General features: G+C 39.1%; 2 protein-coding genes and 1 pseudogene across 4 annotated transcripts in view; all 3 read right to left on the reverse strand.

Annotated features, from left to right (window-relative positions):
• Nucleotides 1-2,680: 2,680 nt before the first annotated feature.
• Nucleotides 2,681-3,449, reverse strand: LOC113625476 (peptidyl-prolyl cis-trans isomerase A pseudogene; annotated as a pseudogene).
• A 12,361-nt stretch (nt 3,450-15,810) lies between these two features.
• On the reverse strand, nt 15,811-33,675 carry KLF5 (KLF transcription factor 5). The gene is made up of 4 exons (XM_027116080.1): nt 32,884-33,675; nt 29,635-30,508; nt 28,580-28,639; nt 15,811-17,634 (listed from the first exon to the last, which is right to left on the reverse strand). Exons 1-4 carry the CDS (start codon nt 33,133-33,135, stop codon nt 17,456-17,458), a joined length of 1,365 nt encoding a protein of 454 aa, XP_026971881.1. The 5' UTR covers nt 33,136-33,675; the 3' UTR covers nt 15,811-17,455.
• A 30,453-nt stretch (nt 33,676-64,128) lies between these two features.
• Nucleotides 64,129-72,089, reverse strand: part of PIBF1 (progesterone immunomodulatory binding factor 1) — a 213,458-nt gene continuing 205,497 nt past the window's right edge. For all 3 annotated transcript variants that reach the window (XM_027116085.1, XM_027116086.1, XM_027116087.1), the window contains one exon: nt 64,129-64,410. In XM_027116085.1, coding sequence (XP_026971886.1) covers nt 64,368-64,410 — 43 coding nt within the window. In that variant the 3' untranslated portion in view covers nt 64,129-64,367. The remainder of the gene's footprint in view (nt 64,411-72,089) is intronic.

Below are 72,089 nucleotides of genomic sequence, written 5' to 3' on the forward strand. Positions count from 1 at the left end.
CGGCCCAAATTATTTCTCTCCTACAGGTTTTCCCTAAAATCCCAAAGGGAAATCTCTCTTCCTGTTCGAATGCCTATAACAATCAATATCTCTCTTAAGGCACATAACACTTTTTCCCCGCGGTATATTTCTTGATACATATGCAGTGTCTCTTCTGTGACCACAAGCTCACAGGGAAAGGAGCAGAACTTAGGCATCAGACAGGCCTGGTGTAAAGCTCACGTCCATGACTACATAGCTGATTTATAGGGCTTGAGTTACCCCAAGGAGTTTCAGTTTCCTCATCTATAAAATGGAACAAGTAAGACCTCTTTTGCAAGATATTTTTGAAGAGTAAATGAAATAATCAATATAAGGCACCAGCATAGAAGTTGACCCTCAGAAGGCCCTCAATAACTGGTAGTTATTAATACTACAAATAGATTAATCATTTACTTGATGCTGTATCCATGCCTGATTTATCTTCAACTCTGCGGCAACACTGTGCACAGCGCTTAGTGTGAAGCCAGAATTCAGCCTGTATTTGATGAATAAATACAATAGCTAACATTTTAAGCCCTTACTAAGGGCTTTATGTGAATTATCTGTTTGCCTCCTCACCATAACCTTATAAGGCAAATACTGTTATTATCTCTATTTTATACCGGGAAAGGTGTTGCTTCACTTCTTTCAGAGCTCAGAAGCTAACAAAAGGAGAGAATGACTCACGATTCACAAAGAGATTTTTTTTCTGGGAAAGCTCACCCATTGGTGAGGTAGATATGGCCAATGTCATGTAATGTGAACTACTAGAGAGAATTCATGTGCCACAAATAATATGACATCATTACTTGAGATTCACTTGAAGAATCTTCCATTGAGTTACCAGTGTTGAATGGATTAGAAATATAGTCCTTCTGAATTCTGAATAGTTTCGCCTTTCAGTTAGGTGGCTGTTATGGGATAAATTGTATCCCTCCAAAATTCATATATTGAATTCCTAACTCTCAGTACCTCAGAATGGGACTGTACTTGGAGATAGGGTCTTTAAAGATGTAATCAAGGTTAACTGAAGTCATTAGGGTGACCCCAAATTCAACATGACTAGTGTCCTTATAAGATTAGGAAAAACACATACACAGAGGGGAGACTTTGTGACTAGAGCAGGTGCTGACTGAGAGAAAAACTTGCAAAGCATATATCTGAGAAAGGACTTGCATTAGACTATATTAAGACCTCAGTAGGTACCTCCCTGGTGGCACAGTGGATACAACTCCACGCTCCCAATGCAGGGGGCCTGTTCGATCCCTGGTCAGGGAACTAGATCCCACATGCATGCCGCAACTAAGAGTTCACATGCCACAACAAAGGAGCCCGCCTGCTGCAACTAAGCCCTGATGCAACCTAGTTAATTAATTAATTAATTTTTTTTAAAGACCTCAACACAATAATAAGAAAAAAAATAATTTTTTTCTTCCAGTTTTATTGAGATACAACTGACATACACCACTGGAACCAACCAAATATCTTTCAACAGGTGAGTGGATAAACAAACCATGCTCTATCCACACAATGGGATACTACTTGGCAATAAAAGGAATGAAATGTTCATACACACAACAGGAATGAATCTCAAAATAATTATGTAATATATATATTCAAAATAATTCAAAGAAGCTAGACAAAAATGAGTACATACAGTATGGTTTCATTTATATAAAACTCTTAAAAATGCAAAGTAGGGACTTCCCTGGTGGCACACTGGTTAAGAATCCACCTGCCAATGCAGGCGACACGGGTTCGAGCCCTAGTCCAGGAAGATCCCACATGCAGAGCAACTAAGCCCGTGCGCCACAACTACTGAGCCTGTGCTCTAGAGCCTGTGAGCCACAACTCCTGAAGCTGCACACCACAACTACTGAAGCCCACGTGCCTAGAGCCTGTGCTCCACAACAAGAGAAGCTGCCACAATGAGAAGCCTGCGCACCACAACGAAGAGTAGCCCCCGCTCGCCGCAACTAGAGAAAGCCCGCATGCAGCAATGAAGACCCAACGCAGCCAAAAGTATAAATAAATAAATTTATGTTTTATTTATATGCAAAGTAGATAATACTGACAGAAAGCAGATCTGTGTTTGCCTGGGAGAGGGGAGGGGGCAGGAGTGGCAGAGGAAAGAATGTTAATGGGGCATGAAGAGACTTTAGGGTGATGAATATGTTCACTATCTTGATCGTGGAGATGGTTTCACAGGTGTGTATGTATATATATATATATATATATATATATATATGGTATATCTATGTCAACACATCAAATTGTATGCTTTAAATATGTGCAGTTCACTGTATATCAATTACACCTCAATAAAGCTGCTTAAAAGAATCAATCAGGGCTTCCCTGGTGGCGCAGTGGTTGGGAGTCCGCCTGCCGATGCAGGGGACACGGGTTTGTGCCCCGGTCCGGGAAGATCCCACATGCCACGGAGCGGCTGGGCCCGTGAGCCATGGCCGCTGAGCCTGCGCATCCGGAGCCTGTGCTCCACAGCGGGAGAGGCCACAACAGTGAGAGGCCCGCGTACCGCAAAAAAAAAAAAAAAAAGGAATCAATCATAATAAAAGCAAGAACTACGTGGGCCGCTTTATTGGTTGGCTCATTCAGAGAGCAGGCTGGGATCATTGCTTTTTTTTTTTTTTTTTGGTTGTTTAGTTTTTATTTCATAACCATAAACTTAACTTTGCAATTCAGCTAAACTTGGAGGGGAATAAGGAAAATATGGAACCCAAAGAAGTGCAATGAGAGCACAAAGATTATAGGATATTTCAAGCAGATGGGGATGAAGGGGTGCTCTCCTGAGCTACAGAAGGAATGGTCTGGTGGTTAAGATAAAACACAAGTCAAATTTATTATTAGATTTGTCCACAGTCAGCAATGGTGATCTTCTTGCTGGTCTTGCCATTCCTGGACCCAAAGCGCTCCATGGCTTCCACAATATTCATGCCCTCTTTCACCTTGCCAAAGACCACATGCTTGCCATCCAAGCACTCAGTCTTGGCAGTGCAGATGAAAAACTGGGAACTGTTTGTGTTGGGGCCAGCATTTACCATGGAAAAGATGCCAGGACCCGTATGCTTCAGGAGGAAATTCTCATCATCAAATTTCTCCCCATAGATGGACTTGCCACCAGTGCCATTATGGCGTGTGAAGTCACCACCCTAGCACATAAATCCTGGAATTATTCTGTGAAAGCAGGAACCTTTATAACCAAAGCCTTTCTCCCCAGTGCTCAGAGAACGAAAGTTTTCTGCTGTCTTTGGAACTTTGTCTGCAAACAGCTCAAAGGAGACGCGGCCCAAGGGCTCGCCGTTGATGGCGATGTCAAAGAACACGGTAGGGTTGACCATGGTTGGGCAGCGCAGGAAGTTCCGGGGTGACGGCGTCTGCAAAGCTGGGATCATTCTTAAAGGAGCTTGCGGTAGAGGAGAGATAGAAAGATAGGTTTCTTGCACACACCTTTTTTCAGGAATGGTAAGGAAAGCCCAAGGAATGACACTCCTGTGACCATCCACCAAGACATCCTGAGGACCCTGCTGGGCCTGCCCGTGTGTGGAAAGTGAAGGAGAGTTGAAGGTTCTTGGCTCAACTCTCAAATAGCAAATTAAAATTATTATTTACCCTTTCCACCCCTGACTGTTTACGAAGAGAAGTATTTACTTAATGTTCTTGGGAAGGTCTAAAGTAATGTAATCAAAGTACAGTCCATGTAACTGCCACTGGCCTGTGATCATATCAATAAAAAATACTGACAATAAACACTCTGAAATTTATACAACCATTTCACAGAGTAATTTGATATCTATCACATCTAATATTAAAAGGTTTGTGGGAATTCCCTGGCAGTCCTGTGGTTAGGACGCCTGTGCTTTCACTGCCGGGGGCATGAGTTCAATCTCTGGTTGGGGAACTAAGATCCTGCAACCAAATAAATAAATAAAATTAAAAGTTTGGGCTGGTACTTGGTATACATTTATTCTATTTTTCTATTAAATATTTTCTTGAAAATTGTTTCTGAAATTAATGTTTCATTTCTCTTATTTTTATATTTTTTAAAATCTCAGTCCATAATAGATTGGAAATTTTACTTTTTATTTATTTATTTTTGGCCACACAGCTCGGCTTGTGGGATCTTAGTTCTCTGACTAGGAACTGAACCCAGGTCCCAGCAGTGAAATCGCCAAGTCGTAACCGCTGGGCTGCCAGGGAATTCCCAAGATTGGAAATTTTTAAAACTGTCCTTCATCACACATAATTTGAAAAGCGCTGGTTTCAAGTCGGTCTCCTCTCTTCTGCTTCTAGAGAGTCTGACTCCCAGAATGTACTCATGGAGAGAAAAAAGTTAAAAACACTTTTGTGGGACTATGTTAATTATGTCATGAAAAATATTTAATGACACGGAAAAATTATCATGACCTAGGTAGAAAACAAAGCAGACTACAGACGAAAATGAACAGTGTAACCCTTAAGTTTGCAAAATGGATTTATGAATGGCCGGTAGTTACCTCTGTCTGGTGTCTAGCATGTATACCAGGTTATATATGAAGAATAAATGGTGGAACCATAGGAATCTTTATTTTCTTCTTTCAGTTTAACTATATTTCTACAATCAAGTCATATTTTTGTAATGTAAATTTTAACGAATAGTATAGGCTTATTTTAAGGAAGAATTAAGACCGTGTTTTGTTTTTTTGCTTGTATTGTTCCATTTAGTTTAGATTTTAAGATAATAATTAACTTTTCTATAAAGGAAAGAAATAATCCTTGTTTAAAAATCAAGTTTAAGTTGTTTTAATTCCATGGAATATTTTCATACTTTTTACAAATAAAATATCTGAAAAATTTGCATGTGAACTTCCACTTCTGGATCATAAATAGTGTTCACTGTACACAGGCAAATTCTAAATAATTAAGTAGTATTGAATAATGAAAACAATAGAGAGAGGGTCTAGACTTATGGGGTCTAGACCCCATAGACTTATGTGTGACAGTGCTATCAGCCAAATTTCCATAATAACTAACATTTTACTGTGGGCTGTGTGCACGTGATTTGAACATAACATTTATGTCTAAAATAAAACTCTTCAATTGTTTCTTTCCACAAAAAAAAAAAAAAAGAAAAGAAAGGGCGGGGGGGTGGGGGGAAGAAAACATCTAATTTTAATGTAACACTAAATCCAAAGGCAGTACAGCTGTTTGGTTTTGATTGTTTAACTCAGCTGTTTTATTCTGAGAAAAGCACAGCTGCCTTTTGATGTCGTCTGCTATTCAAGACTGTTCTTTGGGGGGGTGAAATGTATGAGGAGAGCTCAGAGACCACTGGTGGGTTCAGCTTCCACTCTTGCTACATTGCCATTTCTTGGTGTCGCTCTTCACATTTCAACATTGGCTAATGCAAGTTCCTTCCCTTGTACACTGTCTTTCCCTCCAGAATTCTGCAGTACTGTTGGTGGAAGGGTAAATATTCTTTTTTTTTTTTTTAAGGACAGTTTTTGAGAACCTATTCAGATCTTAAATATTTGACATATCTGGATTATACTCATTTTTGAGGTACAAAGATAGTGTTGTGGTTATGTTTTTTTTAAAGAATCATCTTGAAGTGACGCATACTGAAATAGTTACAAATGAAATGATACAATGTCTGAGATTTGCTTCAAAATAATCAAGGGGAGGGAAGGCAGGGGAAAAGGTAAATTAAGAGTGGCTGTGAGTTCATAAAGGGGTAGTGGGCATTCATTCTACCATTCTAATTTTATATTTGTTTGTAAATCTCCATAATAAAAAGGCTTTAAATAGGGTAAATTAAAACAACATAAATACTTATATTTATGTTATTTTTTCCTCTATGTAAATTAAATGAACCCTGGGCTTTCCCGGTGGCACAGTGGTTAAGAATCCGCCTACCAATGCAGGGGACACGGTTTGTGCCCTCATCCGAGAAGATCCCACATGCCGCAGAGCAACTAAGCCCGTGCGCCACAACTACTGAGCCTGAGCTCTAGAGCCCGCGAGCCACAACTACTGAGCCCACATGCCACAACTACTGAAGTCCATGCGCCTAGGTGCTGTGCTCCACAACAAGAGAAGACACCACAATGAGAAGCCCACGCACTGCAATGAAGAGTAGCCCCCGCAGAGCAATGAAGACCCAACGCAGCCAAAAATAAATAAATTAACTAATTAAAAAATTAATAAATAAAATAAATTAAATGACCCCTCAGTTCCACATCTAGAGATCTATCCTACAGAAACTCATCCACAGGCACACATTTATGTAGAAAGATGTTCTCTTTAACATTGTTTAGAATAACACATATTGGAAACCATATTCACATTCCACAACGGGGGAATGGTTAAAATTCACTGTAATTCATTCCACTGTCTATTTTGATAACCAACAGCCCCCCCCCCTTAGAGTTAGTTACTATAGGATAATGTTAATAGAAGTCAGAAGATACTGCTTATAAGGAACCTGAGAGACGTTCCAAGGAGGAAATCTCACACTGGATGGAAGTCTGGCAGTTCACGAGTGATTTGCCACTCAGCACGATGCCAAGCCCCTAAAAGGGGAGTGAATTATCTCCTTGGAGATCTCCTGGAGAACTATGCCAGCAATCCTGATGACTCAGAGCAGGAGAGGGCTGACAAACCCAGGGCCATGTCACCACTTCCTGCCCCAGGAAGTCTGTGGGTGGGGGACGAGAGGCCTGTGTCAGGTAGACAAGATCAAAGGCCTGGGAACATCCCCACTTTCCTTTCTTCTTGTCTTCCCTTTAGGTATAATCTCAAGGAATGTACTTGTCATTCTGCTTCGACAGTGGCTGATGTTATTTGGCTTGGATAATTTTCTCAAGTCAGTGGACAAAACACTCCCTAAAGGCCCATCCAAGCTCTGGGGTCTGTTCCTAAACATGGCAGCTCGGATTCTCCACTACTCCTCCTCAAGACACAGTCAGAATCTGTGCTTCTCTCTAAGCAGATTAATCCACTTGCTTTATCTTATCAGGACTCAACTACTACTCTTGACAGGCCCAGGCACGCTGCACCCTGGAGCGACTCCTGCCCCAAAGGGAGACTGGGAAGCCCTCTAGATGAACTGAAGTTACCTCAAGTCCAGTTTCCCTAGTTCCTTGACTCTGATGGGCTGCCCTAGACTTAAGGTGAGTCTCGTGACTCTTGAGATGGGTTTGTTATTTCAGAGTCAAGGAGTTGAAGTCAGAACACCCAGCTCTGTCTCTTACCAGCTATGTTTCCATAAGGAAAAATAAACCACTTACTCTTCCTGAGCATTATTTTCCTCATCTTATTATTACAGATTGGTGTAATAATAAGCCCATTATAGGATTACAGTAAGGTAGGTAATGTGTGTAAAAGAAGACCCAGGACAGTAGCCTGGCACACAGTATGTGTTGGTTATATCTGATACACTGCCTGGTCTTCATCACACTCTTCGGCTGTGACCACCAGACGTATAAGATTAGGCCTGATCACCTGACACCAGGTTCATCTGGACCACCCCTTTCCAAGAATTGACCCCTCCCTGTTTCAACAATACTCTGTTTTCCTGGTCACTGTTTTATCGTGTTCTCTTTGACTCTCTGTTGCCGATAATCATGGCATGGTGGCCGCACCTCATAAAGTACTTATAGAGATGTGGTTATGGAAAACAAACAGGTGCTTTTTCAAAAAAGGAAGGCAATACCACTTTCCTGTTGGTTAGTTCTCTGTCCAGGGAGACCTGAGACAAAGATGCTGGCCGCCCAAGTGGACACCAAAGGGGGAAAGTGGCAGGGCGTGGTGGTGGGATGAATTGGGAGATTGGGATTGACATGTATACACTAATATGTATAAAATAGATAACTAATAAGAACCTGCTGTATAAAAAAATAAATAAAATTCTAAAATTCAAAAAAAAAGAAATTAATGTACTGAAGCAGCCTAAATGTCCATTGACAGATGAATGTATAAAGATGATGTGGTATATCTATATCTATATCTGTAGATATACAGATATACATACACACACAGACACACACACAATGGAATATTACTCAGCCATATAAAAGAATGAAATAACGCCTTTTACAGCAACATGGATGGACTTAGATATTATCACACTAAGTGAAGCCAGACAAAGACAAATACCATATGATATCACTTATATGTGAAATCTAAAAAGATGTACAAAACTCACAGACATATAAAACAAACTTATGGTTACCAAAGGGGGAAAGGGGGGGAGGGATAAATGGGTAATTTGGGATTAACAGATACACACCACTGTATATAAAATAGATAAACAACAAGGACCTACTGTATGGCACAGGGAACTATATTCAATATCTTGTAATGACCTAAAATGGAAAAGAATCTGAAAAGGAATATATATAGGTAGATCTATACATCTATCTATCTATCTATATATATCTATCTATATGTCTATATAACTGAATCACTTTGCTATATACCTGAAACATTGTAAATCAACTATAGTTTGGGAACTCCCTGGCAATCCAGTGGTTAGGACTCAGTGCTTTCACTGCTGGGGCCCAGGTTCAATCCCTGGTCAGGGAACTAAGATCCTGCAAGCTGTGCAGAGTGGCAAAAAACAAAACAAAACAAAACAAAACTATAATTCAATTTTTAAAAAAAGAAATTAATGTACTCAGCAAGGCAGGTTCATTTAAGTCCCAAATATTTCAGACATAGCCTTGAATCTTATTATGTAGTAATAGAATTTTTCAAGACAGTTGTGACTGTAATACAGAACAATAGCTTTTTATTAATTTCTGGTGAGAATTCATGACCACTTTTACTCAGATTTAAATCACCCTAATTTTCTTGGTCTAATGTACCTAAGATTTCTTCCATCTTTATGAGGTATTTTTACAGATTCTTTTATTTAGTCAACGTGCATTTATTGAGCATTGACTTTGTCCCAATCCCAGTGTGGAAAATTCAGAAATGGAAAAAATGATTTTTCCCTGTGCCGTTTTTTTCAAGATAACAGTATCTTCTTGTACATCTCTGTACTTTACAAACAATACACCCCAGTATTAGTACCTCAATGCAAATCACTTTCAACCATTTTGTATAATAAAGAACCTCCAAATATTATTATACCTACCTCCTTCTAAACCTACACTTCTTCAGTTTTCTTTTGTCTTTTATGCAGACCTTCATGTGAGAAACTGAGCCTCCTCTCATCAAACTACCAAAGGTGGGCTCGATGCCAGGGGAGGGACAGAGTCAACCATTCAGAATTATCCAGCAGTTTCCAAAGGAACGATGGGGTACACATTTCATGCTTTCTTATGTGCTTACTGTCCCCCTTACCTCCCCTTCCTCCTTCTGGTCCTGTTAATTTTTATCAAATTAAAAGCTAAATTGTTTAAAAGTTAAATACTTCTACAAGGCTTTTTTTTTTTTTTGCGGTACGCGGGCCTCTCAGTTGTGGCCTCTCCCGCTGTGGAGCACAGGCTCCGGACACGCAGGCTCAGCGGCCACGGCTCACAGGTCCAACCGCTCTGTGGCATGTGGGATCTTCCTGGACCAGAGCACGAACCTGTGTCCACTGCATCGGCAGGCGGACTCTCAACCACTGCAGCACCAGGGAAGCCCTACAACGCTTTTTTAATGAAAAATCAATAATCCCACCTTCCCTCCTTCTGCCATTACCCCATAGAGACACCCACATTCAACTATTTTAGCCCAGTACTCAATGTTCTCCTTCCTATTTCTACATAACACGTTTGCTTTACCATCTCTTCAGTTGCACAATTTTTTCTTTTACGTGAAATCAACAATTGTGTGTGTGTGTGTGTGTGTAAATTTCTATTTGTTTGGCTTTCTATACACAGATCTCTAATTAAACCCCCCAAATTTTCACCAGATGGCTAAATCAGGGGTCAGCAAACATTTTCTATGAAAGAGATAGACAGTATATATTTTAGGTTTTCTGGTTCACATACAGTTTGCTACATTTTTTTTGATCCAACCCTTTAAAAATGTAAATAACCCTTTGTAGGGACTTCCCTGGTGGTCCAGTGCATAAGATTCTGTGCTCCCAATGAAGGGGGCCCAGGTTTGATCCCTGGTCAGGGAACTAGATCCTGCATGCATGCTGCAACTAAGAGTCCACATGCTGCAATTAAGAAGCCGCATGCTGCAACTAAGAAGTCTGTATGACGCAACTAAGACCCGGCACAGCCAAAATAAATAATAATTTAAAAAAAAAAGAAAGAAAGAAAACCTCTGTAGCTTACAGGCAGGAAAAAATTAGGCCTTAGGTTAGATTTGGACTTCAGGCTCTGGTTTGTCAACCTCTGGCCTAAATCTCCTTGAAAGACTCTCAGATGTATCCAATATTCCATCAATTTCATATCTTGGAGAAGAATCTCCCAGAGATTTTTAATTGGTTCCAGTCTGGCCTGGTTACCTGTTCTCTCACCTTATCCAGAGGATCCCCTTCACTTCTCATCTGCACAGGGTCCCATGCACAGATAATTTTCAGTATTCCATATCTTTCTCTTTCTTTGTTTACTCCTTCATTTTGGTGAAGTGTAGACTTCCGCAGCTTTCTGAAAGGTAAAAGAGGAAAAAATTTGAGAACTTGCATGTCCAAAAAATATCTTACTCTTCTCTTGTACTTGACTGATAGTATGGCTGGTTATAAAATTCTAGATTAAAAATCATTTTTCTTCAGAATTCAAAAGGCATTTCTCCACTATCTTCTAGATTCCAGTGTCACCGATGAAAAGTCTGAAGCATTTCAGCTTCTTTTATATATGACTTATTTTCTCTCTGGAAGTTTTAGGAACTTATTTTTGGTCCCAGGGTATGAAAGTTCATACAGATGTATATCTATTCACACTGGTGTGTTAGGACATCAAAGCCTTTTACTCTTGAAATTCATGTCTTTTGATTTTAAGGAATTTTCCTGAATTATTTTCTTAATGTCTCTCCCTACCCCCAGTTTTTCTAGTCTCTCTCTCTGGGACTTATTGTTAGATGATAGAACTCTACTTATCTTCTTTTAGACTGGAACTCTTTTTTGCATTTTTCTGTTTACTTTTGATTCTTTCATTTCTGCTCTCATATTTCAAATTTTAATTTTTTGCTCTGCATGTTCAGAGCATCCTGTTTGTTTCATAGTTGTGATATCTTTCTTATATCTCTGAGGCTATTAATAATAGTTTTGTTTTGTTTTTATATTTTACCTATCTCACATAGTTTTTTCTTCTCCAGGGTGCTCTTCTTTGTTTTCTCTCTTTCATGTTAAATCGTTTCCGCAGATATCTGGTAATTCTTGGTTATTAATATTTAATAGTGAGGGACCAAAAACTGGAAGCTCTGAGTATATGTGTGAGGCTAACCATCTGTGGGTTTCTCTGTGAGTGATCTGGCTGGGCCATATTATTGGAGAACTTGGGATTTTCAGTACATTTAGATCTTTCCTCTTGGGCTGGTCCATTCTGAAGAATTTTCCAGCCTCCTGCCTGGAGGATAAAGTCTTGGTTCCAGTATTCTGGGAACCAAATAAAGAAGAGAAGAGGAACTGGTTCAACAACCAACATGCACATTTATTTAATTCTCCTATTTTCTGTTTGGCACTCCTCCCCGCAACTGGGCCTGTAGTCTACTAATTTAGAGGCCCTCTTTCTCTTTACCCTCTCCAGAGAATAAGCAGATAAACCTCCATTCTTCTGCTGGGGAGGGGACTAGCTGTTTATGCCCTGTTCAGGGTGTTGATGATGGAGTGGGTGGCGGCTTGGGGGCAGTTGCGGGGGAGGGGGGAGGGGGGTGGACTAGGTAACTAACAACTTCTTAGACAAACTGTTAACAATTGTATTTTGGCTCTACTTTTAGAAGTCCTTGAGCCTACAAATTCCTGAGATCTTTTGGGATTTTTGTGGGGATCAGAATTAGGTTTGTTCCTAGTTTTCTCCACGACTACTTTCAGATTTAGCTTTTTCAGTTCTGCCCTGCTTGTTGCTCCTTCTATCTAGCTTTTCCCGGTTCCCACAAGCTTGTTGGTACTTCTATTTTCCTTTTCGCCTCATAACTTTATGCCTTGAAGGGAAAAGGCTCTTCATTTTAGTGGGGCTTTAGGAGGCTGCAAAATTAGACGCATGTAATCTACCACTTTTTCCCTAGACGTCTGTATGAGCTTCTTAGTTTCCCACTCAATTCCTTTCATATATATCATCATTCAAATGTCTTTGGTTGCCAAATAGCATTAAGCTTTTACATTCATGTTCAAGAATATTACCATTTCTATATCCCCAAATGCTTTCATGGGGGTGGGAGGCACTGAGAGTGATAGGTGAAATAAAGATTGCTGGTTTACAAAGAAAAAGGGAAATTCTGAGTTTTCATGTAGCAAACTCTTCTAATCACACATAGCTCTCATGTGATTTATTATGCTTTTTTTTCTTAATAGTCATTGTAAAATAAGTATTAAATAATTGCCAGGTTTTGTCACCGATAACTCTGGTATGAGTAAAAAAAAAGGGGGGTGGGGTGGTGGTCTCCTATTGATTAGTTTAAGACTGCAGTAAAGAATCTAACCAAAGATGGAATTTGGTTAACTTCAAAGTAGAGACCAGATTTAGTGATGGGGAATAAAGCCCTGTTTTGTTATGTTATGGCCCATGAGTTAATCCAAAGAGCTCTGGTGGGCTTAGTTGCAGATAGGAAAAGGAATCTAGCTAGATTTTAAAGAACATTTTTATGTAGGCAGGCCAAGTCATGCTTATCTAAGGATTCTCTAATTGGATGCCATGAAGTGATGCACTTAACACAACCTGCAACGTAAGAATGAAACAACAAAATGAAGCAAAACAGAAAATAAGATAACTTGGGCAAGGAGTGGAAGGGAGAATAAAAAACTAACTGAAGATAGTTAAAACTCAGAGCATTACTAACTTAACATCAAATCACATCATTGTGTTCTGGCTAATTGGAAGCTGGTGTCATCAATTTTTGTCTAGACGGGTAGCTTGTTTACCAAAAGACTGGTCAGACTATGTTTGACTGCAGATATTTATTTAATGGATATGCTAATGATCAGCAAATAAACTGCTTGCAGCTTTGAAAGTGTTAGGCACAATGGTGTAAAATAATTTTCCCTTTGAAAGTTCACTCACAATGTTTGAAAATTCACAAGGTATTATCTGCTTGCTCACCTTATAATCACAGTTTCAGTCACACACCTTATCAAGAATCCAGCACCAATGCTGTATCAACAGGGCCACATGAAGAGGAAATTTGGTGAACATCAGACGGATTCAACCCCTGCAGGGCTTAAGCCAATTCACACAGCACCGTAAAGTTATTTTTGACATCTGCTTTATCAATCAAAAAGAGCAGAAATACAAAGGCAATCTGAGAAGTGGTGTTTCTTCCAAGGAGCTGACAATCTGAGGAGGAAAAACATATATGATAGAAGTTGGAAAATATTCAAATGCTGAAGTGTCATAATGTCTCCAAATGCAAAAGAAGTTCCACTGAGGATCTGAACTGAGCTGTGGCAGACAAGGACGTGAACAGGTAGCTGGCAAGAGAGGAGAAAGGGCAGCCTACAAAAGGGAGGAAAGGAGAATAAAGAAAGGGAGACAGACTAGAAACAGCTGTGCTCTGTAATCTGGAGTAAAATGGTACTGAAGTGTTAGGGAGCTGAATACAATTAAGTGGCGGGAACCAAAGCAAGAGTGAAGGTTTCTACGCATAAGAAAACTTAATTCTTACAATTATCAGCTGAATACTGACCCACCTCTTATTTGTCATTAGACATAGAGTTGTCTTTGCTTCAGAAACCTGGTAGCCTCACTTTCTATCTCAATGTCTAGAAATAAATTTAAGGCAAAGAAATTATGTTTTTCACCCATGGAACAATGAGGTTCTGCCTAGGGAACGGATGTGTGGTATTCTTGAGCTAGCTGTTACTTGAATGACAGGGAAGAATGAGGGGTCCAATAATGAGAGAGGCTGAATAAACTTACGATGCCAAATTATTAACTGCAATTTCACTTTATTTTCCCATCAGGGATTTTCCCACTTATTGAAAATATGTAATAGTGATACTGATTCTTTTCCTTCACTCTAAACTTTAAACTTTCACTCTAACTTCTGCTCTAAACTTTATCTATTTTAATGTCTTTATTGGAGTATAATTGCTAGGGACAGGACAGGAATAAAGATGCTCTAAACTTTAGATTTATCAAACTACTACTAAAAAGATAATACAGAGTTCCCGTATACCCCACCCCCAGTTTCCTCTATTCCATACTTTATTCAGATTGCCTCAGTTTTCCCCTAACGTCCTTTCTCTGTTCCAGAATCCTATTTCGTTTACATTACACTTGGTCACGTCTCCTTAGGCTTCTCCTGGCTGTGACAGCTTCTCACATTTTTGTTTCTCATAACCTGGAGTTTTGACTACTGGTTAGATATTTTGTATGATGTCCCTCAACAGGGATGTCCAATGTCTTTCTCACCATTAGACTGGGCTTATGTGTTTTTAGGAGGAAGACCACAAGGCAAAGTTCCATTTTCATAACATCAAACCAAGAGTATACACTATGAACATGACTTATGCTGTTGACGAGGACCTTGATCACCTGCTGAGGGTGTCTGGCAGGCTTCTCTAAGTGTAAAATGATCTTACCTCCCCTCCTGGCCATACTGTACTCTTTGGAATAAAGTCACTTCGTGCAACCTGCACTTAAAGTGAGCGGGGACTTATGTTCTATCTCTGAGGGTGGAGGATCTACAAAAACTGTTTGGAATTCTTCTGCAGACCTCTTTCCTATATTTTCACTCATTTATATTAGCATGGACTCACGGGTATTTTATACTTTGGGTTATAATCCAATCCTATTTTATATTGTTGCTCTGACATTCTAGCATCACTGTAGGAATTTTTTTTTTTAACATTTATTTAGGCTGTGCCGGGTCTTAGTTGCAGCATGTGGACTCTTAGTTGCAGCACGGGGGATCTCGTTCCCTGACCAGGGATCAAACCCAGGCCCCCTGCATTGGGAGCGCAGAGTCTTACCCACTGGACCACCAGAGAAGTCCTGGAATTTTTTTTTAATTGCTTACTTCTCATTGCTGTAAGATGCTCCAGGCACCCTTGTATGCTTCCTACCCTAGTCCCAGAATCAGCCATTTCTCCGAGGAGCAACTCTTGGCTCTTTTTATTGGAGATAGCATTAGAAACCAAGGTGTACTGTTGCTAGTGGTTAAAATCATCTCAGTGTTTTGTTTTTTTTTTTTTTGGCCATACCGCTCGGTTTGCGGGATCTTAGTTTCCCAACCAGCGATCGAACCCAGGCCCCAACCGGGGCCCCTGCAGTGGAAGGGTGGAGTCCTAACCACTGGACCACCTGGAAATTCCCTTTCTCTTTTAAAAAGGAAAAAAAAGTTAAAACCCCAATTCTTGTTTTGTTTACCTCTGACAAAACTAGGCTATATACAAGTTAGCTCCACAGTGTCTTCAACTAATGATCTTGAAAAGGTAAAGTCAATATGTGTCTGTGTAATGACCAGAGAGGGGGCTAAAGAAATCAGCATTCATGAAGTATGCCTCCCTTTATACCTCCGATATTGTAAAAACAAATTCCTCTCTTTTGTCTTAAACAAAAGTAGATACTGGTTCAAAGTGGGAATTGTTTTCTTATTAACTGCCCACATAAAACAGACCCTTTTATATAGCTATGAGAAAGGAATTTGTTCATTGTTTTTGCTATGGTAGGGGAAGAAGGAAGGCACAACATGAATCTTTTAGGCACTTTTTATTTTCCAAAAAAATTTGTCATTTATATATATAAACATCTCATTCTCTCAAAAAATTCTACAACTATACAGCTGTTTGCTCCATTATTTGCATAGGAAATGACCACAATACAAAAATAAGAGGGAAAAAGAAGCAAAACAGCAACCAACTTATGCTTTCCATGTAGGTATGTTTCCACGTATAAACATTTTGAAGCCTCTTACAAAATATTTACACCGTTTGTCATCTATTTACACGTTTTTAAGAGCAACTTTTCTAACAAACAAAACTATAATTTATCAAGTTATGAAAATTTTCTAAAAAATTTACTATATTACCACAAAATAAATAAAGATAAACAATATTTTAAAAACAAAATTAAATTTTCATTTCAATTAAGACCGCTTTTGGCATTTTGCTTATTCATTCTGCCCTTTGGTTGACAGCATCAGTGTCACATTACTATTTTATATTGCATATGTGTAGCACTTACTTCCTTAAGTTTTCAACATGTCATTTATAATTAAAGGCAGACACTGAGTCAGTATTAACAATAGATTAACTAAACTGCACTGTAATTTAGGTAAAATTACTGTGTCTCACTGTATATTACATGCAAAGTCGACATAAACTGGCATTTAACCAACTGTACTGCACGAGCAAACATCTCGATATATGAAACCTGCATCATAAATTCCATGTTTCCATATACGAAAAACTACATCATAAACTCAACATTGCCATGTGAAAACTACGTAAGTCCGTCTTTTTAAAAAATGATACTGTTCAGCTTGTTGTAAGAGGTTTAATTTTTGAATATTGTTAACTGTCTTTTAGCTCGAGTTCACAATTCATACAAAATGTCGCTCATATTTAAAATAAACAATCTGATTTTAATCAGTGCATGAAATCTGCTCTTGAAGTTCATTTGAATGATTATTATCTCTTCCCCCTAGAGAAATGAATTTGGTAAGGTTTTAAAAGGTATCTTACCACAGGTTCTAACTGTCAATGTATTCATGGTTATTTTCAAAAGAATTATTTATGATTTTTCCCCAAAAGAATCTTAGAAAACGTGTAATAAACCTATAAAGCTGATTTGCATATTTACAAAATTTCGAAGAGCAAATATAGGCAACTCATATTTTAAAAAAAAAAAAAAAAAGTTTGTTCAATGGCTATTTGGAATTGCCAGGTATGCTGCGCACCTCTAGAGAATTACCTAGTATTGAAAAAAACTCCTCTGATGTCAAGTAAAATCTTGACACACAATCCAGCCGACTTCCTGTGCCTGCCAACTGACTTGTTTACTAAACACTGTCACATTAAACGGTGGTGCTTTGGGAAGAACACTGCAAACACACCCTGCACGCCCAATCCGCACTGAGATGAGGCTGCCTGTCTGAGATGATTGGCATCTGCCTGGGTGAAGCCAGGTTACAGCAAGCATTCCAGATTCTGAAAAGGACCAAACACTTTGGTATTAATACAATGTATTCCCTGTTTTCTCAAATATACAAAATATACATTTCCAGTCTTTTGTTTTCGTTTTCATCTTTCTCTATATAGTTAAGTTTGTAGTTTAGAATTTTGCCAAGCGAGCGGAGGAGCGGCGGCAGGCGATACGCGGGTGGCGGCAGCGGCATCTCAGTTCTGGTGCCTCTTCATGTGCAGGGCCAGGTGGTCCGAGCGGGAGAAGCTGCGGTTGCACACGCCGCACTGGAAGGGCTTGGCCCCCGTGTGCTTGCGGTAGTGTCGGGTCAGCTCGTCCGAGCGCGCGAACCTCCAGTCGCAGCCTTCCCAGGTGCACTTGTACGGCTTCTCACCTGCGCCAAGGGACCAAGAGGAGGAGGTGAAGGGATGACTCGGAACACGGACACAGGCAGTACTGCCTGCTAAGGCGTTTCTCTCAAACTCATGCTCCGAGGAGGGAAGTGTGCGAATTCCTTGATGAACTAAAAACCCCTCGAGTCATCTAGCACAGAGAGTCACTGTTTTGCAGAAGAGCACTTAATTACAGAGAGAAAAAGTATTCTGTCCATCAATACTATAAACTTAATGGACCACAACTGAGATCCTTTACTTCAACAAAGTGGTCCTAAAAGTTTCTGAATTAGCCACACTGGAACGTCCAGCACGTAAGCCAGTTTGCTTGAACACATGGCTTTCCAACATGGACTACTGGGCACTGGCTCTTTGAAATTCACTCCAGTACACATACGTACACACCTTCCCATTTTTCAGACTGAAGCAAACCAAAGCTGGAAAAAGAGTAAAGTTGAATGGTGCTAAAGCTTTATGCATTTGCCATTTAATAATTCCTCAACCAGATCAGAAAGTCTGGTACCGATAACTTCACTTTGGTGAAGGGTCATGAAACAGCCACAACAATTCTAACATTTGCTGATAAATGCATTTAATTTTCCTCTGCAATGCATTGAGCCAAAAAGCAAAATTCACTTCATCAATGACGTGCCAAATGCATATTATATGCCAGGCACCGTCCTGAATGCTTAGGATAAAACAAAAATGCCTGACCTCATGGAGCTTGTATGTGTAACATAGAAAAGCCTCTAATTCAATCTTCCTGTTCTTTCACAGCTCTCTTCACTTAAATGGTGAATTGATATCTGAGCCGCTGCCCTATCCCTTGCAATCTGTATTTTTCTTAATGTTGTCTAAAGTTTGCTGGTTGCTAATCTTTCAAAACTACTCAGTATTGGCAGCCCAAAAGGATTCTGCCTATAGTGGCACCCAAAGAAACTCCCGGATGGTCTGGCAAAGGCCTTTGCTACCCTTCACTCCAGACCAGCTTCTGACTTCATGCAATTACCCTGCATCATTGCATATTTTTGATATACAAATAAAATTAATGTCACTTTTGGAAAAAAAAACTACTTGCTATTTATAAGGCAGTCGTAACTCCCAGTTTTAGAATTGATTAGTTCTATTTAATTAAGATCATGTATTCCTCTAAATAAACCCCCAAACCTAAGAACTTCTCACTGAGCATTCACTTGTAGTTCCTATATTTTTGCTTTATTTTGTTATGATTTTCCATGAGTTTGTTTAAGATGAGAGCTTGTGAAGTCAATCTGCACATTAAAGTACTGCTGGCTTACTGCTGAGTTTTATATGGATAGCATTTTAAAACTCTGAGCAGCCAAACTCCTAAATTCCTTAAAACGTTTTCTTCTGCAAGGGAAGAGGTGCTTTGAACACTGGTTACTCAGTACCACAATGAAATCCAACTACCTTTCTGCCTGATTTAGCAGGATCATATTCAGGAAGTTGTAAGATTACTCAACTGAGTCCAAATTTTAAAAGACATTGTTCACATCAACTGAGATTTCCACAGCTCGTGGTTAATGTATTTTTGCTGTCCTGATAACCACTCTTGACACCTGAACAAAATCCCATTAAGGACAAAGATGGAAGGGCCAGAGCAGCCCTCTGAATCTTGCACCAGTTACTTCCCAGGAGATTTCCTTTCAACTCCTGTGGTGTGCACCCCTTAGCCACCCTTCGCCTCTCCTCTCCTCTGCCTCTGAGCCAAGACACAGATATTTTTTGTGTTTTTAAGTCCCTTTTAGGTTCCTACTGCTCCATTTAAAAAAAATGCACACTTCAATACCTGAAGTGATTTTTTTCCCCCTCAGAGTAAATTCAAAGAATTTAAGCTAATATACTTAAACCTTTTGAGTAACAAGAAATAAACCACTTTTCTTTCACTTATATTCACATGTAATCTGTTTAATACATAGAAACGTCTTAATGCCAGTTGTAAATGTAGCTATCACTTTTGTCGATGTAAATCAAACAGAAAAAATTAACCTTTTGCACACAAGTGTTTGTTTTTGTTCCCCGTGAAAAATAAATCACAAAAACAAACATGTTGGTTAAATACTTTACTGTCATTTAATGGGAAGAGAAAGTTATTTCTGATGTCTGAGGCAAGGAAAAAAATTCCTAAAGTGCCCCAAATTTAAAAGAAGTCATTCTAGTCTTTTGAATTGAATAATTAAATGGCAAGAGAACTGAATTTTCAAAGTTTATTTAAGAAACAAGGGACACTAGACTCTTTTTGTTCACTATTTTTACTGGCTAGGAAGCAATAAACTGCATCAGTATTTTTAAAAGTTTACTTTACTGATTGGTTGAAAAACGGTAGCCATGAAAATTCCTAAAACATTTGGGGTTTTGCTCTCAATTTATATGTATCTATAGATTATTCAGCCAAGAATACTACCACTGTCTGGACGTTAGTTATGGGGCCAGGGCTTCACCATAAAAGCAAGGACAACTATTCCCCACTTGAGGCAGTTTCTACGGGATTTGTTCAAGTGTCAACACGGCTCAAGTAAAACATTGTAGAGGAAACTGGTACCCAATTTTTGGCCAAATAGCAGATTCAGGCCTTTCTTCCTTAGCCAGAAACACTATGCATAGTACTTCTGGGAAACCAAACTAACTTCCTTTAAGTTATTTCAACAAGATAGAGCTTTCAAAAGTTTAATTGGATTTTTACAGAATCTCTTTCCAATACCACCAATTTAAAATATTTAGTTAAGCTCTTTCAACATCAACTGTATTTTTAAGTTCTCATGCTGTTAATGTGAAACTTTCCAAAGGCAAAAAGAAAAAAAAAGTGACAAATTTGTACAGCATGTAAAACAAGCTTCATTTATCTCAAATAAAGTATGTACTTTCTCATTCTCTTTTAAAATTACTAGGACTATTTTACTAGAAATCCCTGATCTTTTAAAAAATTGTTAAGTTACACATACATATGGGTCCATACTGATTAAGTCAATTAATGTTAAGCAAAAACATTACCAGTAGAAGAAGGGAGTAGGCAGAAGCAGACACTGAGCACATACTCCCAACTCAGGTACTTGTATCTCATTTATCCTCACAACACCTCCAGGAGTCAGAAGCAAAATGATGAGCTCCACGTTCAGAAGCCTGGCCTGCCACTTTTCCTCAATGTCCTGCCTACATCCTCCATTAGCAAACACTAATACACGCTCTATATGAATGGCTTAAGGAACACAAAGATATTGTTCACCTCTATTTAAAGATTCTGAAGCCACTTGTGAAGCTCAGTTAATGACTAGCTTAATGGACTGAGAGCAGGCCTGAAATCACAGACCGTCTGAAGCACAGGACACACTCCGACTGAGCCATCCCTGGCTGGGCGGAGACCTGCTTTTCAGGACCTGTGGAGTCCTGAGAGCTGTTCTATGCTGGGACTGACAATCCCCAAATATCACCTAATGACGGCTCTCTTTTACCCCAGGCTAAAGGAACTTCAGTGGGTTAGCAGAACATGTCTGTAAAGTATTTGAAAAGTCTTTAGCGATGTTTTTTCTTCTGCTGAATAGATTAAGAAATGACTTTTGAATCTACCACAATAGAATGGGAAAAGTTTCTCTGCTCTGCTGAACATACTCAATAGACTCACACCAAGGCCTTTCCCTAGAATGTTCTACACAGATTCTTCTAACAAAAGAAAAATATCACAGATGGCAATATTTATCTTACAATAGTTATTTTAGGTAACGTTTTTGTTACAGCAAATGTGTGTACCTGGTTTCCTTCCTGATGGCTAAAAAATAAATCCAATCAATTACGTTTGACAGAGGCCCAAAATCATCAAAATTCAAGTCAATGTTTAGTAAAGGAGAGTATAACCTGTACTGATGAGTGTAACCTGTACCAAGCGACTTGCAAAACACAACGAATAAGACTTGGTCTCTGGCCTCAAAGAGCTTAACATCCATATTCTATTCTGACTGTTAAAGTGGAATAAAATTATTTCAATAGTCAATACTTAAGCTTAATTCTTAGAATTTGAGTCCTTGATGCTCAAAATGGGCTCTTATTTCAGGAGGAAAATATTTTCATGCAATTCAAGAATAATTAGATCTTTCCCATCATTAGCGACTTAAGGAATTTAGAGCTGAAACAGTATACATTCTAATAAAAGGATAAAAAAAAGAAGCTTTAATCCAAGATTAAATAAACTCATAGGGAAATGTTAGGTATCTTAAAAAACAGACAAAGCAAGATGATTTGGGCTCATTAATTCATATTTCTATATATCTATGTCAGTAATTTTCCATTAAAAATCTTTTTATTAAAGGTCATTGCAGAACATCTCCTACACCTGGCAACAGAAGGGTAGGCAGTTCATTTCAAAGATCTGTATTGTCAGTATTTGCAAAATGCACCTAATGTTTACTAGATATAGTATCCCTGTCAATAACGTACTCACTTTAAGGAGGCTAATTAAAAGGATATATTAAGAAATTCCCTTCTTTCTCCCTGTGTATCTTTAAAATCGGACTCACCTGATTCCTTCTAGAAAACCTCTGAACAGTCCAAGAGAAATCATTCCACTTCTCTATATCCCCATCATCACTTAAATGTGATTTAAATGACTGATTTACACTGGCACAGATATTGCCGAATGAAGGCTTCAAATAGCTGTATTTTGCCTCCTTAACTAGCCATGAAAGTTCCTCAAAGGCAGAGACTGTCTTCTATTGCCTCACTTCTCCTCATGCACCTTTGGTTAATCACGTTTGGCCCAAGGCTGACCAACTTGGGAATTTTCATTCACGAAAAGGAGGGAAGGTATAAGAGACAGGGAAGCATCTAGTGTGAGGCCACCATATTGTGTCTTTTTTTTCTACGAACCCACCGGCAGCAGGGCTTTGCCTGGTTCTGTTTTGCTGAGGACCACTGAGTGTAATCTGATTAAAGGTACATTTAGGCGAGAACCGTACTTTTTAGCCTCTTCAGAAGGACATGTTCAGAATCAGTTGATTATCCATCCTGAAGTTGTCCAAGGATAAATCAACTATGTAAATGAGCTTTCTTTTCCAGAACTGGACTGGATTTGGTGAAAACCAAGCAGTTGTGGAGCCCCTAGTGCTGGCCAAAGGCAGCCAGGGAACTGCTACACCTGAAGGGGACAGGGGTGGGTGTGATATCCTGGGTGACAGGATATCTCTACCCCAGCAGGACCAATCTCTAGGCACCTAAGCTCCTCTCTGCTACTTCTCCTAGGGGTTCTGGACAAAAACATCCTCTATCATTGATAGTGTTAATGAAATACCAATTCCTGAGTCTCCTGACAAAAAGACAACATTCAGATTCACCTTCTTGTAGTAAGAGCCCAAACCAAATTTTTTTTTAAAAAAAGCAAAGTCTTGGTGAAATATTTTACCTTCTCCTTTTTAACCAAACCAGAAAAATTCTGTTTTCATTTTTCTAGCACTGAATGAGTACTAGATATCCTTTCCTTTAATTTGCACTTAACGTGGTTACCTTGACCTGCAGATTCTTCCCAACTCTTAAAGGTTTATATTTATAAAGTAGTCAAAAGTATTTTCTTTTGCCCCGATGTTTTTTTATGAAAGCTACCTATGGTGTACTTCTAAAACAGTAACTCCCCCTTAATCAGAGTTGTTAAAGATCCTTGAATATAAATAATACAGGCTGACAGAATAGGAATGCTGCTACAGAGACACTTACTGAAGTAGGACACTACTTTGTTTCTAATCTTTCACCTGAAAAGACGTAGCTCATCAAGTCAACAACTATTACTTTCTATAGAGCTAAAAATATCTGCCAAAGTAAAAACCTTTGGTGATTAAACCATTACTTTAAAAAAAAACTACATTCTCACTACCTTCACAGCTAACTGTTTCTGTCTCAACTTCAGCAATTCTATTTAATCCATCTATGAACCACCTTCTCCCACTAATTTATAAAAACAGAAGAAGAGATTCTCTTTGGATCCTCCACAAGATCAGTCAAAAACGTTTACTTAATCAAATTATACTTAACCTTCCATAAGCTTTATCATCTCAAAATAACGTTTAATCAATTTCCTATGTAAATGTTTTTCGGATGAAAGAACAAGTCCCAAAAGCAAAGTTTAATCTTCCCAGTGAGTCATTAAAAAGAAATTGTTTCTAAGCTTTCACGCTCATAAATACCTTTCCAGGGGTCTGAACCAGAGAATCTCTTTAAGCCACTATTTTTTTTGTTTACATTAACTTGAAATTGTCAATATAGAAAATAAATTTCAAAGCTGCAAACAAAAATAATTTAAGAATGTTTAACTAGTAACATATAACACAGGCTAAATGTGATACTTTTTCCTGCATAGTTTTCAAATATAGACTCAAAAAAATCACTGAGCACTAAATAATTTCATGCTGCAAAACTTCTTCGCCTCTACAGATAACACAGGTTACACATTTAACCAATATTGATCTCTAGATCCAAACTGCATGATCTCCACTAAGGCCATATATACAATCATACGCTGATTTTAGCTCTAAATCATCTTTTAAGGAAATGAAGTCCTTCCTATATTTTTTAAGTGTTCTACCACTTCCCACAGTTCCACAAAAGGAGTAACTCATGCTCAGAACATTATGAATGTTTTCTATTTGTGGGGAAGTGTTACAAATCAAAATACCTTTATTATCAACACGGTCAGTATTTTAAAATAAAAATCCATACCTAACATAATTAATGGATAATAAGTGTAGAGCAAGGAACTAGACAGGAATTTATATCTAAGGATTTTTTAGTACCCAAACTGAAACTAAAATCAATGCTTAGCAATAAATCTCTAGCAGAGATTCTGTATTTTAAAGTATACATGGTAACATCTTAATATAAATGTCATTAGAAAAGAAAGTGTTCTACAGAGCAAGTAAGGCAGAACGTAGGAATTTAGTCTCTTTACAAGTAGGCTTGGGCTCAAAATCTTTGCAAGGCTTACTGTGAAATTCTTTCTTAAACAAGGAATCCCAAATACAGCTCACTGTGAGATTCTAACAGGATAGTGCTTCACTCACAGTCCATTTTGTGTTGTTATGTTAATTATGTTTCCATTTTCTTCTGTGGGGTGTTTCCAATGGTCCTTTTCTTGTCAACCCATGGCAGGGCGTTCTGGGGTCATTTAGTCCCCACGTGGCAGCCCGTGCAGAGTCTGGGTCTAAGGGATACTGGAGCCCAGTGCGTGTGCTGCTCAGATTCTGCACAGATGCTCGTTTTCTGCCCGGCTCCAGACAGCTGACAAAGGACCTTAAAATGTTACCATACCCGCTTTTCCCAACTGCTTTAGTATATACTCTAGGGTTAAGTGTACAGCCATACATGTGACTAAAACTACTCAGATTTCAAACATCTGTATTCAGAGTTCACTATTTAATTCTTCAGAACTCTTTCTTTGGAAAGTAAGTACTTTTTACTAATGTGTAAACACAATTTTCAAAGAAATTTCCACACTCATGAAACCAGTATCAGATGATGAGAAATGTTTTCAATTTCTTGCAAATTTTTCTTTGTTATATATAGTCTTAACTTTTTCCTATATTTTGGCCCCAAGCCTGTGCTCAGAAGTTTTTAAAATCTTCACTACGAAATTAAAGACAGTAAGATGTATGAGCAGAAACAACTATACTGCTGGTTGCAGCAGAATATTCTTTTTGATTTATGAATCAGTTTAACAGTCACCTTGATTTGTAAGGGCAGAATGGTATGTGAATCTCTTTTTTAAAAAGGTGCTTGGGAGCAGCTTTCAAATGATGGCAATGGGTAAAGCCCCTTGTACACATCATGAGGCTTACACAAATTTCAGTAGAATGTTCGAATTTAAATGGTGTTAAGAGTGCAAATAATTTTATTTGGAAATATACACTTCTTGACACTGTTGCCTAGAAGCAGCCATAATTATTTCTAACCAGAGGCATGACATGTATATACACACACTACAAATAACACACAAACACCCCTACACACGTTTAAGGGTACCCGTATAGGCTTACAAGTATGGTACCACATGTATATAAAGATGTAGCATGTTTTTAAGTGAAATAGTTTTTTCCCTAGAAAAGAGGAAACATCCGTTTCAGGTATTCTGTCTACCCATATATAGAACTTTTTATTATTTGCATATTCTTTCTGAATAAAGAATCGAAGTGTATAAACTTAGAAAAACTTGAATGCTACGAGACTTCTGGTTCAAGAAACTGATTATTTTCTACTCTTTCATCCCAAATATTTTTAAAAAGGTCTTGTTTTGGAAGGACTATTTCCTTAGGTTCAATTTTTAAGTCAAGAAGCATTTGCAATCTAAAAATCCAGAATATGCAATTAAATAGAACTCAGGCATAGGCTGTTCTAATTGCTTAAATCGTTTTTAAAACATAAGGTAACTTGACATTTTAAAGCAATCACAATTATATTCCAAAGAAATCCTAGGGTCCTTCACATTCTGCCTGCCAAATGGCAATCATTTCAAAAGTCATTTTTTATTTTTGATATCAAAAACAAGATCGACCTTCCCATATAAATTGTTTTTAAAGTCCCCTAACAAATTGTCAGGGGAGGTGGGAAGGGGGTGGGCGGGAGAGAGAAAGAAAACAAAAATCTAACACATGAGAGCAGTTACTTAGAAATACCTGGGCCTTTAAAGGAAGAAGAAGAAAAAAAAAGACTTTGCTGGCTTCAGATACATTCATTAAAAAACAACAGGCAGGGAGGGGAGGATGCAATGAGAGAGCACAGGTAATTTTCTAAGGCATTGTCTAGAAACTAGAAATGAGGAGAAAACAACCTCAATGCTCTATGATTACCCAAGAACGGGTTTAGCCAGATGAACAAGTCTGCTACAAACCCTCCCCAAGGCATCTGAAAGGCTATCAAACAAAACTTTATTAAACTGGATTACAGGGTCTCACTCATCAGATGTCGATGGCCACACATTTATGATCTGGTGAAAAAGTCGATGCATGGGACCCAAACTAGGCCTACATCTTCTTTTTAGTTGTTTTTTGTTTTTTTTTTAAGTACGAGCATTGTTAAGACAACCCACTATTAAATTTCTCTGCCAGCAGGTCAAGTTCCAGACTCCTAGGTATAAGCATTCAGAGCACTAAACCCTGACAGGGGTTGCAAGGCCACTTAGATATGCTCTGACTACATCCCTGCAATAAGCAGTTGATTACATCGTTATATAGTATCGCCCTCCTCTTTTATTAGGAGACTTTAACCTCAGGAGAAACGTGTTCTCTCCTTTCTATCTCCTGTTTCAAGGACTTTCAAAGGAAAATAAAACAATCGTTCAGAAGTTTTGAAGTTATTTCCTCTTCTCCTTAATCAAAATTCAAGTAAAAACCCATTTTCAATGTTTCCTTAATATATAACACATAAAGGATAGTTTAGTATTTCTATAGGGAATGTTTTCATGGCCTTGTCATATGTATTCTGAAAACTTCAGGTTGAGTTTATATGCTTAATGGCTGTTTGTTTAACTATAAATATAACTTCTACTTTGGGCTGCTGAGGTAGGATCTTTCCTTTTACATAATCAATCTGTCTCTATCTAAAAACTTTGGGCCGGATTAACCCATTGGTTTCACTGATAAATACATGAGATGTCTTTTCTTTAAAAGCAATTGCTCAGAAAGCCCTGGAACCTACCACGTTGTCGCCAACACTATTCAGGTTTGAAGAAGTAGTGTTTATCATTGCGATATCAAGTAATACTTCCTAACGTGCATACAAAATGTCTGCAGCCATATTCCTCTTAGAGCTCGATCTCAGCACTGACCTTTGTTCAAAGGCTTTTACTTTTTAATGCAGCAGTTAAGAGATAACTGTTTCATTTATCAAAACTCAATTTCCATAGTAACATCCAGCCTGGGGAGATTCAAGTCCTCAGACTAATCCAACAACCCATTCAAAGGAACTGTTGAATACTTTGGTTTCCATAGCAATGATGGAATAAAACATTTTGCTAGGTCATTGCTTTTATTAGCAAACTTATTCTCTGAACTTTAGGTTAAAGCTGCATTTACTGAGAGAAAAAAAACAAAACATCACTTTGTATAGGTTCCTCCCTTTAGAGCTATCCTTTTAAGAAAATCACGAAAAGTAACCACCTATATATTTGCAAATACTTTGGGTACTTGGAGGCTTTTACAGCTTGCCACCTCGTTTCGTCCTCAAATGAGTTCTGATGTAAAGTTTTAAAATGAAAAAGCATTTTTAAATGATTGTATAGATCTGACAAGATATGTATTCACAAAATTATAGGGGCTAAACATGTTAAACACGGATGAGATATAAGCTAGAATAAAGATAAAGTCTCTCTGATGTATAAAATACGGGCTGGGGTAGGATGTAGAGTAACTTTTAAACCATGACCCCAGTTTTGCCTGATTTTAATACTCTGCAATTTCGACCCTACCTTTCACCAAGCATGGAAAACATGCTAAACGCAGATATTTTAGGTTAAGGTGAAACTAAAGATAATGTATTCAGCAGTTATGCTTTACATGCTAAATAGAAAAGGTTTTAGTGTTTGATATAGTTTTATAGAAGCCAACTGATTTGCTGCGGAGGGAGAAAATGAGTTACATTTTTTCCTTCAAGATAGGAATAGCAGTGCCATTAAAGTTTTAAAATCCATTAGTAAACTTCGTTGTTTATGTTTGCGAGCAATTAATTCTACGTGAGGTGACAGGGCAAGGCCTTAGTGAGGGAACGTCAGCCTTCCTGGAACCAAACTTTTTCACTGAACTGAATTTTGAGCCAGGCCAGTGCTGAAAAGGTAGGCCATTAAAAAAGTAAAAGTTGAAAGAAGAAAGAAGAGATCAAACCACGTGTTGGCTTTTAAAGGATGAATACCACTTAACACTGTTTACAAAACTCACAGAATTAACAAGAAAATTAACATACCAGTATGAGTCCTCAGATGAGCTTTTAAATGAGAAGATTTTGTATAAACTTTTGTGCAGCCTAAAATAAAGGAGAAGAACAGCGTGTCATTCTGGAGATCCTTTTGCAATCTTTACATTTGATGACTCGGTGTTTAAAATCTGGCTTTAAAGAAGAAATCTCTCACACAAGGAGGTATTTGAAACTTCAATTTTAAGAGATGTCTTAAAGCATACTCCCCTACCACCTGATTAAAGGTATGATGTGATTTGCTTTATGTATCACTTTAGCATAAAGAGAGCAGGCAATCAAGCCAAGCTACAAATGGGAAATGTGTGCTTATACCAGTAGGTGCTTTATACTAACTAGTAACACATACTTCGGTGATTTAAAAAATTTTAATGGCTCTAGAGCTGACAATGTTAAACCATTATCCAAGATGACTGCAATTTTCTGTACTCCCACATTTCTTGTTTTTTCATTTAGTATGTCATGCCATATCATGTATAATAAATTAAACCCTGTATTAATCATAAACTAGCTTATGCCAGCAACTTATAGATATATTCATAACCGTCATCAGTTTATATTTTGGGCCATGTATCTCATTCAAGAATGAGCGTATGTTCACATGCTATCAGAACCAACCTTGAAATCTATTCTGTAGATAGTTCTGTCTTGTAGCAACCTACTCTTCATTCCCACCCCTTATTTTCCCCTACCTTACTTAAGTAATCCCTTTTCAGAGAACTTAATGTAGAATTAACAACTCCAATTTAGATTGCTACAGTAAACAAAGAAAATGTAGCAAGACTCTAAGGTATATAATATTAAAGAGAAAAAAGTCCAAAGTAATCTTTTTTTCCAAATATTCCAGACTTTTTAACACATCACATAAACACTAGGTAACTAAATGGTTACAAACTTGGGTAAGGCACAGAGACTGGGATGCGACAAGAACAGAGTAGGTGAATTTTTTTTTTTTATTGTCAAGCACTACTCTCCCGTGTAAAAAGGCACACACAAACACACACTAAATACACATATCGATGCTTCAACCAGGTAGGATCACATACCCGGATAATCGCAGTAGTGGATGCGTCGTTTCTCCAAATCGGGGTTACTCCTTCTATTGTATCTGACAGGCTGGATGTTTTGCGAAGTAACTGGCAGGGTGGCAGGTAAATTTGGATTATGAATTGCCAGTTTAGAAGCAATTGTAGCAGCATAGGATGGAGGTGGGGTTAAATTCTGGAGCATCTCTGCTTGTCTATCTGGACTTCCAGGCTCTGAGCTTGGTGGTGACGGGGGGAAGTAAGTGGCCTGCTGGGAAAGAAACTGACTTGGCATGGGGTATGTGCAAGGGGGCATGCTCTGGAATTGCTTCATGGCAGTCTGTGGGACGGCAGAGGTGTGAGTGTTAAGACCCGCCATGGCGGCCGACACTGAAACATTAAGACTGTCCATCACTGCTGTCTGGTTTGTAGAACTGGGCATATCTAGATCCGGTGTATTCAGGAGCTGGTACAGGTGGCCCTGCTGGGGAGGGACAGAAAGATGAAGGTCTGGTGTAGGAAGTTCTTGTTTGATGAAAATATTGTTCACCTCTGGAGCTGCGGTCTGGTGGGAGCTGAATATACTGGTGAACTCAGGGAGGGCCTGGGTCGGGGCCGGAGGAGGGGCTGTCGTTTCACTCTGGTGGCTGAAAATGGTAACAGGTTCTGTCTTGATGTGTGTTACGCACGGTCTCTGGGATTTGTAGAGGCCAGTTCTCAGGTGAGTGATGTCGGGGAGGAAGACGTTCATGTTGATACTGTAAGGTAACCCTTCACTGTCAGTGAAGAACTGGTCTACGACTGAGGCACTGTCTCGTCTATACTTTTTATGCTCTGGAATTATAGAAACTGGAGGAAGTTGAGGTGTCAGATACTTCTCCATTTCACATCTTGTCTAAAAAAGAAGAGATACAAACATGTATAATCCACCCAATTCATCATCTCAGGAAGGACAAACTGTGCTTACTAAAAATTCCCCCCAACAATCCTTATGAAAAGTACTAAGGCAAACTCCTAAGTGTTGCTTATAAACATATCTGGTTTATTTGTCAATTGTGTAACAAAATGGTTCACCAAAAACTTACGAAACTGTGTTTAACAAGTATTTGGTAAAATAGCCCCCAATCAACCCCAGATAAAAAGTGAAAGAAACAAACCAAGAAGAAAAAGGAAGCAAACAGAAAAAATATTCCTTTCTGATGCAATAATAAAATATACTTTATCATCACTCACGTACAAGCAGGGTTCCCTGCCCCATTACATTTAAGTTTGCAGCTGAAATACATTATTGTAATATGGCCAAACTACCTTGATTCTGTTTATGTCATACAGGTAAATTCAGTGTTTAAAACAGAAAGAAAAAAAGAAACCCAGCAAACCTTAACCATAATATTGAAACATTTCTCTCTCTCTCTCCTTTTTTTTTTTTTTTTTTTTGCTTGGGTAGATATTGCTAAAATATTTAATATAAAACATATTCCTTGGCTATTTCAGTGCCTTTTCCATTTTATAGTTCAGTGGAAACTTAAATACAATGTCTTGAGCAAAACATAGTATCCACTGAAAAGAACAAACCAACTTCACCCTTCACCATTTGATCTAAACGTTGATTTTAATCAGCAGATTCTGTAATTGGTTAATATGATAATGAAATGTTCCTATTCATATCCCTATCTAAAACAGATCTTTAATTACCTAGGGGAAAACCATTCCCTTGGTAGAGTAGTGCTAAGGGGCCCGTGGGTGGGGATAGGCTGCCTGTCGCCAGCACAGTCATCAGCCAAAGATTTATCCTGTGCTCCTCAGTGGGCCAATGCTACATTCCCCCTCACTCTGTAAAAAGCTCAACCTTATCCTCTTGTGTCTTCTAAGCAGCAAACTGACAAATAACCAAATCATTTTAAAATGGTGATTTTTTTTTTTTTAGGACACAACCCAGCTTGTAACTGGTCTCCTCCGTCTTTTCCAGCTATCGTTTTTCCTGGTATAACATAAACTTCTACAATCTTTTACACTGAAAGGAAATTTCAACAGAAAAAAACCCCACGAAAACACACAAAACACCCCAAACTAGATGCTCATAGAACGATCAACCACGGTATCCTAACCAGTGAATAATACAGTCATTTTCGGCTACTACTTAATTTCAAGTGTTTCAAATCAGACCCCGAATCATTCGGTGTGGATACAGACCGTGTCTCCCGCATAGACACGATTTAAAAATAAAAATTAACGCTCTGGTCTTGTGAGTCACTTCTCTGACAAATGCCACTGCCCTTTCACAGCACTGCGACACTCGCAGACCTCCCGGAGCAGAAGCTGGGTAGCAAATACACAGTGTACCAAGGGGCTATTAAATGAGGCGTCTTGAAATAAACCGAACTAAACCCTTTCGTGCACTTCACTCCCATGGTGGTTAGTGGTTTCTGATTTTAGCTCTTCCAGCTGTTTGCATGTGGGTATGTTTCCAATTTTTTTTTTTTTTCCTTGGGACAGGCTAAAAGTCCCGGGAAGTTTTTTCTGGGCTATATGACTCCCTGCGTGGGCGAAAGAAACAGGCGGTTGCTCTAATTCGGCTGCCGGGCAAGTGTAAAAGCCAACTGCCAGCTTTCATCGAGGCTCCAAGAGGAAATTTACACGCACATGAAGAAACCAACAACCCCCGGTCTTTCTTTGTCTTTCTTTTTAAGGAAAAATAAGCGCTCCAACACCACCTTAGCTTTCCCAACTCCCGTTTCCCAAAGGCAGCCCTACGATAGCGTCTAAAGCAGGTTGCACCAAGGGATATGAAACTAGCACCCCGAGGGGCCTCCCTACAGCACCCTGATTTGCGTTTCCACTGAACCCGGGACGGCGTGGGACGGGGGTGGGTAGGGGGAGAGTCCAAGGCCGGGGCAGCGGCAGGAGGCGGGATTAAGAGGACACGCGGAATCGAAGCAAAGTAGGGCGTGAGGTACGAGGTTTCATCCCCCGAGTGGAAGAAAAACAACTAAGGTGCGTGTGAGCACCAGTTCCCTCCTTACCCTTTCCCGGACAGAGCCGCCAGGGCAGATTCCCCTTGGACCCTCCCCTTCAGGTACCCCCACCTTCTCCCGGCGAAAAGCGAGTGCCCGGCCAGGAGGGCAGGGCGGGGCTGCCCCCCAGACCCGGGCCGCGGTGCGCCCCGACGCGCGCCCCAGCCTGGAGCGGCCCCTGTCGCCCGCGCGTCGCAGCGGCGGGACACGCCCGAGTCCCGGGAGGGAGGCGGAGGGAGGGAGCAGCTCTTCCTACCTGGACCAGCTCCTCGGCTGGCAGTCTCGGGCCGGCGGCGGGCGGCGGCGCCGGCTGTGGCGGCGCGGGCTGCGCCTGCGGGTGGTGATGCGAATGCTTCAGCTCGTCGCCGGGGAAGAGCGCCGCGTCGCGGGCCGGGTTCGCTGCGCCCAGCACGGGCTTGAGCTGAGCGAACACGGGCTCGTCCTGCGGGGGCGGCGGCTGGGGCATAGGTCCCAGGCGGGCGCTCATGGTCAGCACCCGCGTAGCCATGGGAACTCGGGGGTCGGCTCCGGGCGCGGGGTGCGGGTTGAGCGAGCTTCCCACGTCGCCCACGCTGACTCGGGCCGGCGAGCTCGGCGCGGGGCGGCGGGCGGAGGAGGGTAGGCTCCGGGTGGACCCTTCAACTCACACCAGGCGCGGTTTTTGAAGGCGCGCACGAAAACCCAAACTCTTCCGCTCCGCCTCGCGTGAACGCCGATGTCCTCCCGGCGACCACTTTCTCCCGCCCCGCCCCGCCACGCTCCCTCGCTCCCCCGGAGCCCGCTCCCGCCACGGCCGGTGTCCCCGAGCGAGCTGCTAGCGCGCGTACCTGCCCCGCGACTACTGACACTTGACGCCCGCCTCTCTTTTACCCAACTCTTGGGGGGCGGGGCCCAGCGGCGAGACTGGCAGCGCTCCGGCGAATCCCGAGGCCCCGAGGCCGGCCGGGCCGGAGCGACTAGCCTATGAGAAAGGAGAAGCTTGCCCAGAGCTCCGCCTCCGCCGGGCGGACCGCACCCCTCTCGGGCCACGAGCTTCGCGCGCAGGGCGGCCGCGCAGTTTGTACACAACTTCTGTGACAGATTGGGCTGGCGGAGCTGGGGGCGGAGGAAGGAAAGAAGCGGGTGGAATCTGGGGAAGAGAGGGAATTCGGGTGGAGACGTGGAGGGAGATCTCTACGGACTGTTCTCTGCCAGGATTAGAGAGAAAAAAGAGTTTTGCAGGTCTTAGGTGTTGTGCAAGGACCTGAAACTCACAAGCTGAAACCTAGAAGGCAGCTAGGTGCGGGCGCTAGGGTTTTGAAGAGTTTTAATGAGCGTGTATTTTTAAATATACAAAATGTACTTTCTTTAGCGCAGAACTAGGGGCGGTGTGATAAATTTAAAAACAGCTCTTGTCTCTGTGTATCTTTAGCAGTGAATATATCCATTTAGCAAAGCAAATTTGGAATGTCCTGAATAAAAGTTTTAATGGCAAGTATTTTTTTAAGTCCTTACATAAAAGCTTTTTTTTTTTCCCCACAGTATTTAAATGGGTAGGAGTAGTTTTCACACACACTTCAACTTCGTATCCGTGTATGGAGAGGAGGGGGATGGGTCATATGAATTTTGAAGTTTTTAATATTTACACTGTTGATTCTAGCCAAAGCATGCAATCTAATTTAAGCACTGACGACTAGATGAAACGTATTTAAATAGACATTACATCTTTGACTTATTTTTGCTACCACTGTGTGTTCAAAAAGTGGAGTTTAGTATTTACAAAACAGAAACGTAGCACATTTACCTTTCACCATGGCACCTACTCCTACGAAAAGGCAACCAAAGAAGCCACAAACGTTAGACAGGCAGCAGCTCTGAAAACTGGGAATCCAAATTTGTAGGAAAGTAATAGCCAAAATATATCACTGTCCATTGACTGTGTTATAATGGGAAGGTGAATTTTTGCCAGCAATCACCTAAGGAAAGCACTTTCCTTAATCTTTAATGTTCTTGTACAAGATTTTTATCTGGCTTATTGGGAAGCCGTTAACAATACACTGAAATAAAAATGCCTGGAATATTACTACATATGTGTATATATGGTGACAGAACACTATACCATTAGACATTTTTACATATACAACATCACTTCACAGTAAGGCAGCTTTTACAAAAAAGAGTTCTTAGGAAAATGTTCTCCTCAAGAAGTGAATCTAACAAAGATAGGGATCTCGTTTCAGTGTGTAGATTAAAAAAGTTTATATACACAAAGTGTTACAGGTGTTTATTATTAGAAAACATAAAATTATGCTGTAAAAAATATTTTTTCTCCTTTTCATTCTGTTCTTGTTAATGATTCATTTTTAGAGCTGTGATCACTGATTTCAGAGAATGGTTGATGACTACTTTCATGTTACCGAAGTATTATTTAATGTGTTTTGGCAAATTTTTTTCTAAGCAATCACACACCATCCACCTTCACCTTTAAAAAGCCGCCCTGATTTTCTCTGATATTGAACCCAATTATATAATTAAATAATTTAGAAACAGATTATAGAATTGGTATGGGATTTAATGTAACTTTAAAAAAAAATTGAACCTTGCAAGATTTTTAGTACTTAATGCTAATAACATGATCAAACCTGTGTGATATAGATAACTCAATAGAATTTTGTATTCTTTTTAACTTTAAATCTAACTTAGATTTAATACAAGTTGGTATCTATTTATATTTTAATTTGCTTTTAAACCTATCTAGACCTTTCCTTTTGTCTCTCTCTTTTTTTTTTTTAACCAGAGCGTTGATGGCCTGTTATTTCAACCTAAGCTTTTGCTGCAATAAAATCCAGTTATTTTACTGGAAATATTTCTACATTTCACACCATTTTTTAACATGCATTCATTTACAAAAGCGTTTCCAATGCAAAAAAAAAAAGCTATTTGATAAACTTTTAATAAAATATTTTTATAGTCCTTTAAATTTTTTTTCATATTTCCACTTTTCTTAATGAATGCAGATATGAACATACCTATGGTTGGGCTCGAAACATATTTACAACCGAAAAGCTGAATACAATCTTTTTTGCTCAAATACAGTAGCATTTATTTAAATTTCATTCCTGACATAAGGGTTCATGAAATAGGGCTGCCACTTTTAAGTAATAGTTTCTCTGAAATACCCAAGTCTGCAGTCTCACAGAAAATAATTAGCTTAGCACTGTACAATAGTACAGAAATTGGAAAGAAATCCTTTTCTGAGACATTTGCCATGCGGTTCTGAACATATAAAAGACATGTTCAACCAAGCTTACTTGCTGTTGCTGTGAACACAAATGCTCCAGCTGCAAACCTGCTTCACTGACTTAGCCAAAAGGGTTAAAACTTGATAAATATTTTTCAAATGTTCCAGGTTCTGCATTGGCGTGAAGCCAGACAGTGTGAATGGACAGATACTCAATTACTTTGAACTTTCTAGTTCTTTGCATTCCTTCCTGCTTAGTAGTGCTGTACCATGAGGGAAGATAGGAGAAAACAAAAAACAAATGTCAGGTTTCAAAAATCAATTAGTGGCCTGGCAGTGGTGTGTTAACTGAACTGTGCCAAAACAGAGAATTCGGAGGGAAAGAAAGAAGAAAAGTTGAGTAGTCAAGTTAGGTAGGAGGGTAAGCACAGAAGCAGTGTGCATGCTTAAGTCCTTAGTCACTGGGCAACACAGATTTAGTCTTAGAATAAACCCTAAGTGTCACTATCTTTACAGGAATAAATACGCCTGAATGTGTGGAGGCTGAATAGGCATTCAACGATGGGGAAGGGGAGGTTTGAAGGAGGCAGTGGAAAAAAATGGATAAATAGCTTCTGAATGATGAGATGAGAGAAATATGAAGCTATCACTACGGCAACGTTCACAGGAAGACACGGCAAAAGAAATATCTGTGTTCAGTTGCTTGGCCGACACGTCACGGAGAGCTTGAAATTAAGAGATCTAGAGTATTTCTGACAACATTTTATTCACTTTGGAAACTATTCATGGAATATTGCAACTCGGTAAAATCAAAGTCAAATTTCCGAGTGATATTGGGCCATAGAAAAAGCACGACAAAGAATAAAAATCTTTTTCTTTTTTTTTTTAATAAGGGAGTAAATTCTCCTCTAGGGTAAGATTATTCAATTTAAAGTGACTTTTTTGATAATCATTGATTATCCACCTAGTGTCAGAATCTGTATCGGTAGGAACGTAAGACAGAATTATTGTCCTTTATTTCACACTTTTAATCTTTTCTATTCATTAATGGCAACTGCTTGTACCCCCACATAAAAAGAAAAAAATGCCATTGAGAAAAGAACACAATAAACAGAAGCTTCAAATGAGATTAGTCAAAATTCAAACCATTTTGACTCAAAAAATTAAGACACACAAGAAAAGATGTCCTTTCCTTTTGTGATGAAACAGTATGTAATTTAAATAGGATTATAGACTTCTTTTTGTATCAATTAAAGGGATGTCAAGAAAAAAGCTTCATATTCTATTTTTTTACTATCTCAACCTCAGTTCTTAAAGAATTAAATTTTATATTTAAGTTTGGAGTTAAATGTGTTCTTCCTGAAATATCTCATAAAACTCTCAATGTGCACTTATTCCTAAATGTACTATAATTTATCCTATTTTTAAAACTCTAGTAATATACAACAAACAGTATTTTACCTTTTGGGGGTACTGGGATTGCTTTTTCTACCTTGTTAGTTTGATAAGCAGACAACTATAAATGCCTTGAACCAAGTTACAGGCCAGGCATACTGTAGCTTAAACTGTACAGTATTTGAATTCTGACTCTCAACATGTTAGGAAAGGTCAAGAGAAAAATCCTGAACTGAAGTAGTTACACCAAACAATCTTTTAGAACACTAAGGAGGCCTCATCACCAGCATCACAATGAGCAGTGTTTTGAGCCAATTGCTGTTCATGTGATGACAAAAGCACTAATGGTCCTAGGCTGTGAGGCACTCCTACTGAATGCTCAAGTGAACTGTGCACGGGGCACAAGAAAATACGCCTTTGGAGGTTAATTTGTGAATGAAATGTGTAAGGATAGTGCTAAGCCCAATGCTGGCTCTTCATGCCTTTGTGTCTATCCACTGGTGATGGTTGTGTAAACTTGTGTAAATTTTGAAGAGGACAGTTTGACAATAAGCAGAAGAAGGCTAAAATGTAAACAACGTTTAAAACAATAGATAATTCTCCCTCTAGGAAAAATATTACATTATACACTGAAAAGAACCCAGGTATCCAACAATAGGAAAGTAGTTCAATAGCAGCCACTGAATCTACTACCATATTCATATTATTAAAGGATATTTAGTCACATGGGAAAATACTCATGACATGTTAAGTAAAACAAAGTAAAGAGGTTTTTATAAACACAGACCCAAAGATGAAAAGAAAATGCAAAACACGTATGTATTTTGGTGGCTCTCACTGGATGGTCAAATGATGGGTGGTTTTACATTGCTTTATACTTTTGAATAGTTTCTAAATTTTTCACAATTGCCACATATTTCATTTGTAACCAGAATAAATGCTTTCAATAAAAAGCATACATAAATGTTACCTCTATACAATTAAGGGTTTATTGGAACTGTAGGTGAAGATCAAATGATTTTCCATTTGAAATCACCAAATACAGCCACAACTTGCCGGCACCCTGTGCTGGGAAAATATGTAAACCTTCTTAACCAAGCCAGTAGCTTTTCAGCATTTACTGCAGAATAAACAAGCTGAAGAGAGATTACAAGGTTTGAAGTTTGGAAAGGGATAACCTGGGAATGTTTTAAATATAAATATGCTTTAATTTATTTCCTAAGTGATCAACAAGACTTCTGCAATGATTTATACTCAAAGTTATTTTGGGTATCTCATTTTACTTTCTTGCTTTGTTTTCCCCTGTTAAATGAACTACGTTATTTACAGTGTTTTGACAAAATGCATAGACTCTTAAAAGTTCATATGCATCTCTTAAGAGCTGTTTGTGCTTTTTGTGGTTCCTGCCCCCCCCCCCCCGCCCCCGTCACGCCTCAGGGTTTGTGGGATCTCAGTTCCCCGACCAATCCCAGGGCCACCGCATTGAAAGCGACGAGTCCTAACCACTGGACAGCCAGGGAATTCCCATTTTTGGAGTTTTTTAAATTCTAAAATATTCATAAAGACGATATAGAGTAAAATGGTTTCTAATGGGATGTGTTTACTATCTTCTCTCTGAGAGCCTTGTTCTCCTTACTGGCACCTAAAGTTGTTTAAAGTAATTCCCAAACTTGCTTTCTGGGAATTGAAAATTAAAGTCAGCAGAGCATATTGGTGGTGGTCTAGGAACTTAATATTTTAAACATTTTTCTATAAACAAGTCAATAGAGAGCTGCTTTCAGAGTTAAGGGCCCACATGCCCCTTCTCCACCCTCCCATCATGACCTCAACCCACAAGTAAAACATACACACATACACACATACACACACACACACACACACACACACACACACCTATTCTAAATCATCCAGCACATCACTGGTGCCTGAAAACGTTTATTGAACACCCTTAGTGTGCTGAGCACTGCTGTAGGCCTTGAAAATACAAAGATGGGTAGGATACAGTCCCTGCCCTAAGCATTATCTGACAGGTAACTCCCCCCACCCCCACCTCAAATATGTTTCTTGCTTCTCAGTAAATTGGAGTCCAAACTCTTCAGTTCGGGATGTTGAGCCAACCCCAGCCGATCTTTCCAGCCTGGAATCTCCCTACACCGCCCTGCCTCTTCTCCCAGGAGCCTTAGGCTCTAAGCATAGGGATTATTTGTCATTTCCCAAATGCCACTGCTGTTCCCTCCAATGTCTGTCTTTGACTACATATACCATAAATCACAAGCCCAGCTAAAATCCCACCCCTCTCCCAAGGTCACTCCGTATACCCCAGTAAAATTTATACTCTTTTGGTTTCTTCTCCTTCCCATTAGCTTTGTATCCCCAGTAAAGCATTCCTAACCATCTGCCTTGAATCCATCTCCCCCTACAAAATCTCATGCCCCTGCAGGACACGAATGGTCTTGTCTTTGTGTCCATCATGATGTCTCTGAGCACAGTGTCCCACACCAAAGAGGCCACTGATGTTTGGTGAACTCAGTTTTATTCTTATAAACATAAAAGGTAAAATTAAGAATAAAAGTTTCATAGAATGCCATCTTAAAATGTAGAAGAAATGAGTTAGAAATATCACCCTCTTAACAACCATTGTAGTATTAATTGATTAAGGCAAGAATTAATGGAAGCTAAAATGATTGGGTACCATTCTGATGAGAAATAGGATATTTTAATAGTCTCAAAGTATTTCCCCACAAATAAGGTATTAATTACAATGGGAAAAATAGTAACCTACCAATGGAAAAACTTGGCAGACACTACCTTAAGCAGATGATCAAAATTCACATCATCATTAATGGGACAAACTGATATCATGGGGTTTTTTTGATGTGATGAACTGAGAAGGATGCAGTGTTGTTTATCTTGTGTTGTATTGTACTGTACATAAAAATACATCACCTGAGGGCTTCCCTGGTGGCGCAGTGGTTGAGAGTCTGCCTGCTAGTGCGGGAGACACGGGTTCCAGCCCTGGTCTGGGAGGATCCCACATGCCGCGGAGCAACGAGGCCCGTGAGCCACAAGTACTGAGCCTGCGCCTCTGGAGCCTGTGCTCTGCAACGAGAGGCCGCGATAGTGAGAGGCCCGCGCACCGCGACGAAGAGTGGCCCCCGCTTGCCACAACTAGAGAAAACCCGAGCACGGAAACAAAGACCCAATACAGCAAAAATAAATTAAATAAAATAATAAACTCCTACCCCCAACATCTTCTTTAAAAAAAAAAAAATACATCACCTGAGGGCTTCCCTGGTGGCGCAGTGGTTGAGAGTCCGCCTGCCGATGCAGGGGACACGGGTTCAATTCCTGGTCTGGGAAGATCCCACATGCCGCAGAGCAACTAAGCCCGTGTGCCGCAACTACTGAGGCTGCGCTCTAGAGCCCATGCTACTGAGCACACGTGCCTACTAAGCACACGTGCCTAGAGCCCGTGCTCCACGACAAGAGAAGCCACTGCAATGAGAAGCCCGCGCACCTCAACAAAAAGTAGCCCCCGCTCGCTGCAACTAGAGGAATCCTGGGCGCAGCAACAAAGACCCAACGCAGCCAAAAATAAATTTAAGATATATATATATACGATGAAAGAGTCATGAAAGACAAAGTTTCAGCTACTGTTTCTTTTTAAAGGAATAAATAATCCTGGTTTGAACTACATGGGGGGAGGCTGGAGGGAATTGTCACAATAAACATAATTAGACTAATTAGTAAAATTTGAGTATGAACCGTAAATAAAATTTTCAAACACTTTGAAATTCCACTTTTAGGTATTCATTCCTCAAAATCTCTTAAATGTTCACAAAGATAGACGTGCCAGAATGTTTATTGCAGCATCATTTGCAATGAACATTATTGGGGTATTAGCAAAATTTGAGTGTGGACAATGCTACATTTCCAAACTCAATAGTATAACTGGTTATATAAGAGAATACCCTTGTTCTTAGAATATACTCTCTAAATATTTATGGATAAAGGGTCATGATGTTTGCAACTAATGGTTGAATTAATCAAGGCCAAAAACAGTGTGTGTGTGTGTGTGTGTGTGTGTATGTGTGTGTGTGTGTGTGTGTGTGTGTGTGTATACAGAGAGAGATAGGCAGAAAGAGAGGGACAGAGAGAGAAAGCATGAGACAGAGAAAGCAGATGTGGCAAAATGTTAGTGATGAATCTGGGTAAAATGAATATGGGATTTTTTTGTTTATTCTTGCAACTTTTTCTTTAAGTTTGAAATCGTTTTGAAATTAAAAGGAAAAAAAAGAATAAAGGTTTGAGAACTATTTGTTTTATTTCAAAAGATGAGATCCTGCTTTCTAGCACTGGTCTTCACAGATTTGTTTTTGTAGGAGACTTGAAGTTAAATTGAGGAGAACCTATCACAAACCCATAAAAGCAATCCCACCTCAGCTAAAACATACAGATCTTATGGAACTATCATTTTTGTCATGATGGCCCTATGTACTGAGTACCACCACTATCACTGCACTTATCAAATTTATTTTTATTATATTACATATTACATTCATCTTTGTTTCTTCAGCCAACCATGGCTCTGCCGTGTAGAGTACTATATGAAAATGCATGTCTGAATGAAGAACGCACACGTACACACACAAAACACAAGGGCCTCCAGAGCTTTGAACTACATTTTTGGACTTAAATTTTATATTTAAGTACAAAATGATTTGACATTTGGGGATTTGCTTCAAAATAACCCAGAGAGGATAAACACTGAATGAAGGTATGAATGAAAAAGACTGACCACGAGTTAATAATGGTTGAAGCTGGGTGATGAGTACATGAAGGGTTCATTCTCACTATTTTTGTATCTTTTTGAAACATTCTATTATATAAAAAAAAACTTTTTTAAGGAAAGCACAGTAGAAGCAGTAGTAATAAGAAGAACAACTTGACCAATCAATGAAATATAAATTGTATTTTAATGTAGTGTAGACTAGGTTTTTGACTTTTAATTTTAAAAAACAAACAAATAAACCAAAAAAAGCAGACAGGTCTCAGGTAGCATGAAATAAAAACCTATCCCAGGGAATAAGTTAGACTTTAGAGATGCGTCTTTCAAATTTGAAAAATATTAGATTCTTCTTTGTGTCACCAGAGAATTTTCAGAAAATCAGATCCTTAACATTGCTCTCAATTTATTGTTGAGGTTTAGAACCTCAGACATTATAAGCAGGTGTGACCTAACGACAAATGGAACAAAAGACAAATTACACAAAAAAGATGATTGAAGAAATGCACAGGGATGGTGTACATGTCTGGGGGAGAAGGGATAGATTAAGTATTTTCCTATGAAAAAGAATTTTTAAAACAACCAACAATTATTTATTAGAGTCCCACTATGTGTTAGACAGTGGGAGTTATGGCAAAAGCAAGGGACCTTCAGTTGGATAGCTTCCCATCTCGTTGAAGTTACAGTATATGTGCACATAAAATAACAAAATAACTTTGTGCCAGTGGATAGTGAACAAGGAAGAGAGATCCGCTGTGGACTTTGATTCTTGAATTGACCTTAAAGAAAACACAAGTTTCTGCAAAACAGCAGATAGGAGGAGAGAGGAGGGAATTCTGCGTAAGAACAGACATAGTGCTTAGGGTAAATCACAAACTGGGTAAACTGGTGAGAACAGTTGGCCCACGGATAGATCAAACCTAATTTCTACATGCTATATAAAGAATTTATATAATAAAGTCCAAGAGAAAGTCTAACCTAATGGAGAGTCTTGTGTATCAGTGTGACCGTGAAGGTAAAAGACAAATGACCCCTTTACCCCAAACCCCTAAATAGTAAGTGACTATCTGGGAGAAAACATTTGCAACAAAGGATTCATATTCACAATCATAAAAGAGATCTTTAAAAAAAAAATCTGTAAGACAGAGAGAACCCAAGGAAAATTAGGCAATGGTGGTAAATAGGCAATTCACAAAGAAGATGTACAAGAGGCCGATAAATGTATGAAAAGTTTCTCAACCCCACCACTCTCAGGGAAATGCAAAACAAACAGCAATGGGATAACATTTTTGCTCACCAGATGTACAGAAATGAAAGTGATTCAGAGAGGGTGTGGGGAAACTGGAAGTCTCATAATGTTAGTAAAAATAAAACTTTGTAGGGTCTTGGTAAAACGGCTCTCTGCACAGGGCACTCTAAAGCATCTATCAAAAGGTAAAATTTTCACACACTTTGAAATTCTACTTTTAGAAATTTATTCCTCAAAATCCCTTAAGTGTGCACAAAAGTAGATAGATGTAGCAGAATGTTTATTGCAGCATCGTTTGTAATAATGAAAGACTGACAATTATCTAAATATCCAACAATAAGTAATGGTCAAGTAAATGAGTGAGTAAATTCTACTCTATCCACATATTACCCAGAAATTTTAACAGAATGAAGTAGCTATATCTATACTGACATGAAATGTCTCTAAAGGCACAATAAGTGAAAAAAAGTCACTGGTTAATACATATTTCATGGTGTCATTTATGTAAGTGATGTATGTGAAATATACATTGTCTAAAATGGCTAACACACAACTGTAATCAGTTTACCTCTGGAGAGAGGAGAGAGATTGGGGGTTGTGGATGGTAGGCAGGGAGAGAGGTTGCTAGCTACGTCCCAGCTAAGCATTGGCGATTCCATGCAAAAAGTAGCCTATCTCCATAAATGCCTATTACTAGGAAGATGAGCTAGGATTCATGGAATGTGGTTGGTCTAAAAAGAACCAAAGGATTCATCTCACCTAATAGAACCCTCTCAATTTTAGAAACCTATCATTCAACAAGCATTTACTGAGCAGCTACTATGGGACATGAACTGTGCTAAAGAACACTGGTGACTCAAAGGGGACCAAAAGTGTTATTAAAGATTAAACAGCAAATACCTTGAAAACCTAAAAGATAAAGCATTATCTGTGTCAGACAGTCAAGGAAGGCTTCCTGGAGGAAGAGATCTCGGAGAAGGGCCTTGAAGAATTTGAATTCAGTTTTTTGACTCAAGTCCAGTAATCTTCCACTCCATGATCCTCAGACTTCTCTGATAGAAGTAAGAGGTAATTAACATAGAAAGTAAGAGGTAATTAAAGATAATCTCATATTTCTGGAGAGAAATCATTCCTAGAAAGAGAGGGCTTGTGTCTACCCATTAAAAAGTATATATTAGATGGGCTTCCCTGGTGGCGCAGTGGTTGAGAGTCCGCCTGTCGATGCAGGGGACACGGGTTCGTGCCCCGGTCCGGGAAGATCCCACATGCCGCGGAGCGGCTAAGGCTCGTGAGCCATGGCCGCTGAGCCTGCGCATCTGGAGCCTGTGCTCCACAACGGGAGAGGCCACAACAGTGAGAGGCCGTGTACCGCAAAATTTCTCAAGATGCTACATATATACTGCAAGATATAATGCCACTGGTGTTAGCTCTTGAAAAGAAGTCAGCAGAATCATCAGGATGCTTGCTATAGCCATTTACCAAGTCAATGTAGGGGATCTGATCCTTTCAATTTTCCTGCCCAGTTATTTAAGGCTGATTATATGCCTGGAAAATTTCTATCCCTCTCATTACAGATATTTCATTATGTATAATCACTTTTTTCCCCATAAAGCATTCTATTTTACACTTTTCCTTGTTTATTTGGTGACTTGGCTACATGTGTTTAAATCGTATACCTCTAGTAATATGTCATCATTGGAGTTATATTGTGTTAAATTTTTTAGGAATTTATGAAAAATAAGGGAATAATAAATGCCGGTGCCACCTCAACCCTGTGACGTTGGACACGCAAACAAAGTGGCCTTCCTGACATGTGGCAGCACTCATGGTTCATGACTATGGGACGGTAAGCCGAAGTCCAGTATGTTTAAGGAGGTAAGCCACTTCTCAAGCGTTCTTTTTTTGCAAAGATACAGCCATAATACTTTTTTATGATAGCTTGGTAAATCTCTTAAAGAAAAGGGAGAGGTTTATGACAGAAATGGTGATAAAGCTTTAACTACATGTGTGTGGTTAACTCTGTTTCAGCCATTCAAGTTAACTTCTACCTATATTTATGGGCGTCATTGCATAATATATGAAGTTTGCAGGAAGTGCCCGGAAGATAAGGTTACATAGACAAGTTATTTAAGTTTGAAAGTAAACCACAGCTCATGCTGGGAAACTAGTTTATAGCCCATTTTGTAACCCAAATGAATACGTCATTCATTTTCTTTTCATTTTTTTTTATCTCATAGTTAACATGAGGCAATTAATCATTGTTTGAATGTGCAGCCTAGTAAGTCGACAAAAGAACGCAGCTTTGGGGATTGATTAGCTGAAAAGTCAGTAAATTACATTTAAGAAGTGCAGATAAACATTTGATGATATTCAAACCACCTTGAGGAAATGGATGATTTGCACACATCATCATGTTCCACTAGATAATGTTTTCCTTCACAAGCTTCATTCAGTAATGAGACTCATTTCTACCAACAAATATTACTTGATCAATAGACCTTGCATTTGCCACAGGAAATGACCTTTCATGGTTAATGTATAACTGATTACTGTTCTTCCTCTGTAGTAGCCTACATTTGACAGTAGAGAAATAAACTGTGTACACTGTAAAACACTAAAATATGTCAAACGCTGTAGTATACCCTCAGAGTATTATCGTTTGGCACTGTACAAGGGCTATGATCCATTTGTACTGTACCCACCCGCCATTTCAGTTCTTGCTGGCTGCAATCAAACTTTTGCTCTAACATTTAGGTATTTAGAATAATCAAGGCTATTCCTCTTACACCTTAAGGAAAAAACCCAGAGCCAAACCGAAGACCCTCTGATGGTGACAACAGTGGTTTTGAAGGGTAATGTACATAGAAGAGAAACAACTCTCATGAAAGGAAATTACCCTAAAATCTTTGTTGTGGAAAATGAAAACTAATGACACATTCCCATTGTAATGCAGTTCATTTTCAAATGTAAATAACTTGTCCATTTAATAATTTGCTCCTCCCCATGACTGCAAAAGAGCCTTTGACCACAGCCATCTTCCTATTTCATTCACTGTCAAGAACACTCTAAAGGAGCTCCATTGTTTTCCCTGGGATAATTTTAACAGATTAAACGATTTAAAAAAAAAAAAAGGTATCACTATACCTGAGGGCTCTGTCTTTGAAATCAATGTAAATAAAAGATGCCACCTTTATTAAGTCTGAAACGGCGTGTTACCTGTTTTTCATTGACCTTGTGGAGGTTTTCAGTAACAACTGAATTAACCAGGTGAGGGAGGCTCTTTGAGGGGCCCAGTCACACTCCATTGTGCAGGATGGCACCTAGCAAAGCACTTAGATTAGGCTGCGGAGGGAACAAAGCTAGGTACACTCTCTCCAGCTTCAGGTAAACAAGATTATTGTTCTCCATCCCTGCTGTTCGGAATGAATGCAATGCTGCAAAGCTAATTGCTGCTATAATTAGGAAAAAAACCACACCCCAATTGACTGGGAATGTGCTAACTCAGTGTGGTTTAAACCTCAGAGACATTTCCCCTCCTATACAGGTGTGATGGGCTCTATTCATAGTTTTAAAATGATAAGTTTAAATGTTAACACGATATTGCAAAAAATGCTCTCAGGTTGGAAGGTGGAAGCTGGTGGGTGCAAGGTATAAGTGCTTAAGGGTCGTTAGCCTTCTGGCCAGAGGAGGAGAAAATTCCATTTTGGGATTGAATACAAAGTAAGACAGCAAATGCAGTCTATGGAAAGTTTCCCCTCTTTGAGCAGGCCCTGCTTGGCTCACAAGCTTTGCCCCATACCGTTTCATAAAATATGCAACTTTCAAGCCACCTCCACGTAAGGAGATTTCACTCTGCTGTTGAGACATTCTTCCTCATATCTAACTAAATCACCCGATCTGCAGTTTAGCAATCCCATTTCCTCACATCTTCAGCAACATCTAACCTTCCATATTGACATCTATTTTCTTACAACAAAAATAACTAAGCTGAATACCACAAAATTACAATAGGAAGGCTTTTTTAAAAAAGATATTTTCTACTCTCTTACTCTGAGTGGATTGTTTAATTGGTTTCAAATTTAAAAACAAGATTTAGGAATCAATCATTGCTTAAGTTGCGGATTCCCAAGTGGTGCTTCCAAGTGTAAAGTCTGGGGAAAACAGACTTCAGAGCTGCCGGCTGGATTATGGTTAACAGGTTAGCAAGTATAACTCAGTTAAGGCTTTACCTCCTTCTGTGCTTAATAGGAAAACTAGGACATTTTTAAGATTTCAATCTTATTCTTCAATAAGATAACTCTTTTCACCTATGTGAACATGAATGAAAACACTAATAATTATAGCTTTTTGCTGCTTGGCGTAAAATAATCTTTCTACTGTAATTAGATTTGAAGGGGAACTAGAAAAGACCTTCAATAAAATGCTGTCGTGAATTCCCTCCAAAACGGCTTGCCTATAATTAAGGTGCATTTACAGATCTGATATTCCTTAAAAGAAGCATTAACATTACAAAGACCAATTATTCATGGTCAAACAAAGGAGATTCAGATTCTCTGATCAAAGCAGTAATCTCTTTTACAGTTGTTATTTTTGAAGTATCTTCAAACAGAACAAACACACATTGACTATGTAAACAGGTATAGCTGTGGGCTAATTTGCTGTTTTCAGGATCCCATCGTTTTCCCACATGGCTCAAACTTAGTATGGTCTACCCCGTTTCCATTCCCAGCCCCAAATGCTGATGCTGAGGGAGGAATAAGAACTTTTCAAAAGGGGGAAAATTCCAAATATCAGTTTTAGTATTTAAACAGTCATAATGTAAAGGTCATCGACCATTTTTAACATAACCTGGTCCATTTTCCAAAGTTGCTTGTTTTCGGAAACGTCAGCAAGCTTTTTAAATGATCACAGGCAGAAAAACAAAGACATGAGTCAAGTGAAAGAGTGCTGAATTGGGTTTGAGAAAAATCTGAATCTGAGTCTCGGTTTGGCCCTTCTCTTGCTGTCAGGCCTGAGCAAATTCCTTAGAAACTCTAGAACTTTTTCTGCAAATGTAAAATCGGGATAACAGATGGGAATTCCCTGGCGGTACAGTGGTCACTGCCGAGGCCCGGGTTCAATCCCTCGTGGAGGAACTGAGATCCGGCAAGATGTATGGGCGCAGCCAAAAAAAAAAAAAAAAGAAAAGAAAAGAAAAAAAAGGGATAGCAGCACATCCCTAAACTAGGAGGTTTAGGAGGTTGTGAAGGCCAGGTTCAACCTCAGTACATGAGGGAGCACGGTCAAATAAGAGGTATGTTCATATAAATAAAAATATGTTTTTAAACCTCATTGTACCCCCGGAGAAACATCCTTGGAGTGCCAAGGAGTAGAAACGACGAAAAAAGAAAAACTACTTTAACACCTATAACAGCTTGTGTCAAAAGTGATTAGGGAAACTCTAGCTCTGTGGCTCACGAATGTTAAATGGGTTTCTTTTCTAAAGGGCTCCTCAGAAAGCTTTGAATCTCCAAGAGAATCTCAGTAGAATGAAACTTATGTCAAACATTTGACAGAACTGCTTTAGCCTGAGGCTACTGCAGTGCTCCTTTGAAAACACTTTGAGGATTGTTGCCTTCTGATACATTATTGATTTGATTGGGTAGGAAACACTTAGATGCTCAAGCAAATCTACTTTTTAGTCTATACCATTTGGTACAAATGAACAATTAATGGCAGCAGAGTGTCCTGACATGATTTACAGCATAAAGAGTTTGCAAAAATGTGCCACTTATTTATTTATTAATTTTTTTGACTCAATATATCTAACAGCTCTATCACTTATAACTTGAGTGACTTTAGGTAAGTTTCCAAATCTCTCCAACTCTCAGCATTCTCATCTGTGAAACAGAGATAATATTTGCTGGGTAAGTTGTGGCCAAAATCAAATAAACGTAATTTGTACACTGAGCTTAATAAATGGTGGATTTAATTTTCTCATTCATTCAGAAATGTCTAGGTCAAAAGAGTGACCTTTTCTAGGTCACATAGCAACTCAGTGACATTGTTAGAAAGGGACCAGAATTTTGGAAACTACTATTGTTTGAATTCACCCCTATCAAAATTCTAGAATAGATTACTAAAGGGAAAATTTGTAAGAAGAAAAGGAATAACCACTAGGGACCAATATTATTCCAATACAAACAAGCTGGGCTAAACTAAGACAAACATTTTTCCCCCAGTGGTGCTATTAGATTAGTAGCCAGGGGGGATGCCAGAGGCATGAAAAAAAAAATCTTAAGTTGTTCTTGTGGATAAGATGGTTATAGGTGAATTAGCCTACAATCTAGCAAGGTTTATTTATACTATTTGTAAAAACTGTACCCAGAGAGTGATTGATTTCAATGTAGAAGAAAACGTTCAGCATTTATCACAGGGGTCTCTCTCAAATAAAATTTTCATCAATGACCTGGAGGAAGACATGAGAGTTATACAAGATGCAAACTGGGAAGAAAAAGCTAATATGTTGGTTGGCAAAATCAGGAATCTTAAGGGTTCCAGTAAGCCTGGGACTAAATTCCAGCTCTCTCACTTATACAAATCCTGTGACTTAACTGCTTTGCATCTGTTTCCTCATCTCAGAAATGCAGATAATAACTACTGCATGGAATTGGGAGAAGTACATAACATAAAGGGCCATCCAAAGAGGTGTTCTATGCAGATCTTGGCACATATAATTAGGTCAAGAAGTACTGGTGCTAGTATTAGTTGTAGTAATGATACTAATACCAAAAAAAGTTATGCAGAAAAAGTTGTAGGGGTTTTAACTGACTACAGGTTCAATATTAAATAGTCTGAGGGGCTTCCCTGGTGGTGCAGTGGTTAAGAATCCGCCTGCCAATGCAGGGGACACAGGTTTGAGCCCTGATCCAGGAAGATCCCACATGCCGAGGAGCAGCTAAACCCATGCACCACAACGACTGAACCCGCGTGCCACAACTACTGAAGCCTGCGCGCCTTCAGCCCATGCTCCGCAGCAAGAGAAGCCACCGCAATGAGAAGCCTGCACACTGCAACGAGGAGTAGCCCCCGCTCGCTGCAAATAGAGAAAGCCCGTGTGCAGCAATGAAGACCCAACACAGCCAAAAATCAATCAATCAATCAACCAATCAATAAATTAAAAAAGTAGTCAGATGAGGCTGACAATTATTTTGGTGAGTAGTTCTAGAAGCCCCTTTTTAGAGACACATGGGCAAACTAGAATGCGTTTATGTAAGAGTGGCAAAATGGTGGACAGTTGAGAAATCAAATCACATGAAAAGCAAATGACTTTGTGACATGCATTGGGTAAATCCTTTTAAAAAACACAACAAAACTACTTTATTGAGGTATGATTAACATACAAAAAGCTGTGTATATTTAATGTATACAACTTGATGAGTTTGTAGGGTAAATTCCTTTTAAACATATCAGTTCCTTTAAGCCTCTCTATAACTCATTAGGAAGGTGTAATTATTCCAGTTTTAAAGATGAGGAACTAAGACACAGAGAGGTTAAGTGATCACACACCTACTGAGAGGTGATGAAATATGAAACTGGAATATGCACGTGGAAAATGGATTACATTTATTCATTGTTGTTCCAAGGGCAAATTAATGTGGATGGATGGGGTCAAAGGAATATTTAACTGATGGACAGCCAACAAAATAACTGACATGTACTCTTCAAAAATATCCATGTTCTAAGAGACAAAGAAAGATTGAGGAACTATTTGAGATTAAAGGAGATTTAGGAGATACTACAACTGAATGCAATGAATGATTGGAGATTTTCCTTGGCATAAAAGGCATTATTGGGACAATTGGTGAAATCTGAATAAGGTCTTTAGATTAGATAACAGTAATGTATCAATGTTAATTTCCTGATTTTGATCATTGTCTTTTTCTTATGTAAAAGAATGTCCTTGTTCTTAGGAAATGCTCACTGAACCGTTTGGCAATAGAGGGAAATCATATCTTCAAAGTACTCTCAAAAGGTTTAGAACGACAACAAAAGAGAGACTAGAGAAAAGGACAAAGCAAATGTGATAAAATGTTAACGTTTGGAAAATTTGGGTAAAGGATAAAATTATTTGCAATATTCTTGCAACTTCTCTGTAAGCCTGCAATTATGTCAAAATAAAAAGTTTCAAAGAATTGAAAAACATGTAGGGCATGGGATAAAATAAAATCTAAAGGGGAAATATTCTGTAGACAATTGGTAACATAGGACTGGAAGTAGAAAAGACTCCAGGGGGGTACAGAGGAAGATTTGAAAGTCATATGTGAGAACCGATGAGAGTAACTGATTCATTCCTTTCATTCACTCAGAAAGATACTTTTCATCATTTAGGACTTAAAAAAAAATACAATTGTACTAACTATTAGAACTACTGACACCTTTATTTCCAAAGTGATGAAAAAATAAATGCTCAAATAAATTAGTCTGCAGTGACTCTTTCGGGAGGAACAAGTTCTGTATGTTTGGACACCAGAAAGGTATATCAGGAAGAGAAAAGGGTAAAAAAGACATTTTATATGTATTCAAGATGAGTACACAGATCCCATTTTAAAAAAATCTTTACTATTGTGGAGATGTGAGGAGCTCAATAACTAGAATGTTTCTTCCCAGGCAGGGTCTAGATGAGGAAGACAAAAGCAATGGATAGAGATTATACCCTCTTTTTTTTTTTTTTTTATTTTGCGGTACGCGGGCCTCTCACTGTTGTGGCCTCTCCCATTGCAGAGCACAGGCTCTGGACGCGCAGGCTCAGCGGCCATGGCTCACGGGCCCAGCCGCTCCGCGGCACATGGGATCTTCCCGGCCCGGGGCACGAACCCGTATCCCCTGCATCGGTAGGCAGACTGTCAACCACTGAGCCACCAGGGAAGCCCTACCCTCTTTCTTACTAATAAATGTTATATCGGAGGACATATCAATAGTTGAAAGTGAAGGTCAAGTGGGCCTTAGTCTCCCCCCACTGACTTAGAACAAGAAAAGCAAGGCACTGGTGCCAGGGATAGAAAAGGTGGTTCCTTTGTAGAAAAAAACAAAACAAAAAAACCAACCACAAAAAAAACCAGAAAGAGGAAAAACTATACAAGCCCATTTCCTTAAACAAAATGTACCAATCAGATAGTCATGAGGTGCAGACGGAGAAGCATCTGGGAAAACTCCTCATGGAAAACATGGAGTGTGGGCGGGAAGGTGACTGCGGGATACATTTATTTCCCGCTGATACTTTTTATGCTCAAAGGAGAATGGAGGAAAACAAAACAAAACACGGGGCTCACAACTGAACATTGAGGAATGACTTTATCCAAGGGATTAGAGAGAGAAGGACATTTAGACAGGACACGGTGAGAGACACAGACTTAGAAATTCAGTAACAGGAGGTGTAGCAAGTGCCTTCGGGGACAATGGTTTCAATTTGGTGATTCGGGCAGAAACCAGATTGCAAGGTGTAAATGAGACGTTCTCCTTTTTTTTTTTTTTTTTTTCCTTTCCTTTGTCTTTTCCTCAAATGTTCGAATTTTGCCTTGGGCCCTCTGCATTCCTCACTCCTCACTCTTCCTGGATCATCTGCTCACCCACGGATGTTAATCTAAGGTAAACAGTACAAGTATAACGGGGTTAACCTTGGAAGGGAGAAAAGCCTCTTCTTTTTTTTTTTTTTTAATTTATTAATTTATTTGTTTTTGGCTGCGTTGGGTCTTCATTGCGGTGCGCTGGCTTTCTCTAGTTGCGGCAAGCGGGGGCTACTCTTCATTGCAGTGCGCGGGCTTCTCATTGTGGTGGTTTCTCTTGTTGCGGAGCACGGACTCTAGGCACGCGGGCTTCATTAGTCGTGGTGCGCAGGCTCAGTAGTTGTGGCTCACGGGCTCTAGACCGCAGGCTCAGTAGCTGTGGCACACAGGCTTAGTTGCTCCGCGGCATGTGGGATCTTCCTGGACCAGGGCTTGAACCCGTGTCCCCTGCATTGGCAGGCGGATTCTTAACCACTGTGCCACCAGGGAAGCCCAAACCTCTTCTTTTAAGAACAGGGAAAAAAAGATGTTAAGATAGAGATGGAAAATAATCTTGTTTTTCTGGGTAACATGGGAGAAAGGGTCATCGAATTAGTTAACGTTTTTTTTTTTTCTGCTCTACTGAATGCTTGTTTCACCCCAGAATGATATGTTGAATCGTATTCCCCAATGTGCTGGTATTTGGAGGTGGGGAGGGGGGGTCCTTGGGAGGTGATTAGGTCACGAGGGTGGAACCTTCATGAATTGGATTAGTGCCTTTATAAGAGACCCCAAGAGCTCCCAAACTTCTTCTTTGCACAGCAACAAGATACAGCTGCCCATGAACCAGGAAATGGGCACTCACCAGACACTGAGTCTGCTGACACCTTGATCTTGGACTTCCTAGCTTCCAGAATTGAGAAATAAATTTCTGGTCTTTGTAAGCCATCCAGTCTATGATATTTTGTTATAGTAGCCCGAATGGACTGAGACATTTTCCAGCAAAAATTCAATGTAAAAAAAAAATCAGGAAGCAAATATCATTGCTTTCTTCCTTCCTTTCTTCCTGCCATTCAACAAAATTTTGAAGGACAATTTTTCTGTACCAGGCACTGTGCTAGGTGCTGGGGGTACAGTAGTGTCAGATAAGATTTTCTGCTTTCCCGGAATGTATATTCTATTAGGAGGGACAGGCAATGAACAAATAAGAAAATAAGAATTTCAGATGTTGCTCTAAAGAAAATAAAGCAAATGGAATGTAGAGGGGCAGGTGTGTGGCCTGGGTAGTACGTGTGAGGAGGAAGGGGCTGAACCCTAAACCTTGAAATGGGAATTTAAGGAATTATGTATCTAAATATTGAATAAGTTATAAAATCCAGGTATTAAAAAAATAAATTCAAAACTATGAAGCCAAAGAAAATCATATCAACTTCTGTATACTTCTGCCAAAACCATTTACTCCTGATTCTATAAAGCGAAAACAAATAAGTATCTTTTTTTTAGAAAAAACAAAACCAAAAACAATTCACTTGTCTGCATGAATATTTGCTGGAACAATCACATGCTAAATTTTATTTCACCTTTACTGAAACAAAGGTACCTAAAGAACCTGTTACTGAACACCCCACATGCACAAACATGTTGTGATTATATTTGACCATATAATTAATTTTGATCAACTGGACGTACACACCAGTTAATTCTACAATTAACAAATACACATATGTATTTGTGGGCATTCAGTGCCACATAAGACATGGCTATTGCCTCTGCTTGCCCACAGATTCATTGATTCAACCATCCTATATTGAGTATTCACTGTGTGCAAGGCATTATTCTAAGCTCTGAGGACACCAGGGGGAGGATATGCCCTCCCAAAGTTCTTTGTCCTCCTAAAGTGGCCATCGTGTTTTATCCTTTAGTTACCAAAGGTAATAGGAATTAAACAAGTGTTTTCCTTATTTGTTCTAGGTCCCTAGGGTCATAGCTTTGTTCTAGCTCCTGGTGAAAGTATTTTAAATAGATAGATATGTTTAGAAGATCCCAGAAGTAAGAAAAAAAAAGTGAGGTAACATTTTATAGAATAGGTGGTGTGTTCCTGGAACTGTGTTAGTAACCAGTAATGATAATGAGCCAATCTTGCTAATAATAGTAAATCAAGATGATCATACCAAAAATAAATGGAAGGAAGTGAAAGTAGAAGAGGCAGATTTATGACTCTGATTGCGGTATTACAAATAAGTGAGCAGAGTAATGAGAGAGAAGTCATCAGCAGTTTAGAATGTCTACACATATTTTAGAGCACAGTTTTGAATGTTAGTGACATTTCTGCTACATTTAACAACTTGCTTAATAAAGCAATAACAGATGGCATTCAGGGAATTACATATGCTATGAACTTTGAAGGTTTAGGGGATAGAAATTTAATTTTAGATTCTCAGTAAATGTTTTAATTGTTCTACAGCTATTAAAGAGAGGATAAAACATGATTAGATATAGAAAACAGAGGGGGGGACTTCCTTGGTGGTGCAGTGGATAAGACTCTGTGCTCCCAATGCAGGGGGCCCGGGTTCAATCCCTGGTCAGGGAACTAGATCCCACATGCGTGTCGCAACTAAGAGTTCGCATGCCACAACTAAGGAGCCAGTGAGCTGCAACTAAGGAGCCCGCCTGCAGCAACTAGGACCCAGCTCAACCAAATAAATAAGTAAATAAATAAATATAAAAAAATAGATTAAGTAAATAACTGATATAAAGTATCAGATCAAAGAAGGTATAAAAACAAGTTCATTATTCTGATTCAGAGAACAATTTACTAATTAAAGGAAATAAAAAGGAAAGCTTTTCAAAAAAAAAAAAGAAAAGCAAAGAGGGAGAGGGAGTGAGGGGGGAAAGGGAAGAGAAAGGAAGACTTAATAAGTATAGGGCCATGGAGAATTTCATAGTACCTTCCTGAAAATGATGTCATTGGAAATATACAGCAGTGGTATAAATAAATCCTATTATTTAAAGACAATGTTTATAAGGTAATTAAAGTGACTTTTGCATTTCAATTGTATTTAAATGACTTAGGTAAGATATGAGGTACAATCTCCTTTTTAAAGAGGGATGTTAAAACAGAAGTCTGAACAATGACTTCAAAATCACATGACAGTAGCAGTGATGAAATCACTAGCAGAAACAAATGAAATACAACTTGTGAAGCTGGCATGGAGCACAAAGGTACTGTGGCACATAAGGATCAAGCAGTCCTCCGGAGTGAAAATAAAATCACCAGTTTACTGGATTAGAGCAGACATGAGCACAGTCACCTAGAACGCAGGTTCATAGGCTCCCAGAAGAAGGACTAGAAAGTGACTAGAATGTAAATTACAGAGGTATAGGCAATGTGGTAATGGCAGGGTGAGGTCAGGACTGTTAATCTAAAACCTATAAAATAAAGAGTCTGGATGGCATTGCCCATTCCAGTATTGTCTAGGGCAGTGGTGTTTTTTTGTTTTTTTTGCAGTACGCGGGCCTCTCACTGTTGTGGCCTCTCCCGTTGCGGAGCACAGGCTCCGGACGCGCAGGCTCAGCGGCCATGGCTCACGGGCCCAGTCGCTCCACGGCATGTGGGATCTTCCCGGACCGGGGCACGAACCCGTGTCCCCTGCATCGGCAGGCGGACTCTCAACCACTGCGCCACCAGGGAAGCCCTAGGACAGTGGTTTTAAAACTTTTTTAAGAACTAGAGGAGGAAGGACGCAGTATTCTCGGCAGAGGAAACAGCCGTGGTGAAGATCCTGAGGAAAAAAGGGGCTGGAAGAGTTTAAGGAACTGCAAAAAGGCCACTGAGTTATGTAAAGAGTAGCTCAAAAGGAGCTTGAAAAGCAGGTACGGATGCACCCCGTAGGCCGTGGCAGCGTGGGGAGCTGGCTGGCACCTCAGAGCAGAGGGTACGCATCCCTGTCCAGCGCCAGCTGGGTGGTTTGGGGGTCTTTATCCCATCTCACCGCTGAAATCTGGGTCCCATCGAATCTGGATCCTTTCTCCTGAGAGCCGGCTGGTGAACACTTACGAGCACACCCCTTGATACTGTGTAAGGGACACAATTTTCTTTTTTTTTTTACTATAATTTAAAAGATTGTCAAAGATCTGGCGGTTTTGAGAATCAACATGCTAATTCCAGGGTGATATAGTAAAAATATTACAAAAATGTTTCACAAATATTTAGAAGTCATGGCAATCCCCCCCACCCACTTCATGCTTGGCTTTACTTGGAAGGCAACTATAACCATAAACTAACCAAAAAGTGTTCAATGCATTTCCCTAAAATGGCAAAGCTGTTACTCAAGTTTTTGGATCAGCTTCTAACATTTCTTCTGATTTATTAGGCTTATGTTTTGATTATTTAAAAGAAGAAATTGGGCTTCCCTGGTGGCGCAGTGGTTGAGTCCGCCTGCCGATGCAGGGGACATGGGTTCGTGCCCCGGTCTGGGAAGATCCCAGATGCCACGGAGTGGCTGGGCCCGTGAGCCATGGCCGCTGAGCCTGCGCGTCCGGAGCCTGTGCTCCGGGAGAGGCCACAACAGTGAGAGGCCCGCGTACCGCAAAATAAAAAAAAAAAAAAAAAAAGAGAGAAGAAATTGCAATTGAAACAATTTTTTTCCCTCTGTTCTTAATCCATTTAGTCCACATGCTGAGGAATTTTAGAAAATTAAAGAAAAATTGTACTTGTATTATAGCTTTTTCTGTGTTTGAAACTACAGATTAGTTTTATGAAGCTGGCAGCAATAAAGGACATAACTGCTGTATTATATGCTGTGGAATTGAATAGCTTAAATCTTTAAAGCTTAAAACGTTTTTTTCCTCGTAATACATAAGCATTTCTATTATTAGAAGAAAAGAGAACTATTTTATATTGCATCTGGGTTAAGAGGACAGTCATTTTTACTCTATTTCATCCCACTCTATTTGGAGGCAATATGTTAGATTCTAAACTGCTAAATACAGTTGAGAGCCTGTTTCATTAGGTCACAGAATTAAGTGTATTAGGTAGTGTTAGGCTTTTGAATTAGAAGGTGCCCAACTATAAAATAAGGGGAAACCCCCCCTGAAAAGTAGAAATAATGTATCAAAAGTTAGCTTCATTTAAAATAAATTTATGAAGATTTTTCTAAACTGTAGGTACTCTCTTTGAATATAAAGTAAACACAACATACGTCTAGTATAAGAACTAAAAGAACTGGCTTCTAACTGGGGCTAATAAAATATGCTTTAATCCATCTATTTAGAAGCATTTATCCTGATAATGCCAGAAGTCTTTTTTTTTTTTTAAATAAATTTATTTATTTTTGGCTGCGTTGGGTCTTCGTTGTTGTGCAGGGGCTTTCTCTAGTTTCGGTAAGTGCGGGCTACTCTTCGTTGCCATGCAAGGGCTTCTCATTGTGGTGGCTTCTCTTGTTGCGGAGCACGGGCTCTAGGCGCAAAGGCTTCAGTAGTTGTGATGCGCAGGCTCAGCAGTCGTGGCTCACAGGCTTAGTTGCTCCGTGGCATGTGGGATCTTCCCGGACCAGGGATCGAATTCGTGTTCCCTGCACTGGCAGACGGATTCTTAACCACTGCACCACCAGGGAAGTCCTCATTTAAAATTTTTCAATTAAATTTACTGAAACATGATATACTATGCTCTCAGCTTGTACCTCAATTGCAATTTGTTCCATTTTCTAAGTTCATATCTTATAATACCTTGTATAAACTGTAGATTAAGCTCTAAATAAAAAATTGTAGTGTCTAAAAAAGGAAAAAGATCATTATTCTCTGTGGAGAATGGTTTGGAGAGAGGCATGAGTAGATTTAGGAAGACTGGTTAGGAGACTGACGTAATCTAGGGAAGAGGACATGAGGATTTGAGCTAAGGTGGTGATAGAAATTCACAAACAGGAAATGAAATACAAAGTATAAAATTAAAGAAGTTGAAATCTTTAAAAAAATCTTAAATTAGAATTGGATATACTGGTAGGAACTCATGATTTTCCCCTCTCTATTTAAAAACACTTATTTCATAACTCTGTCTACTGAAAAAGCCTAGAAACATTGAGGGCCTAGAAACAATGAACATTCCTAGTGCCCAGAATGACTCATTCATTCTTCATGGTATCATTAGGCTTGATGTATTTCTTGTTTTGCCTACAGACTGGAAGTTAGGTCTAAAGACTTGATCTGATTCAGGTTATTTATTTATTTTTTTCCAAGGATACTGCATAGGTGTTTTATTTGATTAATTTATTTACTTAATTTATTTTTGGCTGTGTTGGGTCTGCATTGCTGTGCGCGGGCTTTCTCTAGTTGCATCGAGCAGGGGCTGTTCTTCGTTGCGGTGTGCAGGCTTCTCATTGCGGTGGTTTCTCTTGCTGCGAAGCACAGCACCTAGGCGCGCGGGCTTCAGTAGTTGTGGCTTGCAGGCTCTAGAGTGCAGGCTCAGTAGTGTGGTGCACGGGCTTAGCTGCTCTGCAGCATGTGGGATCTTCCTGGACCAGGGCTCGAACCCATGTCTCCTGCATTGGCAGGCAGATTCTTAACCAATGAGCCACCAGGGAAGCCCTAGGTGTTGTTTTATACTTCACGTTACATCACATCAAGAGTCACATAAATCAACATAATCTAAGGTTGATTAGAGCATTTTGGTGGTTATGACCTGATATAAAGTTCTGCGATATCCTCTAACTGCTTTAGCATTCATTGGTGATTGATGCCTGAATCATTTCATCAGGGGTTACTAAATGGTGATTTCCTAACTCTTACCTTTCTTTTTTAAAACATCTTAATTGAGGTACAACTGACATACAATAAACTGTACATTTAAAAAAGTAGAATTTGATAAGCATTTTTATACATATACACCCCCATGAAACCATCACCATAATCAAGATAGTGAACATATCCATCACCCCAAGATTTATTTTGCCCTTTTATATATTTGGAAATTTTCATAATCGAAAGTTTAAAAAAAGGGAACTATTTAAGAGCTAGATCATCTGAAGCTTGAGGCCTAATGAGAAAAGGGTCTGGAATGACTCATAGGTTTGTAATACAAGCCATTGAATAGCCACTGATATGAGCCATTTATTGAAACTGGGAACACTGGAGAAGAAACTTGGTGTATTCAGTTTTGCACATGTTAAGTTTAAGGTTACAATGAGACATTCAAGTAGAGATGTCAAGTAGGCAGGTCCTATATTAAAAGGTAACAGTTTGGACTAGGGATATAAACTTGGGAATGTTGGCATATAGTAACTGAAGCCAGGGAGCAGAAATTATCAAGAGAATAAGTACAGAACAGAACAAAGACTCAAGGGGGAAAAGACACTTTGAAAAACTCTAATGTTTTATGATCAGCTAGAAGAGGAGCAAGGGGGAAAATGAGAGTACAGTATTGCAGAAGCCAAGGGAAAATAAGGCAAGAACACATCATTTGTGCTTATCCTAGTAAGTCGCATTCTGTATAATAGTTTTACTTTTCGCTCATAACTGATACATTACGATTTATAACCAGTAAGTGTGGGCATACTCCTGAAAGATGTGTCATCTTTAGTTCATTAACAGAATTAAGTTTCTGAGTCCTGTAAGGCTGAGAACTAGACCATGGGCTCTGTAAATCAACGAAAGTAAACATTACCTTGGAGGACTCTAGATAGCTGTTTGGCTGGCGAGTTTTGCCTGGTGACCTCCAAGCCTCAGGAAGTCTTTCTTTGAAGCATTTACAGTACTAATTACTTTTTTAAAGGAGTAATATTTAAGACAAACTCTTTTGTTTTGTCTATCATTAGTCTCTCAGGATCGTAAAATAAAAGGGAAACTGGCTCATTAACAACTTCAACCTCCCCTAAAGGTGGGAATCTGGCCTTAAACTTCCTGGTGATTATCCAACCACTGCCTGTACAACATAGTGACTCTGGGTCACCATGTGATAGGATGAGAGAAAGGGGAAAAGGGGAGTTGTTTAATGAGTATAGAGTTCCAGATTTGAAAGATGAAAAAGTCTGAGAGACCTGTTGTACAACAATGTGAATAAACTCAACATATTGAACCCTACACTTAAAAATGAGTAGATGGTAAAGTCTATGTTATGTGTTTTTTACCACAATTAAAAAAAAAAAGTAAGCAGGGCTTCCCTGGTGGCGCAGTGGTTGAGAGTCCGCCTGCCGATGCAGGGGACTCGGGTTCGTGCCCCGGTCCGGGAAGATCCCACATGCCGCGGAGCGGTAGGCCCGTGAGCCACGGCCGCTGAGCCTGCGCGTCTGGAGCCTGTGCTCTGCAAAGGGAGAGGCCTGCGTACCGCAAAAAACAAAAACAAAAACAAAAAAAAACAAATAAAAAAGTAAGCAGAGGGACTTTGCTGGTAGCACAGTGGCTAAGAGTCTGTGCTCCTCATGCAGGGGGCCCGGGTTTGATCCCTGGTCAGGAACTAGATCCCACACGCATGCCACAAATAAGGAGCCCGCCTGCCGCAACTAAGACCCAGCGTGACTAAATAAAAATAAATAAATATTAAAAAAAAAAAGAGGGCTTCCCTGGCGACACAGGGGTTAAGAATCCACCTGCCAATGCAGGGGATACGGGTTCAAGCCCTGGTTCGGGAAAATCCCACATGCCGCAGAGCAACTAAGCCCGTGAGACACAACTACTGAGACTGCCCTCTAGAGCCCGAGAGCCACAAATACTGAAGCCCGTGCGCCTAGAGCCCATGCTCTGCAGCAAGAGAACCCACTGCAATGAGAAGCCCGTGCACCGCAACGAAGAGTAGACCCCGCTCGCCATAACTAGAGAAAGCCCACGCACAGCAACAAAGACCCAACACAGCCAAAAATAAATAAACAAATAAATTTATTTTAAAAAATTAGAAAGAGAAAATGAAGGTCTGGAAATTTAAAGAAAAGGCAAGGGTTGTAGTGGTATTAAGAACTGAGCTAGACACTATGGAGAACAGTATGCAGGTTCCTTAAAAAACTAAAAATAGAATTACTGTAAGACCCAGGAATCCTACTACTGGGCATATACCCAGAGAAAACCATAATTCAAAAAGACACATGCACCCCAATGTTCATTGCAGCACTATTTACAACAGCCAGGTCATGAAAGCAACCTAAATGCCCATCGGTAGATGAATGGATAAAGAAGATGTGGTACATATATACAATGGAATATTACTCAGCCATAAAAAGGAACGAAATTGGGTCATTTGTAGAGGCATGGATGGATCTAGAGACTGTCATACAGAGTGAAGTAAGTCAGAAAGAGAAAAACAAATATCATATATTAACGCATATATGTGGAACCTAGAAAAATGGTACAGATGAACCACTTTGCAGGGCAGAAATAGAGACACAGATGTAGAGAACAAACGTATGGACACCAAGGGGGGAAAGCAGCGGCGGGGGGTGGTGCTGTGATGAATTGGGAGATTGGGATTGACATGTATACACTGATGTGTATAAAATGGATGACTAATAAGAACCTGCTGTATAAAATAAAATTCAAAAAACCCCCCCCAAACAAAAATGAGCTAGAATAGATTCTGTGATACTAAAAAGCAAAAAAAAACCCATTGATTTTTAATATATTAAAAAAGTTACATCACTGTATCTCATCTGTGCCCAAATTCATCAAATAAACATTTAGAGCTTAAATTCAAGGCACAGTGCTAAATACTGAGGACCAAAAAAAGCTTAAGAAATAGTTCTTGCCTTCAAGGAAATGGACAAGTAAGCAATTATTATAAAATATGGTAAGCAGAATTAGAGATATAGAGTACAGAGTACATAAATTACTATGGTAGAACAGATAGAACTTTCTGGAAGGAGTGGCACCTGAATTAGAAAATTCACAAATGTCATCTAAAAAGATTTCATACCACAGTCTAATCCTGAGCTTTATTAATGGTAGGATACGATAGAAAGAACTACGTTTTTTTAAAGGAGTAATTCATATCTAGAAAGGAAAGGAAAGGAAGAGGGGAAAAAAATAGGGATTTGGAGGGAGGAAGACTTCCTCAATTTCCTCATCACTGCATTTTCTATTTTTAAAATTAGCTCCAAATTTTCCTGCTTCTGTGCCTTTGTCCACACCATAACTTTAACTTGGATAATCAATCAGTATTCCTTTATATTAAAATATGTACATATAACAAACAGCGTTGACTGAACTAAACTATAAAATGCTTTTCGATTAATAACTAGAGGTGAAAATAAAACAGACATTCTCTTCTAGCATTTTGGAAAGAAACAAATTACGCTACAAATTTAGTTTTAATGAATTATAAGCGCATCTGGATTTAGGATGCGTGCCTGAGAAAGGCCGTTTTCACAAATCTTTGTTGCAGAAAGTCGTATTTTAGATGTATCCAAACGAAATAAAAGGGAAGGATGAGATTAGGATTTTTAGGCCAACAGTAGATTTACAAGTGCATATTATTATCAGAGGCTTTTTCTGTTCTCTCACACTCAACTAATAGCCTATGATACTGTAAACTTTCAAAGAACACAGTGATTAGATAGATTCTTTTTTCATATCTACCAGGATAATCAGTGATTTGCGCATCAGTGGTGCTTCACTAGGAGGCGGGGGTGACGTGCGACCCTGAGGGACAGAGAGGGTTCTGACTGTCACAACTCGGGCTGGGGGTGCGGGTGCTACTGTCATCTAGTGGTAGAGGCCAGAGATGCTGACAAACATCCCACAAGGCAAAGAACTGCCCCACTCCTGTCCTGAATAAAAAATTGTCCAGCCTCTATGTCAACAGTGGTTGAGAAAATCTGATACATGAAAATATACTTCTTTCTTTTTCTTTTCTTTCTCTTCCACCCCTCTTCTTTCTTTTAAATTGTAACTCTTGAATGACAAATGGAGCATATTTTATGCCAAGAAAAAGAGAAAATGCTACTGATTTTTTCTTACAGACTAGATATTTGGTCCATACTGCATCTGTTTTGACCAAAGTAACAAGACAGTTTCCACCAAAGTTTTACTTGACCAATGGAAATCTTTGTACCAGATTGTATTGGTTAATAATAATATGAAATATAAGAAAAAACAGAGCCCAAAGAAAGAATCAGCAATTCATATCCACTTACATGATATCTGACCACCATTATTGGGCATATAAAATGCCTTCTAGTAGACTTCACAGATGACTATTAATTTAAAAATTGTAAGGTGTCTTGGTATTTGTGTTATGACATTTAAATTCAAAATTTATATAGTTAGAAAAATACTCACCAATATAACTAATCAAAATATTTATAAGCCACATGTTTAAAATGCCTTAAAGAATTACGAAAGCTCCAATATTTAAATCATAGTAGAGTATACAATATTTATTTTGTAACAAAATAGATAAAACCAAATATTTGCACTTTATGTAGTTTGATTATTATGATAATTTGTTAATTTAACATTCAGTTAAAATAAACTTTAAATTAGCTATTTAAAAAATGTCAAGTACGTGATTAAGATAAATTTTGTTCATCAGAAAAAGACCTTCAGGAGTAAATACTGATAGAGCAAATCTGTCCAAAATACTACGTCTTCATTTTTTGTGTCTTAGACCACTCAGGTGCTTCTTTTTTGGTCTGTAAAAAAAAAGGAAAAAAAAAAAAAAGAAGAAGAAGAAAAGAAAATTAAGTAAAATGCTTATAAGGAGGAGAAGAGAAACAATTCAAAGAACTAAGTACCTGTATACATTGGGGATTTTTATGTAAAATTATAGTAAATAATTGCTTTTTGTAATTCAGAAAGAGACTTAAGGGCAAAGATTTTGTCTTTTGTCAGAAATAATCTCCCACCTGGTATGTCGATTAAAATAAATACACAGCTGTGTTTTCTGGCTTAAATCCGATATTTAATATATTCTACAGAGGCGAATATTTTATGAATTGATTCTATTTTCAAATAAAATTATAAAAAAATCAACGGCACAGCTTCTTTTTAGTTGTCTTATCTATCTACATACAGATACTCATTCACTCAATAGGTATTTAGTAAAGAATTTCTAGATCCAAATCATTGTGCTTTGGGTATTCTGCATTGCTAAGTATTTACCAGAGTACTTCTTGGGTTTACTGCTCAATCATTTCAATGTAAAAGAGCCTGGCTATACAGAGTAGTAACAAAAGAGCAGGGAAGGTGGTCTGTGATAGAGCACTTAGAACTCCCTATATAAGATACTGATGCCAATCAAAACATCTTATTTTATATAATATAATAAATCAAACATGCAATTACTCCTTTCCCACTTATATCTCCTTAAAACTATGAAGAACCACATTCCTAAATATATATACATTGGCATATAGATAAGTAAGATAAGTTATGACAATTTTATCTTTTTCATATGCCATAGCTGATGCACAAAATGTTAGAAGTGACATCAATGGTCAGCTCCTCTTGCCCTTAGCCATGCCCTTGGGCAGCTTCAATTACCACCAAATACACCAGTAGACCCTCCACCTCCTTCCTCCAGCCCCATCTGTATAACCATAGCTCTAACTTGAGCTACAAATACTTTTACATGATGCCTAAAGGCAAGTAAAATTCAGTATGTCAAAATGAACTCCCCCAATCGCCATATTCTCTGTCTTGGTGAATGGTACCATATTTTGTTCAGTCATCTAAACCAGAAATGATTGATTCCTCTTCATCTTAGATTTCTCCTTTTTTTCCCCCACTTGCTACGTTCATTCTAAACAGTCCCTAACATTTGTAGAAATATCTTTTAAACTCCTTATTCTGCTTCTATCTTGACCCCAAAAGGCTTACCTTGGGCCCTCATCATTTCTGGGCCTCACTCCCGCAAGAATTTCCTAATTCTGATTTGGCTTTTTCTTCTATTATGTTCATCACCCACAATCCCTCCAAGCTTATCTTTCTAAAATGCAAATCTGCATTAAAACACTTTAGTAGTTTTTCTTTAATAGAAAGTCCAAAGTTATTAGTATTAAAGGTGAAAGAAGCTTCCAGGGTAAAATAAGGAAATCATAGGGAAAAGCCAGGTGCTATCTTCCAAGAGAATTCAAAGGTGACAGGGCCTAACCAAATCCAAAAGAAACCAGAGTACAAACCAGAATGCTAGCTGATCTGCCAGGGGAGGGGTAAGTTCCATTTTGAGAAACTGTGATCTTCACTAGGTCATAAGGTAAACTGGTTTTCTTAACTGTGGCTCGTGGACAAAAAAATATGAAAGCAACTTCTACAGATCAAGTAAAAGGCACAGAATTTGTATATCTGCATTTTCTCAATCAACTGATACTAAAAGTTCTTTTACTACTATGTATGTATGTATGTATAGTAGAAGGTAAATAAAACTTTTGATATTAAAAGGGAATCTTAAGACTCATAAAGGACAGTACAAGCATTTTAATGGTAGACCGTCCTTCCTGACTACTTCAATCTGTGTCTGGTCCATTGCAGACCATCCGCCCTCCATCCCCTCCTCCCAGTAACTTCTTTCTTCAGATGTATTAATGAAGTAGCTTTGCCACAGTCGAGTGTACCTCTGTCCTGGGGATTAACTGCTTTCCCACTTCATAAATTGACTTTTCAGTTTTTTGGTCATAGCCATTTAAAATTAGTTTCACAGCTTGTCCCATAGGTCTAATGTATATTCCTTATTCCTAGGTTATTTGGGGGGAACTTCACTATCATTGTCATGTCCAAGCTACATTTAACTTAGAAGATAGGGCCCTGTAGGATCTGGTCCAGGCCTACTTCTCTAACCCTATCTCTTGACACTCTACTACATGAACTAAATTACTTGTAGTTGAGATTAGTTTTATAGTAATTTATTGAACACCTACTATGTACCAGGTCTTTGTGTTAGGTTGTACAGCTATAAAAATGAGTAAGACCCTATGACAGAGCCTGGTGGTTGCCTAGATTACATCTATTTTTCCCCTTTCAATAACAGAACTCTGATGTCATTATGAGAGTAATGGGCTCATCCAGTGAAAAACTACATTTATCAGCCTCCCTTGCTGCTAGGTGTGGATGAGTGACTAAATTCTGACCAATGGAATACAAATAGAAGATGTTGGGTAGAACTTACAGAAAAATGCCTTTAGAATAGGAGATGGTATTTCCCCCCATTTCCTCTTGCTTCCTGCTTGGAATGCAGATGTGATGGCTTAGGCTACAGCAGCTATATTGTGATTCTGAGGACAGAGACCACACACCAAGGATGGTTTGAAGAGAAAGGCAGAAGAAACCTAGGTACTTGATGACTTCAAAGGGCCACATACTAGCCCTGAAAAGCTTATCTTCAGGCTTTTATCTGAGAGCCAGAACAATCTACTTAAGTCACTGAACTAGCTGTGGAACGTAATTCCTAGACACTGACTCTAATCCTTAAGTAAGTTATAGCATTTGTTTCATGTTGTATTTTCTGCACACAGGAAAAGTGTCTGGCATGCAGTAGGTGATCAATGACATGCTTCTTTTGTTGTTGATTTTTTTTTTTTTTTTTTTTGTAGCTGGAGCACAGTACAGAATAATGGGTTAAAGTACAGGCTCTGGAATAAAACAGGCTCCAGTCATTTATTTGTAAACTCGGGCAAGTTGATGACCAGTTACTTCACACATAATATGAGGAGAATAAAAAATAACGGTGATGGATATTCTGGGTACCCTCAGACCTGCTGTGCCTCAGGATGCTGTCAGTGGTGGCTTATGGTTTCTGATTAGGTTCAGTTAATGAGCTGCAAAGTGGGCTTGTGGGTCAGAGGAGAAAGAAGTTGGGATATCTATTCTTCAGCTCCTTCTTTGCCTGGCCATAGTTTGGTAGTAGCAGATTCTTCTATGGAAGACCAAAGTTTCCTACGAAGGCTCTAATTCCTCTCCTTGCCCCTTGAGACCTAGGAGTGTTTATAACTTTGCATAGTTACTAAGCCTAAAATGTTCATTATCGCCTGTTGGTTTCTACCTCCTTGTTTCTCCTATAGAGGTGTTTCTCACTCCCTCCAATTTATCCCTCCATCTGCCTCGTCTTTCTCCTCCACCGCCACCTTTGCTACCTTCTTAATTTCTGTCTGAATTGATATCAAAGTCTGTTGGCTCTTTCTTTCCATTCCTCTAGTTCATCTTTCACTGTTGCTGTCCAGGTCTGAAAATACAAACGTGACCCTCACAGTATTTTTTACTTGCTTCCTATTTGGTATTTATCACACATGTTATATGACACACGGTTTCCATGATCAGACTCTGAGGCACTCTAGGGCAGGGGCCCTGAGCATGGAATAAGGCTTGAATAAATGAATAGCTTCAAAAGAATGTGCCACAGACTCAAAAGACAATTCCATAAGAGGTACTGCAAAATGCTTTGAGATATAGCGTGGAAGAACCTTGAGGATGTTATGCTAAGTGAAATAAGCCAGTCACAAAAAGACAAATATGGTATGATGCCACCTATGAGGTATACAAAACAGTCAATTTCATAGCAATTCAAAGTAGAGTGGTGGGTTGCCAGGGGCTACAGAGGTGGGGGTGGGGAAGAAGGGATGCATTGCTCGATGGATACAGAGTTCCAGTTTGCAATATGAAAAAGTTCTGAAGACCTGTCTCACAACAATATGAATACACTTAATACTACTAAACTGTACACTTAAAAATGGGTAAAATGGTAAACTGTATATGTTTTTTATCACAATAAAAAACAAACAAAAATACCAAGAGCTTTTTAAAAAAATGTTTTGAAAAAATGCAGCAATACTGAAAAAGTGTATTGTTTCCATGAGCTACCTGGACTTTGCTGTTAAAGAAAGTTACATATTTTATTAGATATTTTACATTCTAAAATAGAAAAAACAAAGAGAGTAGTAGGACCTCATTTCCTACATATTTAATAGCAAAGCAAGTTTCCATCGGAATCTATTTTTACCTGGGTATACTGCCATTTAAAATTTCCTTAGTTTTAAGATAATGATGAGATCTTGCAAAATTCAGCTGCTCAAAAACCTTGAGCATTTGGTTTTACTTCTTTCGGGCCTTTATTTAAGTGCTGTCTTCGCAGAGAGGCCATCCCTCCCTATTCTTCACCCATCGACTGCCCTGTTTTATTTTTTCTCCATAGCATTTGTCATTTTTTCACTTTCTCTACAATTTATTTTTTGGTTTGTTTGTTGCTTTACAGTCTAATCTCCAAAAAAGAATGTAAGTTTCGTGGAGGCAGGAAGTTTTATGCCTTTATTGCCTCTAACAGTGCTTGGCACAAAGGAGGTGCTCAATAAACATTTCATTTTTTTGTTTTTTTGGTGGTCATGCCATGCGGCTTGCAGGATCTTAGTTCCCCAACTAGGGACTGAACCTAGCACACCACAGTGAAAGTGCCGAGTCCTAACCACTGGACTGCCAGGGAACTCCCAATAAACTTACGCGGGCCTCTCACTGCTGTGGCCTCTCCCGTTGCGGAGCACAGGCTCCGGACGCGCAGGCTCAGCGGCCATGGCTCACGGGCCCAGCCGCTCCGCGGCATGTGGGATCTTCCCAGACGGGGGCACAAACCCGCATCCCCTGCATCGGCAGGCAGACTCTCAACCACTGTGCCACCAGGGAAGCCCCCCAATAAACTTTTTAAATGAATGAATGAATGTTGTTTGGGTTTACTATTACAGATGCCTCTCAGTTCAATTTAAATCTGGACATAAAGCCTCATGAGAGTCTATATTCAAGAGTTGTCCCTATGTAATGTGAAAGAAAACGCCACTACAGTAATGTAATAATATGGTTCCAACTAATCAGGTAACACTGCCCTTTATAAGCATAGTGGGCAGTATTTATGATTCTAAGTAACACTGCAACTATTGAGTGGAAATGAAAATAAGCAATAAGATATGAAAATAGCATATTCTGTTGTATGAACTCAAGATATGTTCAATCTTTCTATTGGTAAAGTTCTGTTCTCAGTCACATTACGGTCTGAAACTCAGGTTACCTGCAAGTACATTAGGATAGAATAGGCCAACTTCTCATCTACATCAGTATCTATGTCTAAACACTACCAAAATTCAAACAAATTTCATGGAGATAATAATGATTCTGGAAAGTTGATTTCTGATTCTCGTGAGACATACGTTCTTCATTTCTAGATATTTTGTCAGTAAGGTACTATCCATTAGTGACGGCCCGAAGTTCCAGCCACTGGAAGTTTCTAAGCCTTTACAACTCCTGATTAGTACTGAGCAACTAGCATTAAGATAGAGCACAGAATGGCAAACTATGATCCATGGTCTGTTTTTGTATGGATTGCCTGCTAAGAATGGATTTAACATTTTTAAAGAAAGGTAAAACCAAACAGAATATGCATTAAGATGGTATGTGCCTCATAAAGCCTAGAATATTTACTGTCTTGCCCTTTAAGGAAAAATTTGCCATCTCCTGATAGATGACTGTTAAATAAAGTGGGCACAAAAATTCAGATTAACAGTTAACTGCTTTTTATTTTGGTAATTCCACTTCTTTACCTATTTAAACAGTAGTGTTTCTTTTATGTTACTATCTTAAAGTTATTTACCCTTTCTACCCATAAGATGGTGCTTTGGGTAACAAATTTTGTTGTGCCTATTTAGTTTTTTTTTGGCCACGCTGTATGGCATGTGGGATCTTAGCTCCCCGACCAGGGGGTCGAACCCATGCCCACTGTATTGGGAGCGTGGAGTCTTAACCACTGGACCAACAAGGAAGTCCCATGTCTATGCAGTTATTAACAGAGTTAATATTTTAACTGAAGAGGGCCCTATTTTCTGACTATTTCACACTTCTGTTTTTTTTTGTTTTTGAATTTAAGACTTTCATAGGTTCCATGGTATGAAACCCTTTTCATAATATATTTTTCATACACACACACACACACACACACACACACACACACACACACACACACATATGACGTGATGTTAGACATACAAATTACTTAAAAGTGAGCGTTTATATTGGGAACATTGCTTTAATTTTTATGTGCTGGTTTAGATTAATTATATTTGTAATTGTATAAAGAAACAGCACAAATTAGTGGTGTTAACAGGCCCTGAAGTAAATTGTATTCCAGATGTAGGAAAGAGCTCAGAGGGCTGTGATAAAAACAAATGACAGGATTAACTGTAAAGCAACCAGAAGTAATTTACTGTTCCAGTGTGATTTGGGAGATAAATAACTGATAAGATGGGTACTTTTGTGTCATCCATAAGCAGGCAACTAAAACATTAATCTATAACTTGGGGATTATAACATATTGAGAAAGAATGCTGACTGATAAATGCAGACATAATAAGCCTGGTGGATTATTCCTGGAATCTAGAAAAAGAGCTAGAAATTAAGAATCTATTAGTGTTCAACCAGCGCCACTTCTCTAAAGAAAAGAAATACTATGTCTAGTAGATATAATTACTTGTTTTTTAAAAAAAACGATATAAGCTAGGAATTGAGGAAATAAATATTTATGATTCCTCAGAGGCAGGGCCCAACTAAAATGTGTCTAAGAGAGCTGACCCAGCTTTCCTACCAACAAAGTGACAAAAAGAGAAACTGCCCCAGATCATTCAGCCCTCACGGCTCTACTTCCACACTCACAAAAAAATTCCTTATTTCTAATTTAGCTTAGAGCTATATTACACCGGGAAGAGGCTGCAATTAGTATTCCTGAGACTCGAAATTGAAAAATTATTTTTAAAAATGTAAATGTACATAGCTAGCTATCTTGAGGTCTGAGCATGTTCTGGTCAGATAAATCTAGATTCAACATGAAAAAGTGAGAACAGGGACTTCCTTGGTGGCCCAGTGGTTAAGAATCTGCCTTCCAATGTAGGGGATGTGGGTTTGATCCCTGGTCGGGGAACTAAGATTCCACATGCCGTGGGGCAACTAAACCTGCGTGCTCTGGAGCCCGCGCGCCACAACTAGAGAGAAGCCCGGGCGTTGCAACGAAGAGCCCGCGTGTCGCAACTAAGACCCGATGCAGCCAAATAAATAAATAAATATTCAAAAAAAAAAAAAAAAAAAAAAAAAAAGAGGAAGAAAAGAGAAAGTGAGACCAGAGCTTCAAAATAAATGTGACAAAGCATTAGAGGTATGAAGAGCAATTGCTTCCCTCAGCTCCTAGACATGGCTGGAGCCCCTTCAATCTACCAGCAAAGTTCATTTACCCGGTGTGCCATACAAATGCTATACTTTTCTATGTGTGTTATAATGTGAAAAATGTGGGGTGGCACAGAGTTAGGACGTGCTCTGTGGTAATGCTATCCCAGGGCGGCACCCTGTGTCTTAA

This window comes from Aethalodelphis obliquidens, unplaced genomic scaffold, assembly GCF_003676395.1.
Source record: "Aethalodelphis obliquidens isolate GAN/ISIS:26980383/991018 unplaced genomic scaffold, ASM367639v1 scaffold15, whole genome shotgun sequence".
NCBI lineage: Eukaryota > Metazoa > Chordata > Mammalia > Artiodactyla > Delphinidae > Aethalodelphis > Aethalodelphis obliquidens.

Bases quoted from the DNA above. Each gene is read 5' to 3' on its own strand.
- KLF5 (XM_027116080.1), bottom strand. From the start codon at position 33,135: ATGGCTACGCGGGTGCTGACCATGAGCGCCCGCCTGGGACCTATGCCC. The intron at 30,509-32,883 runs GTAGGAAGAGCT...CTTCTTTTTTAG, and splicing joins CAGCCGAGGAGCTGGTCCAG to ACAAGATGTGAAATGGAGAA. The intron at 28,640-29,634 runs GTATGTGATCCT...CCTTTATTTTAG, and splicing joins CCACTACTGCGATTATCCGG to GCTGCACAAAAGTTTATACA.